The 72,089-nt window shown below is 44.3% G+C and overlaps 3 protein-coding genes and 1 long non-coding RNA gene across 4 annotated transcripts; 2 read left to right on the top strand and 2 right to left on the bottom strand.

The window, feature by feature from the left end:
• Positions 1–25,076: 25,076 nt before the first annotated feature.
• Positions 25,077–28,534, bottom strand: LOC109745372 (cinnamoyl-CoA reductase 1). The gene is made up of 6 exons (XM_020304486.4): positions 28,290–28,534; positions 27,187–27,356; positions 26,224–26,409; positions 25,816–25,981; positions 25,459–25,648; positions 25,077–25,377 (listed from the first exon to the last, which is right to left on the bottom strand). Exons 1-6 carry the CDS (start codon positions 28,444–28,446, stop codon positions 25,188–25,190), a joined length of 1,059 nt encoding a protein of 352 aa, XP_020160075.1. The 5' UTR covers positions 28,447–28,534; the 3' UTR covers positions 25,077–25,187.
• An 801-nt stretch (positions 28,535–29,335) lies between these two features.
• Positions 29,336–30,597, top strand: LOC120964344 (uncharacterized). Its single transcript, XR_005756275.3, has 2 exons — positions 29,336–29,623; positions 30,329–30,597. It is a non-coding gene; the product is annotated as an uncharacterized lncRNA (long non-coding RNA).
• Positions 30,598–31,982: 1,385 nt separating this feature from the next.
• On the bottom strand, positions 31,983–37,123 carry LOC109745371 (ureidoglycolate hydrolase). Its single transcript, XM_020304485.4, has 12 exons — positions 36,819–37,123; positions 36,517–36,602; positions 35,882–35,956; positions 35,368–35,496; positions 34,955–35,041; positions 34,629–34,831; positions 34,451–34,553; positions 34,279–34,370; positions 33,395–33,457; positions 33,061–33,301; positions 32,874–32,914; positions 31,983–32,572 (listed from the first exon to the last, which is right to left on the bottom strand). Exons 1-12 carry the CDS (start codon positions 37,101–37,103, stop codon positions 32,475–32,477), a joined length of 1,503 nt encoding a protein of 500 aa, XP_020160074.2. The 5' UTR covers positions 37,104–37,123; the 3' UTR covers positions 31,983–32,474.
• A 173-nt stretch (positions 37,124–37,296) lies between these two features.
• Positions 37,297–43,892, top strand: LOC109745369 (flowering locus K homology domain). The gene is made up of 7 exons (XM_020304484.4): positions 37,297–37,439; positions 37,877–38,376; positions 40,857–41,103; positions 41,977–42,125; positions 42,199–42,483; positions 42,590–42,778; positions 43,497–43,892. The coding sequence occupies exons 2-7, from the start codon at positions 37,882–37,884 to the stop codon at positions 43,689–43,691; spliced, it is 1,560 nt and encodes a 519-aa protein (XP_020160073.1). The 5' UTR covers positions 37,297–37,439; positions 37,877–37,881; the 3' UTR covers positions 43,692–43,892.
• Positions 43,893–72,089: the final 28,197 nt, after the last annotated feature.

The following is a 72,089-nucleotide window of genomic DNA, read 5'->3' as shown; positions in this document are numbered from 1 at the left end:
TATCTGCAGCTCAAGATGCTGGGTTACAAAGCCACCATCACTGTGCACGGCAACAGGAAGATAGCCTTGGAATGTGAAGAAGGTGATGCCGCTTATGCTGAGTCTGTTTGTGCAACAGAAGAGTTGAAATTTTATAAAGATAATGTTGACCCGGCGGATATGACACCTTTGAAGAAGCCAACCACAGAGCATGACCCCCTGCTGAAATTTAAGTCGGCAGATGATACTAAGCTAGTTGACTTTGTTCCTGGTGATTCATCTAAACAGTTTAGTATCAGTGTTATTTGGATCCGAAATAGGAAAGTGTGCTCATCGAGTTCATCCGTGAGAACCGGGACATCTTTGCATGGAAGCCTTCAGACATGCCAGGTGTACCGAGGGAACTCGCTGAGCATACTCTCAATATTGATCCGAAGTTTAAACCGGTCAAGCAATTCTTTCGTCGCTTCAATGAAGAGAGACGAAAGGCCATTGGTTAAGAGGTGGCCCGGCTCTAGCAGCTCGGTTCATCGTTGAAGTTTTTCATCCTGAATGGTTGGCTAACCCGGTGCTGGTGCTTAAGAAAAATGGCACTTGGCGCATGTGTGTGGACTACACAGACCTTAATAAGGCTTGCCCGGCTGATCCTTTTGCTCTCCCTCGTATTGATCAGATCACTGATGCTACAGCGGGTTGTGAGCGCTTGAGTTTTTTGGATGCTTATTCTGGGTATCATCAGATCAAGATGGCAGTTAAGGACCAGGAGAAGGCAGCTTTCATCACCCCTTTTGGAGCCTTCTGCTATGTGTCTATGCCTTTTGGGCTCAAGAGTGCCCAGGCGACTTACCAGCGGTGTGTGCAAAATTGTCTTCATGAACAGATTGGGCGCAATGTGCATGCTTATGTGGATGATATTGTGGTGAAGTCAAGGAAGAAGGAGACCTTGATAGCTGATTTGAAAGAGACCTTTAACAATCTCCGAGTTTACAAGATGATGCTTAACCCGGCCAAATGTGTCTTTGGTGTACCAGCAGGAAAGCTCGATTTTCTGGTTTCTGAAAGAGGCATTGAGGCTAACCTGGAAAATATCAAGGCTATTACTTCCTTGGCTAAACCGGCGTGAACCAATGATGTTTAGCGTCTGGCAGGTCGTATTGCGGCCTTAAGCCGGTTCATAAGCCGGTTGGGAGAAAAAGCTACCCCTCTATACCAGATGATGAAGAAAACAGATCACTTTGTCTGGAGTGATGTTGTTTATCAGACGTTTGAAGCCTTGAAGAAACAGTTAGTTGAGCCGCCGATCCTTGCTGCTCCTATTGATAAGGAGCCCTTATTGTTATACGTGGCTGCTAATAGTCGGGCTGTCAGCATGGCGGTTGTTGTGGAAAGAAAGAAATCTGGCAAGGAATATCCGGTTCAGCGGCCGGTTTATTATATCTGTGAGGTGCTCATTGAGTCCAAGCAGAGGTATCCGCATTGGCAGAAGCTGGTATATGGGGTGTTCATGGCTAGTCGAAAGCTCAAGCAATATTTTCTGGGCCATCCCATCACTGTGGTTAGTTCTGCTCCTTTAGGGGACATTATTCAAAACAGAGAAGCCACAGGTCTGGTAGCCAAGTGGGCCATTGAGCTCGGACCCCATGGTTTGAAATACATGCCTCGCACAGCCATCAAGTCTCAAGCACTTGTGGATTTCATCAATGATTGGACAGAGCTGCAGATGCCTGAGGAGAAGCCGGATAGCACATATTGGACTATTCACTTCGATGGATCCAGGCAGTTGGAAGACTCGAGGGCTGGAGTTATTTTGACTTCCCCACGAGGTGATAAGTTTTGTTATGTTTTAAGGTTGATGTTCCCTCGTACAACAATGCAGCTGAGTATGAAGCCTTACTCCATGGTCTTCGGATGGCTAAGGAGATGAATCTAAGCCGGGTGAGGTGTTTTGGTGACTCAGATTTGGTGGCTCAGCAAGTTTCAGGCACTTGGGATTCTAAGGACCCACTCATGGCGGCTTACCGCCGCGAGGTTGATGCTATTGCTGGTCATTTCAAAGGTTATCAAGTGGAACATGTTGATCGCAAAAAAATGAGGCGGGTGATGCTTTGAGTCGGTTAGGGTCCCAGCGTAAGCCGGTGCCACCTAACGTTTTCCATGATATTCTGCATAACCCTTCAGTCAAATTGCCCATAGAGGAAGATCTTGCTATTCCTGACCCGGAGGCACAATTGGTGGCGGCTCTTCATGCTATTCCTGATTGGACAGTTCCATATTTGGCTTATATGACCCGGGGCGAGTTACCTGAAGATGAAACTTTGGCAAGGCAGAAAACCTGGCGATCTAAGTCAATGACTATTGTCAATGGAGAGTTGCACCGCTGCAGTGTCAGAGGGGTGTTTCAACGTTGTGTTTCTCCTGAGGAGGGCCGTGAGATTTTACGAGAGATTCATGAAGGAGGTTGTGTTCATCATGCCGGCTCTAAATCTCTCGTGGCCAAGGCTTTTTGTCATGGGTTTTATTGGCTGATGGCTCATGCTGATACAGAAGATCTGGTCAGTAAATGTGACGGTTGTCAGAAATTTTCAAGGCGGGCTCATGTGCCAGCTCAAGAATTGAGGATGATTCCAATCGCTTGGCCGTTTGTAGTCTGGGGGCTTGATATGGTTGGGCCTTTCAAAAGGTCCAAAGATAAAAAGACCCACCTCTTGGTGGCGGTTGACAAATTTACAAAGTGGGTTGAGGCAGAGCCGGTCAGTAAGTGTGACGCGGCAACAGCGGTTCAATTCATCAAAAAGGTGATTTTCTGTTTTGGTTATCCCCACAACATTATAACTGATAATGGCACTAATCTTTCCAAGGGGGCTATGAAAGAGTTCTGTCAACGAGAGCATATTCGTCTTGATGTGTCATCAGTGGCTCACCCTCAGTCCAATGCCAAGCTGAACGAGCCAATCAAGAAATTTTGAGAGGCATCAAGCCCCGGCTTATGGTACCTTTGCAGAGGACACCGGGTTGTTGGGTGGAAGAATTACCCTCAGTGTTATGGAGCATCAATACTACCCCCAACAGATCTACGAGTTACACGCCTTTCTTCATGGTTTACGGAGCAGAGGCGGTTCTCCCTAGTGACATCCATCATGACTCGCCCCGTGTGGCGGCTTATGTTGAAGCTGATAATGAACAAGCACGTCAGGATGCTATTGACCTCTTGGATGAGGAGCGTGACCTTGCGGTGGCTCGTTCGGCGATTTACCAGCAAGATCTGCGCCGTTATCATAGCCGCCGGGTTAAAACCAGAACCTTTCAAGAAGGAGATTTGGTGCTCCGGCTTATCCAGGATCAAACTGATATGCACAAGCTATCCCCACCTTGGGAAGGGCCTTTTGTGGTCGGCAAAAATCTGAACAACGGATCATACTACCTCATTGATGTTCGAGAGCACAAGGACTCACGCAAATCTGAGGAGGAGTCCCTTCGGCCATGGAACATTGCTCATCTTCGGCCTTATTACACCTGAGCCACCGGCTCTTGTGATGTACATATTTCTATCAATGTATATATTATGATGAATATAATAAAGCCGGCATCCCTGATAATTCAGGGCCTCTGTCATTTCATTTATGAGAATATGAGTCTTTATTGTCACTTCATACGATCACTTGGGGGCTTCCTGCTTATTGAGCATAGCTATGATTACCCTCTTGATCCGGCTTGTACGCCATGATTACAAAATACTTGGGGGCTTCCTGCTCATTGAGCATAGCTATGACTACCCTATTGGTCCGGCTTATAGGCCTGGAATGAAATATTACTTGGGGTCTCTTTGTTAATGAACAAGAACTTTGTTGACCCTTGTAATAGGCTTGGACACCAGGTGTATTCACCAAAAAATCCGGGTTATCCTGCCTTTGTTTGCGTGCCACTCCGACAAGGTAATCCTGGAGTGACTCGCAGTACTCTTGACAATCAATCTTTTAAAGACCCTGAATTTGTCAAAGTTAAAACAGCGATTGGTCATGTGAGGTCTGGCTTATGAGGTTTGAATTAAATTTTAACTCAGCGGCTGCGTGGCCCTTGAATAACGCTTGACATGAAGGCTTGGCAGCCTATGAATGCCTTGTTTTTTGTTTTGTCTGTTTTATATTTAGCTTGAACATTTTCTGAGGTTCACCTTTTGGGCCATATTAATATATGGTTGAAAACTGATTAGGGCCATGTTGCCTTACGGTTCATATATGAAGTTATCTGGAGTTTTGTTAACCCGGACTGGCTTTGGATGTTCAAGTCACCAATATATGATGATTTTGTGCTTTGGAGTTCTGGCTCTAAGCTTTGGATGTTGTCCCTTGCCGCATATGGCGTGATAAGCCGGCGGTATGAATGAATTGAAGAGGGCGTTGTGCTCTCATCTTTGGGCTATTACCCTTACTGCACAAGGTATGATAAGCCGGCAGTGTGAACAAATATCACAGGTATGATATTTTTGTTATGATTATATGAGGTTTTGTTAAACCGGACCTGGTTATGGACTATTTAGTCATCAGTGGTTTTTATATGGGGTATTGTGACCCGCCCTGGGGTAAACCACCAGGGCACTTGTTATCTGTGCATGTGCAGGAAAAATAATAAGTCTAACCTGCATAATTGATAATATTTTAAAGCATAAGTGGCGGATCTTTCAATGATGGATCGGTAGTGTTATGCAAATAAACACGCATGATGGGGTGACAGATCAGAATTGTTTAACTAGCCTATTACAATGCATATGGCGGCCCAAAAGGACAAGTGTTTTTTGGGACATAGCATCAAAACGCTATGAGTGGTAAGCCGACTCATGAGTCTTGGCAGGTTGAAGCCTCTGGATCATATTGCGCCTCTTCTTCTTCAGCTCCGTGATTATCCATTGGCTGGAAGTTAGGCGTAGACCAGTTGATATCGGTCAAAGCTCTAAACACGGCCTCGTCATCAATAAGGTTGGATGGATCAATGTTAGGAGCGAAGGTGTGCTTACACGTCAGGGGGATGAGATCCACCTCTTGATGAACTGGTGCTTTTATCTTCTTGTTCTCGGCATCATAAGCCGCCTGGTATTGGGATAGATTGGTCTCCTCGGCTAGTTTGCTTGCTAATGGACGCATTGCTCTTGCTATTTATGCAAAGTCATCAGCGCTGAAGGGAGACCCGTCTTCTTTTACACTTGGGCAACCATTGGCCAGGTCTTCTAGATCAAGATCGGCTTGCCACGCTTTTGCCCGGCTTAAAGCAGTCAAGGCGCCGGCTCTGGCAGATGCTCGCTTTAAGTCGTCGATCCTTTGGGGTAGCACTGATAACTTCTCCAATGTATCCTTGATGAGGGTAGGCGGATGTTTTTTATGCATAGCAGCATAAATGGTCCGTTGAGTGCCAGTATATAGCTGTTCTACTAGAGTGTAGACAGCCTTCAGCTTGATGCACATGTCTGAACCCAACTTGACGCTCTGGGAGCCTATATCAGTAAGGTTATTAATAAATCGGCAGATGATTATGATATGCCTGGTAGTGTAAAGGAGTCACTTTTATTGCTTACCGAAGATGGCTGATGTCATGTTGTTGATCTGATGCCTTAAACCAGACAACTCATTAGTCACCGGTTTAAGGGTTGCCTCGGCATTCTCTTCTCTCTTTAATAGAGTCGCCTTCTCGGTCTCCCAGCCGGTTTTATCAGCACTGAAGCCCTGTTTCAACTGCTTAATGTTTTCCAGTGTAGTCTTCAGTTCTGACTTGGCCTTGGACGTCTTAGATTGCCGAGTTTTAATATGTTGGAAATATGCCCTAGAGGCAATAATAAAAGGTTATTATTATATTTCTTTGTTCATGATAATCGTCTATTATTCATGCTATAATTGTATTGTCCGGAAATCGTAATACATGTGTGAATACATAGACCAAAAAGTGTCCCTAGTAAGCCTCTAGTTGACTAGCTCGTTGATCAACAGATAGTCATGGTTTCCTGACTATGGACATTGGATGTCATTGATAACGGGATCACATCATTAGGAGAATGATGTGATGGACAAGACCCAATCCTAAGCATAGCATAAAAGATCGTGTAGTTTCGTTTGCTAGAGCTTTTCCAATGTCAAGTATCTTTTCCTTAGACCATGAGATCGTGCAACTCCCGGATACCGTAGAAGTGCTTTGGGTGTGCCAAACGTCACAACGTAACTGGGTGACTATAAAGGTGCATTACGGGTATCTCCGAAAGTGTCTGTTGGGTTGGCACGGATCGAGACTGGGATTTGTCACTCCGTGTGACGGAGAGGTATCTCTGGGCCCACTCGGTAATGCATCATCATAATGAGCTCAATGTGACTAAGGCGTTAGTCACGGGATCATGCATTGCGGTACGAGTAAAGAGACTTGCCGGTAACGAGATTGAACAAGGTATTGGGATACCGACGATCGAATCTCGGGCAAGTAACATACCGATTGACAAAGGGAATTGCATACGGATTGATTGAATCCTCAACACCGTGGTTCATCCGATGAGATTATCGTGGAACATGTGGGAGCCAACATGGGTATCCAGATCCCGCTGTTGGTTATTGACCGGAGAGGCGTCTCGGTCATGTCTGCATGTCTCCCGAACCCGTAGGGTCTACACACTTAAGGTCCGGTGACGCTAGGGTTGTAGAGATATATGTATGCGGAAACCCGAAAGTTGTTCGGAGTCCCGGATGAGATCCCGGACGTCACGAGAGGTTCCGGAATGGTCCGGAGGTGAAGAATTATATATAGGAAGTCAAGTTTCGGCCACCGGGAAAGTTTCGGGGGTTACCGGTATTGTACCGGGACCACCGGAAGGGTCCCGGGGGTCCACCGGGTGGGGCCACCTATCCAGGAGGGCCCCGTGGGCTGAAAGTGGAAGGGAACCAGCCCTTAGTGCGCTGGGGCGCCCCCCTTGGGCCTCCCCCCATGCGCCTAGGGTTGGGAACCCTAGGGTGGGGGGACTTCCCCCTTGCCTTGGGGGGCAAGGCACCCCTTTCCACCCCTTGGCCGCCGCCCCCCCAACCCTAGATGGGTTTTGGCCGCCCCCCCCCCCCTCCCAAGGGGGCCTATATAAAGGGGGGAGGGCAGCAACCTACAGCCTTGGGCGCCTCCCTCCTCCCCTGCAACACCTCTCTCTCTCTCGCAGAAGCTCGGCGAAGCCCTGCCGGAGAGCCGCTACATCCACCACCACGCCGTCGTGCTGTTGGATCTCCATCAACCTCTCCTTCCCCCTTGCTGGATCAAGAAGGAGGAGACATCGCTACACCGTACGTGTGTTGAACGCGGAGGTGCCGTCTGTTCGGCACTCGATCATCGGTGATTTGGATCACGGCGAGTACGACTCCGTCATCCACGTTCATTGGAACGCTTCCGCTCGCAATCTACAAGGGTATGTAGATGCACTCCCTTCCCCTCGTTGCTAGTAGACTCCATAGATGCATCTTGGTGAGCGTAGGAAAATTTTAAATTATGCTACGATTCCCAACATAATAGTCCTTCTCAGTTAGTTCAGCCTGCGACATGAACAAGCATGGAAGGTATTATGATTATGAGTATTTTTGAAGTCCCAAGCACAATACAAGTATTTTCCTTGGCACTTGGGGGCTAATGCCTATTGCTCTTTTCAAGACAAGTTCATCTGATGACCCGGGCAAAATGATATGATCTGGTTTATATAGGTTATATATTGGGATATTGGTTTCGGCCATGGTGACAAGTCCCGATTTATTCATACTGATTAAGCCGTCCCTTGGGGCTACAGATGCAAAATTGATAACTGCTAATTGAAGTCCCGGCTTAACTTGATAGTTTAAGCCAGCCCTTGGGGGCTACTAGTGATGTTGCTCATCTATTTGTGATTATTGAAAAAGTCTACAGTATATTCAATTCTATCATATTCTATAGACTTGGCGGCTGATAGAGATATAGTTGTGAGGATAATTTTGTTGGATTACCTCATAGCGCTCCTTCATCAAGTTGACCAAGCCGGCTTCAAAATCACGGCTGGTATACAAACGGCTCAAATAACCAGAGTGGATATCTTGGGCGCCGAATTGGGCGTAGCTCTCCAAGTCTACCTTCCACTTGCCTTTATCTGCAGCAGAAAATTCTTCCTTCGCACTGTGCTTGGATAAGGCAGTAGGATTACCCAGCGCTGTATAGCCAAGCCCGGTGATAATGACGTCGTCAGCTTTCGCTTCAGTGGGCTTGATGGGACTTGGCGGCTTAGAGATGACCGGCTCAACGTCTATTTGATCCATGGTGACATCATGTTCTTCTGGTGGCGGGTCATCAATGGTAGCTTCAGCGGTTGGTTGAGAGGCCTCTGGCAATTGTTTTTCCGGCTCAGAAGGGTTGGATTCTTCAGCCGGTTTGTTCAGTCTCGCCTTCTTGCTAGGCTTGGCCATGCCACTAAAAATAAGAAATACAATGATGTCAGCATATCAATCAAGCATGGAAGTTTCAAGTGATGGAATACACCCTTACCTAGGCACAGTCTTAAAGGCTGGGATTTGACATCCCGTTGAGTCACCGGAAGAGGAATGAGATGTTCCCTGATAGTTTGAATCAGACGGGTTACGAGGTTGTCGAAAAAGACCCGCCTTGGGATAAAATAAGTCAGGAATATTTGAAACCTCCGGTCGACATTTGCGAGGTGCTGGGGTGTTCGGTAAGCCGGAGGATAAAACTCCACCGCCGATATTCTGGGTTGTGTGGCGAGCTTCATGTTGTTGTTTCTTCAAAAGAAAGTTGGGATCCAAGTGAGCTAAAGGGTGAGAAAATCTTACTTTCCGGCTTGCTTGTCGGGTTTTCTGTGTTGGCAGAGGTTTTGATCGAGCCGGAGGAAACAGTAGTTACCTCTTCATCATCTGCACGACTAGCCTCCGCGTCATTCTGATAATAGTCATTGTCAATAAGATGTACAAAAAACGAGCCAAGGGAATCAAGTTCTACCTCCGACTCGTCATCATCATCTTTATCATCCAAATTGAATAATTCGGCAGGATTGGTCTTCTTTTTGGCAGGCTTTTTGGTAGCCTTGCTCTTCGTCCGGGTCTTCTTGGCCAGCTTATCTTTCAACTTCTTGGTCCAAAAAGGTGAATCGGCCTGTAAACATTGAATGAGTATGAATAGGCAGTACAAATGGAAACATGATTCAAGTATGAAATTGATTCAAAACTTACAGCTGGTGGTTTATTAAGGACGTAGAAAGGATTCAATCCGACTTGGCTGCAGTCTTCCAATCTTTCATTCAGCAGAGTTTTGGTCATATTATTGATATCTTCATCGGTCATTTCGATCTGACAATGGCATTGAGGGTATGTTAACTCGCCGGTGTACTCGCACATTAAGCCGGACTGGCGGCTTAGAGGCAAGACTCTCCAGGCGACCCAGCATCAGACTAGATCGATTCCGGTCAAGCCGTTGGCCATTAAGGCCCGAATCTTCGAAAAAATTGGCATGTACTTCTTCTGCTCTGCTGTGCTGATGCGGTCTGGAAGATGGTGTCTGTTGCTAAGCCGGCTGGCGCGATAACCCGGCAAGGGATTTCCCCCTTCTGGCGAAGTACCTTGGCAGTAAAACCAAGTCTGGTTCCAGTCTTTGGGGTGACTGGGAAGAGTGGCAGTTGGGAAGGTGGCTTCTTTCCGGCGCTGTATAGAAATGTCGCCTAGCTCTAGGCTAGGGCCATCTGTGAACTCGTTCTGCCGGTTTAAATAGTAGAACTCTCTGAATAGTTCTACGGTAGGCTCCTGTTGAAGGTACACCTCGTAGAATACTTGGAAGTGGCAGATGTTTGAGATGGAGTTGGGTCCGATATCTTGTGGATGGAGCTTGAAAAATGCAGCACATCGCGGAAGAATTTTGAGCCGGGAGGGCTGAAGCTCCGGTTTATGTGATCAGTAAAGACAATCACTTCACCGTCCTTAGGCTCAGGATGACTTTCATTGCCTGGAACCCTCCAATGGATGACATCTTTTTTGGCTAAGACGCCAGTCTGAACATATTCGTTCAGGTCTTCCTCGGTGACCCGGGAAACAACCCAGTTGCAGGCGGTGACAGTCTTGGCCATTTTTTAGGAGAAAGACCTAAAAGAAAGAAATATTACCGGCTTAAGGTCATGTTATTAAGCCGGACTATTGATTCAAAGGGAAAATGCTATAAGCATGCTAACATATTAAGCCGGAGAAAGAACATTTAAGTACGCAGATATTCATAATGGCGGCTTGAAAGGGGACTAATGGTACCTACCGGATTAAGGATTCTGCTGTTAAGCTGGACAGAGTATAAAAGGCAAGTATATCATGCGGAACCAAATTATCAGCGAGCATGGTTAAACCGGAGAAGTATTGCCGGGTCATTCAAATTATGAAGCATATGGTGGCGGTTTAAGCAAGGCTTAGTGTCATATGGTGGATCACGGTTTATGATATAAGCCGCCATGACAGTTATGGTACTTCAGATTTATCAGTGAAAATTTTGCTAAGTGTTGGACAAACAAATTTTGCAAGCTGGAGCAGTAATTTTGGATCTACCACGGTTCAGAAAAAGCAGTAAAATTCTAAACCTAAGGTGGCGGCAGTAGTACAGTTTGGGTGCTTCGATGAGATTTTCTATGGAGAGATGCTATGTTGATGATGAAAATGAATGCTAAACTACTACCACGCAAAGTTCATGACCCATTCAGATCAAAAGCTATGGGAGTTGAAGGAAACAATGAAGAACAGTGAAGAACACCGACGAACAGATGAAACCCTAATGCAGATCTGAAACTGAAGGAGATGAGCACTTACGGTTGCAGATGGACTGCGGTGGAGCATCGACGTTCTTTGGTCTGGTCAGGTCGATGCAGCGGCCTGTGTTGGTCCAGCGGTCGGAGGTCGCGGCGGCGGAGCTCGGGCGGCAGAGGAAGACGAAGGAGATGAGGCAAGGGGGAAAATGGAAGAACCCCCGCCCCTATTTATAAGGGGATGGATACAAGGCATGCGCGGGAATCAAGGAGGCCGAAATCATCATGTGGCTATGTGGAAGCCTTAATTTTCGGGATGATTATTAAGATAAGGATCAATTAAGATGTTATGGGCCTTGTGAGAAATTAATGTGGAATGATGTCATGGCGGTTTAAGAAGATTCTGTGAGCTGACGTCATGGCGGGTTACAGCAAGGTTTATCAAACAAGCGACGCAAGATTTTGACAAGTCAGGTATTGGAGATTGATATGAACAAGTTCAAATCAACCTGGGGCCTAATGTTGGGGATATAACTACTGGGTATGAACCGCCCAGGAGGGGCCGGGTTATACCACTGGCGACTCATCAATGAAGATGGCGGGTCATACCAAGCTCATTGACGACCCAAGACCCAGAGTGATAATCCCCAAGTGTAGGGAATCATCATAGCAATTTCCAAAGGTGGAAGTGATAAGTATGGAGTGTCGAACCCACAAGGAGCTAAAGGTAAGATCAATATTCTCTCAAGCCCTATCTGCCACTGATACGACTCTACGTACACCGAACGTTTGCTTCCAACTAGAAACGAGAAATAAAACTACGTTGTGGGTATGAAGAGGATAACTTTGCATGATATCGGAGAGCTAAAATATAAAAGTAGTTGATGTTATCATAAAGTTAGAATATACTACTAAATATTATAAATAGCGAGTGTGGAATAATGATGGATCGGTGTGCGGAATTGTCCTAGGCAATTGTTAACAAGACCGATAGTCGTCATTGCAATTTCATATGAGGGAGAGGCATAAGCTCACATACTTTCTCTTCTTGGATCATATGCACTTATGATTGGAACTCTAGCAAGCATCCGCAACTACTAAAGATCATTAAGGTAAAACCCAACCATAGCATTAAAGCATCAAGTCCTCTTTATTCCCATACGCAACAACCCCCTTACTCGGGTTTGTGTTTCAGTCACTCACCAACCCACTATAAGCGAATCATGAACGTATTGCAACACCCTACAGAGGGAATCCCTCACGCTTGCGCGACACGGAGGGCACAATAGGACAGCACCAAAATAAAACATACAACTCGTACCAATCTAGATCATCAATCAACCCAAAGACAAAGGATATCTACTCAAAACATCATAGGATGGCAACACATCATTGGATCATAATATGTGGCATAAAGCACCATGTTCAAGTAGGGATTACAGCGGGGTTCAGGAGAGTGTACCGCTTAAAATAGATGAGGATGGTGATGATGATGGTGATGTTCATGAAGACGATCACCGCGGCGATGATTCCCCTCCCGATGGCACTCCGGTGCCACCGAGAGAGAGGAGGAGAGGTTCTCCCCCTTGTGCTTCCTCCTCCATGGCCTCCCCCCTAGATGGGGAGAGGTTCTCCCTCTGGTCCCTGGCCTTCATGGTGATGATGGCCCCTCCGGGATCCTCCTCCATGGCCTCCGGTGATGATGGCCCCCTCTGACAGGGTGCCAGAGAGGGCCTAGATTGATTTCTCGTGGCTACAGAGGCTTGCGGCGGCGGAACTTCCGATCTAGGTTAATTTTCCGAGGTTTCTGTATTTATAGGAATTTTTGGCGTCGGTCTCACGTCAAAGAGGTGCCCAAGGCGTCCATGAGGCAGGCCCACGTGCCTGGGCGGGGGGCGCCCCCACCCTCATGGGCGCCCCGGGACTCTCCTGGCCCAACTCTTTTACTCCGGGGTCTTCTTTTGGTCCATAAAAAATCATCAAAAATTGGCACGTCAATTGGACTCCGTTTGATATTCCTTTTCTGTAAAACTCAAAAACAAGGAAAAACAGGAACTGGCACTGGGCTCTAGGTTAATAGGTTAGTCCCAAAAATCATATAAAATAGCATATAAATGCATATAAAACATCTAAGATGGATAATATAATAGCATGAGTACTTCATAAATTATAGATACGTTGGAGACGTATCAGCATCCCCAAGCTTAATTCCTGCTCGTCCTCGAGTAGGTAAATGATAAAAGAAATAATTTATGAAGTGTGAATACTAGCCGGTGCACAAGTTTTATCAATGATAATTTCAATCACCTTTTCTAGCATCATTATATGTCATAACAGTAGCTCATCTCATAAAACTTTTCATGATCAAGTAACAATCTATTCACATGTTAAAGTATAGATCATAAACTTTCTTGAAAACTAACAAACAGTGCTCTTAGTCATCAAACAATTGCAATTCATCTTATTTTCAGGAAGGGTCTATGTCAGAGCTTTGATTTAGCAAACTCCACATACTCAACTATCATTTAATCTTTCGCAATTGCTAACACTCACGTGATATTTATGGGTTCAAAGTTTTAATCGGACATAGAGAAAGATAGGGGCTTATAGATTCGCCTCCCAACCTTTTACCTCAAGGGTAATGTCAACAATAATAGTTCATGATAACTTACATCCAATTGGATATATATATATATATCAGGATCTTTCCAACACAATGTGCTTGCCAAAGGATAAAATGTAAAAAGGAAAGGTGAAGATCACCATGACTCTTGCATAAGGGTAGAAGATAAAAGTAAAAGATAGGCCCTTCGCAGAGGGAAGCAGAGGTTGTCATGCACTTTTATGGTTGGATGCACAAAATCTTAATGCAAAAGAACGTCACTTTATATTGCCACTTGTGATATGGACCTTTATTATGCAGTCCGTCGCTTTTATTTCTTCCACATCACAAGATCGTATAAAGCTTATTTCCTCCACATTAATAGATCATACATATTTAGAGGGCAAGTTTTATTGCATGCACCGATGACAACTTACTTGAAGGATCTTACTCAATCCATAGGTAGGTATGGTCGACTCTCATGGCAAAACTAGTTTAAGGAATGTTTGAAAGCACAAGTAGTATCTCTACTTGGTGCAAAGAATTTGGCTAGCATGAGGGGGGAAAGCAAGCTCAACATGTTGGATGATCCAAGACAATATACTTTATTTCGGATACAAGAAAACATAACCCATTACGTTGTCTTCCTTGTCCGACATCAACCTTTTAGCATGTCATATTTTAATGAGTACTCACAATTACAAAATATGTCCAAGATAGTATATTTATATGTGAAATCTCTCTTCCTTCAATATTCTTTCATGAATTGTTCAAGTGACCAATTCTACGTTTGCTAACTTTCAATAAGTTTACTACCTATACTTATTCTATGTGAAGTCATTACTCCCCATGGTATAAGCATATGAAACATATATAAATTCAGGTTTATGATATTTCAATTATTCAACCATTTACTCATAGGATATACGTGAAGCACGTGAGTAAATGACAAACTACTCCAAAAAGATACAAGTGAAGATCACTGAGTAGTCAAATAATTAACTAGCCATGGGAGGATTCTTTTTCATTCAATAATTCAGATCCAATGATTTTATTCAAACAGCAAGTAAAATTGAAAACACGCTCCAAGCAAAACACATATCATGTGACGAATAAAAATATAGCTTCGAGTAAGGTATACCGATAGTTTTGAAGACGAAAGAGGGGATGCCTTCCGGGGCATCCCCAAGCTTAGGCGCTTGAGTCTTCCTTGAATATTACCTTGGGGTGCCTTGGGCATCCACAAGCTTAGGGTCTTTCCACTCCTTATTCTCCTCATATCGTCTCACCCAAAGCTTGAAAACTTCAATCACACAAAACATAACAAAACTTCGTGAGATAGGTTAGTATGATCAAGAGCAAACCATTCACTTTGGTACTGTCTAAGACAAGGTTCATAATTGTTCTCACACAATGCCTACTGTACCATATCATTTCTACAATTTATATTGAGAAATATAAGCCATAGAAACTAGAAAACAAGCAAACTATGGATGAAAACAGAATCTGTCAGAAACAGAACAGTCTGTAATGATCTGAACAGCAACCATACTTCTGCTACTCCAAAAATTATGAAATAAATTGGTGGACGTGAGGAATTTGTCTATTAATCTTCTTCAAAATGAATCAACTCAAAAGCACTCTTCTGTAAAAAAATGACAGCTAATCTCGTGAGCGTCTTACTTGGCACTTTATTGAAACAAAAACTATAAAACATGATTACTACAGTAGCTTAATCATGTAGACACACAAAAACAGTAAGGGTAAATATTGGGTTGTCTCCCAACAAGCGCTTTTCTTTAATGCATTTTAGCTAGGCATGATGATTTCAATGATGCTCACATAAAAGATAGGAATTGAAACATAAAGAGAGCATCATGAAGAATATGACTAGCATATTTAAATCTAACCCACTTCCTATGCCTAGGGATTTTGTGAGCACATAATTTATAGGAACAAGAATCAACTAGCATAGGAAGGCAAAACAAGTATAACTTCAAAACTTTAAGCACATAGAGAGGAAACTTGATATTATTGCAACTCCTATTAGCATATATTCCTCCCTCATAATAATTTTCAGTAGCATCATGAATGAATTCAACAATATAACCATTACATAAGGCATTCTTTTCATGATCTACAAGCATAGAAATTTTTCTACTCTCCACATAAGCAAAATTCTTCTCATTCAGAATAGTGGGAACACTAATTCCTAAAGTTGACACTCTTCCAAACCCACTTTAGATGATAGTATTATTCATACTCCAAAAGATATAAGTGAAGTTCATGGATCATCCTACAATTAATATAGGCTAACCAATATCCAAGCTCAAAATGTGTAAGTGAAGCACACGAAGCATTCTATAAAACCATACTCAAAAGATTTAAGTGAAGCACAAAGAGCAATTCTATAAGATCATACTTAAAAGATATAAGTGAAGCACATGAAGTATTATATAAATTGATGAAGGGACATCTCATACTAGCATGGTTCTTAAAGAAAAAGAAAAACACAAAGGACACAAATCATGTGAACAAAACAAAAACCGAGGTATACCGATATTTGTTGAAGAAGAAAGATGGGATGCCAACCGGGGCATCCCCAAGCTTAGATGCTTGAGTATCCTTGGAATATTTACTTGGGGTACCTTGGGCATCACCAAGCTTTAACTCTTGCCTCTCTTTATTCTTCTCATTTTGATAGCTCCTCTATCTTCGAACACTTCATCCACACAAAACTTTAACAAAAACTTTGTGAGATCCGTTAGTATAAGAAAGCAAACCACCACTTTAAGGTACTGTAATGAACTCATTGTTTATTTATATTGGTTTTAAACCTACTGTATTCCAACTTCTCTATGGTTCATACCCCCCGATACTAGCCATAGATTCATCAAAATAAGCAAACAACACACGAAAAACAGAATCTGTCAAAAACAGGACAGTCTGTAGTAATCTGGAAGTTTAGTAAACTTCTGTAACTCCTAAAATTATGAAATAAATTTGACAATTTGAAAAATTTGTACAGAAGTAATGTACAGAAAGTTTCATACCCATTTGACCTTCCAGTAAAAAAATTAAATTCATGCACTACAGCCAAAGTTTCTGTTTTTGTTCTGCACATAGTAAACAAGCAATCTAATCATCCTAAAACCAAAGCTTGGCACATTATTTTTATAATACAATGGATATATACAAGGGGATAATTATTTACAGAGAAACTACCATGAAAAATTCTACATTGTTTCCGTGAGCATGAACACAAGTGCTCAAGGTCGACCCTCACTTCTTCAATGCATAACTTTCCAATCACTTCTCTTTTTGAAAAACTTTTTAGGCATGAGAGACAAGTAAAAAATATTTTTGGTATTTTTCATTCTTTAAATATTTTTTGTATGTTTCACCCACAACTAAACAGAAACAAAAAGGAAAAACAAAATCTACTTAGTGAAGAAAGCAAACAAGCACACACGAGAATATCAACCCCACGCTATTGCTCCCCGGCAACGGCGCCAGAAAAGAGCTTGATAATCCCAAAGTGTAGGGAATCATCGTAGCAATTTCCAAAGGTGGAAGTGATAAGTATGGAGTGTCGAACCCACAAGAAGCTAAAGGTAAGATCAATATTCTCTCAAGCCCTATCTGCCACTGATACGACTCTACGTACACCGAACGTTTGCTTCCAACTAGAAACGAGAAATAAAACTACGTTGTGGGTATGAAGAGGATACCTTTGCATGATATCTGAGAGCTAAAATATAAAAGTAGTTGCTGTTATCATAAAGTTAGAATATACTACTGAATATTATAAATAGCGAGTGTGGAATAATGATGGATCGGTGTGTGGAATTGTCCTAGGCAATTGTTAACAAGACCGATAGTCGTCATTGCAATTTCATATGAGGGAGAGGCATAAGCTCATATACTTTCTCTTCTTGGATCATATGCACTTATGATTGGAACTCTAGCAAGCATCCGCAACTACTAAAGATCATTAAGGTAAAACCCAACCATAGCATTAAAGCATCAAGTCCTCTTTATTCCCATACGCAACAACCCCCTTACTCGGGTTTGTGTTTCAGTCACTCACCAACCCACTATAAGAGAATCATGAACGCATTGCAACACCCTACAGAGGGAATCCCTCACGCTTGCGCGACACGGAGGGCACAATAGGACAGCACCAAAGTAAAACATACAACTAGTACCAATCTAGATCATCAATCAACCCAAAGACAAAGGATATCTACTCAAAACATCATAGGATGGCAACACATCATTGGATCATAATATGTGACATAAAGCACCATGTTCAAGTAGGGATTACAGCGGGTTCGGGAGAGTGGACCGCTTAAAATAGATGATGATGGTGATGTTGATGAAGACGATCACCGCGGCGATGATTCCCCTCCCGATGGCACTCCGGTGCCACCGAGAGAGAGGAGGAGAGGTTCTCCCCCTTGTGCTTCCTCCTCCATGGCCTCCCCCTAGATGGGGAGAGGTTCTCCCTCTGGTCCTTGGCCTTCATGGCGATGATGGCCCCTCCGGGATCCTCCTCCATGGCCTCCGGTGATGATGGCCCCCTCCGACAGGGTGCCAGAGAGGGCCTAGATTGATTTCTCGTGGCTACAGATGCTTGCGGCGGCGGAACTTCCGATCTAGGTTAATTTTCCGAGGTTTCTGTATTTATAGGAATTTTTGGCGTCGGTCTCACGTCAAGGAGGTGCCCGAGGCAGGCCCACGCGCCTGGGGGGGGGGCGCCCCCACCCTCGTGGGCGCCCCGGGACTCTCCTGGCCCAACTATTTTACTCCGGGGTCTTCTTTTGGTCCATAAAAAATCATCAAAAATTGGCACGTCAATTGGACTCCGTTTGATATTCCTTTTCTGTAAAACTCAAAAACAAGGAAAAAACAGGAACTAGCACTGGGCTCTAGGTTAATAGGTTAGTCCCAAAAATCATATAAAATAGCATATAAATGCATATAAAACATCTAAGATGGATAATATAATAGCATGAATACTTCATAAATTATAGATACATTGGAGACGTATCACCGAGGCGTCTTGAGGCCCAAGGGGATGAACCGCCACTTGAATAACTTGTATTGTAACGCAAGATTAGTTAGTCACCGGGCCGGACACGATGTGTACGAGCTAGCCGGGACTCTATATGCCGTCGGGCATCAACCTAATTATATAAAGGGGTGACCCGGCGGCGGGTTAGGGGCAAGAAACAAGAGATCGAGAACTAGGTCAAGCGTATTCGCTCCCTGGTAATCGAAACCCAAGCAATATAACCCCAAACTGGATTAGGCCTTTACCTTCAGCGCAAGGGGCCGAACCAGTATAAACTCTCTGTGTCCTTTGTCCCGATTAACCCCTTTAAGCTAACCTAGTTGCGATGGCTCCACGACTAAGTCCTTCCGCTAGGACATCTGCCGTGTCAACTCCACGACACTACTCGATAGTTCAGTGTGCCATGCTTTACGGATTAGAATCGGGACTTCAAAGACGTTTTGAACGTCATGGAGCATATGAGATGTTCCAGGAGTTGAAGTTAATATTTCAAGCAAATGCCCGAGTTGAGAGATATGAAGTCTCCAACAAGTTCTATAGCTGCAAGATGGAGGAGAATAGTTCTGTCAGTGAACACATACTCAGAATGTCTGGGTACCATAACCACTTGACTCAGCTGGGAGTTAATCTTCCTGATGATAGTGTCATTGACAGAGTTCTTAAATCACTGCCACCAAGCTATAAAGGCTTTGTGATGAACTATAAGATGCAAGGGATGGAAAAGACAATTCCCGAGCTCTTCGCAATGCTTAAGGCTGCGGAGGTAGACATCAAGAAGGAGCATCAAGTGTTGATGGTTAACAAGACCACTAGTTTCAAGAAAAAAGGCAAAGGGAAGAAGGGGAACTTCAAGAAGAATAGCAAGCAAGTTGCTGCTCAAGGGAAGAAGCCCAAGTCTAGACCTAAGCCTGAAACTGAGTGCTTCTACTGCAAAGGGACTGGTCACTGAAAGCGGAACTACCCCAAGTATTTGGCGGATAAGAAGGATGGCAAAGTGAAAAGTATATTTGATATACATGTTATTGATGTGTACCTTACTAATGCTCGTAGTAGCGCCTGGGTATTTGATACTGGTTCTGTTGCTCATATTTGCAACTCGAAACAGGGGCTACGGATTAAACGAAGATTGGCTAAGGACGAGCTGACGATGCATGTCGGAAATGGTTCCAAGGTCGATGTGATCGCCGTCGGCATGCTACCTCTACATCTACCTTCGGGGTTAGTTTTAGACCTGAATAATTGTTATTTGGTGCCAGCATTCAGCATGAACATTACATCTGGATCTTGTTTGATGTGAGACGGTTATTCATTTAAATCAGAGAATAATGGTTGTTCTATTTATATGAGTAATATCTTTTATGGTCATGCACCCTTGATGAGTGGTCTATTTTTGTTGAATCTTGATAGTAGTGATACACATATTCATAATATTTAAGCCAAAAGATGCAAAGTTAATAATGATAGTGCAACTTATTTGTGGCACTGCTATTTAGGTCATATTGGTGTAAAGTGCATGAAGAAACTCCATGTTGATGGGCTTTTGGAATCACTTGATGCTTGCGAACCATGCCTCATGGGCAAGATGACTAAGACTCCGTTCTCTGGAACAATGGAGCGAGCAAATGACTTATTGGAAATAATACATACTGATGTATGCGGTCCGATGAGTGTTCAGGCTCGCGGCGGGTATCGTTATTTTCTGACCTTCACAGATGATTTGAGCAGATATGGGTATATCTACTTAATGAAACATAAGTCTGAAACATTTGAAAAGTTCAAAGAATTTCAGAGTGAAGTGGAAAATCATCGTAACAAGAAAATAAAGTTTCTACGATCTGATCGCGGAGGCGAATATTGGTCTTAGTTTGAAATAATGTGGAATAGTTTCGCAACTCACGCCACCTGGAACACCACAGCGTAATGGTGTGTCCGAACCTCGTAACTGTACTTTATTAGATATGGTGCGATCTATGATGTCTCTTACCGATTTACCACTATCGTGTTGGGGTTATGCTTTAGAGACGGTTGCATTCATGTTAAATAGGGCACCATCTAAATCCGTTGAGACGACACCGTATGAAATGTGGTTTGGCAAGAAACCTAAGCTGTCGTTTCTTAAAGTTTGGGGTTGCGATGCTTATGTGAAAAAGCTTCAACCTGATAAGCTCGAACCCAAATCGGAGAAATGTGTCTGCATAGGATACCGAAAGGAAACTGTTGGGTACACCTTCTATCACATATCCGAAGGCAAGATATTCGTTGCTAAGAATGGATCCTTTCTAGAGAAGGAGTTTGTCTCGAAAGAAGTGAGTGGGAGGAAAGTAGAACTTGATGAGGTAGTTGTACCTTCTCTCGAATTGGAAAATGGTTCATCACAGAAGTCAGTTCCAGTGATGCCTACACCAATTAGTGAGGAAGTTAACGATGATGATCATGAAACTTCAGATCAAGTTACTACCGAACCTCGTAGGTCAACCAGAGTACGGTATGCACCAGAGTGGTACGGTAATCCTGTTCTGGAAGTCATGTTACTACACCATGACGAACCTACGAACTATGAGGAAGCAATGATGAGCCCAAATTCCGCGAAATGGCTTGAGGCCATGAAATCTGAGATGGGATCCATGTATGAGAACAAAGTATGGACTTTGGTTGACTTGCCCGATGATCGGCAAGCCATAGAGAATAAATGGATCTTCAAGAAGAAGACGGACACTGACGGTAATGTTACTGTCTACAAAGCTCGACTTGTTGCAAAAGGTTTTCGACAAGTTCAAGGAGTTGACTACGATGAGACTTTCTCACCCGTAGCGATGCTTAAGTCTGTCCGAGTCATGTTAGCAATTGCTGCACTTTATGATTATGAGATTTGGCAAATGGATGTCAAAACTGCATTCCTTAATAGATTTCTTAAAGAAGAGTTGTCTATGATGCAACCATAAGGTTTTGTTGATCCTAAAGGTGCTCACAAAGTGTGCAAGCTCCAGCGATCCATTTATGGACTGGTGCAAGCCTCTCGGAGTTGGAATATATGCTTTGATAGTGTGATCAAAGCATATGGTTTTATACATACTTTTAGAGAAGCCTGTATCTACAAGAAAGTGAGTGGGAGCTCTGTAGCATTTCTAATATTATATGTGGATGACATATTGTTGATTGGAAATAATACAGAATTTCTGGATAGCATAAATGGATACTTGAATAAGAATTTTTCAATGAAAGACCTCGGTGAAGCTGCTTATATATTGGGCATCAAGATCTATAGAGATAGATCAAGACGCTTAATTGGACTTTCACAAAGCACATACCTTGATAAATTTTTGAAGAAGTTCAAAATGGATCAGTCAAAGAAAGGGTTCTTGCCTGTGTTACATGGTGTGAAGTTGAGTCAGACTCAATGCCCGACCACTGCAGAAGATAGAGAGAAAATGAAAATCATTCCCTATGCCTCATCCATAGGTTCTATCATGTATGCAATGCTGTGTACCAGACCTGATGTGTGTCTTGCTATAAGTTTAGCAGGGAGGTACCAAAGTAATCCAGGAGTGGATCACTGGACAGCTGTCAAGAACATCCTGAAATACTTGAAAAGGACTAAGGATATGTTTCTCGTTTATGGAGGTGACAAAGAGCTTGTCGTAAATGGTTACATCGATGCAAGCTTTGACACTGATTCGGATGACTCTAAGTCGCAAACCGGATACATATTTATATTGAATGATGGAGCTATCAGTTAGTGCAGTTCCAAGCAGAGCATCGTGGCGGGATCTACGTGTGAAGCGGAATACATAGCTGCTTCGGAAGCAGCAAATGAAGGAGTCTGGATGAAGGAGTTCATATTCGATCTAGGTGTAATACCTAGTGCATCGGGTCCAATGAAAATCTTTTTTGACAATACTGGAGCAATTGCCTTAGCGAAGGAATCCAGATTTCACAAGAGAACCAAACACATCAAGAGACGCTTCAACTCCATCCGCGATCAAGTCAAGGAGGGAGACATAGAGATTTGCAAAATACATACGGATCTGAATGTTGCAGACCCGTTGATTAAGCCTCTTCCACGAGCAAAACATGATTAGTACCAAGACTCCATGGGTGTTAGAATCATTACTATGTAATCTAGATTATTGACTCTAGTGCAAGTGGGAGACTGAAGGAAATATGCCCTAGAGGCAATAATAAAGTTGTTATTTATATTTGCTTATATCATGATAAATGTTTATTATTCATGCTAGAATTGTATTAACCGGAAACTTAGTACATGTGTGAATACATAGACGAAACAGAGTGTCCCTAGTATGCCTCTACTTGACTAGCTCGTTAATCAAAGATGGTTAAGTTTCCTGACCATAGACATGTGTTGTCATTTGATGAACGGGATCACATCATTAGAGAATGATGTGATGGACAAGACCCATCCGTTAGCTTAGCATAATGATCGTTAAGTTTTATTGCTATTGCTTTCTTCATGACTTATACATATTCCTCTGACTATGAGATTATGCAACTCCCGAATGCCGGAGGAACACCTTGTGTGCTATCAAACGTCACAACGTAACTGGGTGATTATAAAGATGCTCTACAGGTGTCTCCGAAGGTGTTTGTTGGGTTGGCATAGATCAAGATTAGGATTTGTCACTCCGAGTATCGGAGAGGTATCTCTGGGCCCTCTCGGTAATGCACATCACTATAAGCCTTGCAAGCAATGTGACTAATGAGTTAGTTGTGGGCGAATGCATTACGGAACGAGTAAAGAGACTTGCCGGTAACGAGATTGAACTAGGTATGTGGATACCGATGATCGAATCTCGGGCAAGTAACATACCGATGACAAAGGGAATAACGTAATATTGTTATTGCGGTTTGACCGATAAAGATCTTCATAGAATATATAGGAACCAATATGAGCATCCAGGTTCCGCTGTTGGTTATTGATCGGAGATGTGTCTCGGTCATGTCTACATAGTTCTCGAACCCGTAGGGTCCGCACGCTTAATGTTCGATGACGATTTGTATTATGAGTTGTGTGTTTTGTTGACCGAAGATTGTTCGGAGTCCCAGATGAGATCACGGACATGACGAGGAGTCTCGAAATGGTCGAGAGGTAAAGATTGATATATTGGACGATAGTATTCAGACACCGGAATGGTTTCGGGATGTTTCGGATATTTATCGGAGTACCGAGGGGTTACCGGAACCCCCCGAGGAAGTAATGGGCCTTCATGGGCCATAGGGGAGAAAGAGAGGGGAGCCCGCAGGGTGGTGCACGCCCCCAAGGGAGTTCGAATTGGACAAGGGGAGGGGGCCGCGGCCCCCTTTCCTCTTTCCCTCTCCCTCTCCTTCCCTTTTCCCTCCGATGAGAAAGGAAAAAGAGGGGGGCTGAATCCTACTAGGAGTGGAGTCCTAGTAGGACTCGCCCCCCTTGGCGCGGCCCCTTGGTGGACGGCCTCCTCCTCCCCTCCTTTATATACAGGGGCAGGGGGCACCCCAAAGGACAACAGTTGTTCTCTTAGCCGTGTGCGGTGCCCCCTCCATAGTTTACTCCTCCGGTCATAGCGTCGTAGTGCTTAGGCGAAGCCCTGCGCGGATCACATCACCATCACCGTCGCCACGCCGTCGTGCTGACAAAACTCTCCCTCGACCCTCTGCTAGATCAAGAGTTCGAGGGACGTCATCGAGCTGAACGTGTGCTGAACTCGGAGGTGTCGTACGTTCGGTACTAGATCGGTTGGATCGTGAAGACGTTCGACTACATCAACCGTGTTAACCTAATGCTTCCGCTTTCGGTCTATGAGGGTACGTGGACACACTGTCCCCCTCTCGTTGCTATGCATCTCCTAGATAGATCTTGCGTGATCGTAGGAAATTTTTTGAAATTGCAAGCTATGTTCCCCAAAAAATACTTGTCCCTACTTTGCTGCATCACCCTTTCCTCTTCAAGGGAAAAACCAACGCAAGCTCAAGAAGTAGCAGACACCCATGGAGTTGTGGCAACACACAATGCGGGAGAAGTGGTAGGCAGGTAGCGGCACCAGGGCGAGAGGCGAGAGCAGCCCAGCAGCGGTGGCGTGGGCTGAGGGATGACATGAGGCGGGATCAATGTCAGCTTGAAGCTAGAGTGGAATATTAGAAGTGGCACACAACACGGGAACATCAACAAACATCAAGAATGTAGAGATACCGATGGTAGGAGGGACGTAGGAGGCTGAGGGAGGCACACAATATCGACATGCAGGTTTATGGAGCACCAGTATTGGGCAAGAAGAAGAAGCACCAAAGGCGAGACAATGCGGGTGAGTTGGAGCGGCGTTGTGTGGGGGATAGAGGTGGGTCTAGACCCGCTTGTCAGTGACGATCTCGGAATCGACACCACTGCTTTCGGTGGTGTTGTTTGTGATAGCCTGGGTGGATAGATTTCAAAGGCGCGCATTAGTTACCCACTGCCAGCGAGTTGGGCAGCCCTCAGATGACGTGGTAACTCAGTCAAAACCTCTAACGTATGTGAAAAGCAGTTTCTACTATGGCGAGGCGGGAATTAAACAAGTTTGAGACTTTGAGGTTGTGTAGTAACTGGCTTTCTGAGTACATGGTTGAATCATGAACCATCTGGTCCGTTGAGGGTTGGAAATTGGATATCTCAAACATAGATAGACATATACACATGGTTAACTTGTGAGCCTTATTTCTGTTTTACGAAATACATCTGGTGAAGTTTCAATTTTCAAGCAAATGTAGAAACCATGACACGACAATAGGTGAACATCAATGTCCATTCACTCCAGGACAGGTGGCATACGGTAGAAATACGGAACACGACAAGGTTCCTCCTCCACATTAAGGATTCCTGATGTCTCATATGACTCGACGCTATCTACGAGTGTCTCCTCCAACTTCCTCGGTTTCCATCCTAGATTCTTAAGTTTATCTGAATTCATCCCAAGCTTATAATCCACATCAACCAGTCTAAACAAAAAAAGTGGTGAAAATCTGGTGGAAATAATAACCACATAACCACAAACATGAAAGTATGTTAATATGACTTACTTGTCTGCATAGTTATAGCTGGGGTACATGCTCTTCATCAAATCCACCAAATCTTTTACGTCGATTTGGTGTTCTGAACATATGTACCTCTGATATGGTCCTGCCTTGTTGTATAACAGCAGTAGTGCATCAGCAACATCACGGACGTCTACTATGGGCCAGAATTTGTTATTTATTGTGTCAGGACCTCCTGCAATTAATCCAACTAATGGAGATATAATAGGGTAAAAAAGATGAAGAAAATAATTTATCTATTTCTTGAACTCCTCTGTTGAACTAATGTAGTACTAATGTAATCCTTGGGATAAATGAGAAGAGAAATGTTGAGAAAACATGATGAGTAGATCACCACTAAACCTTTTATGATATAGCGGAGGAATTTGGTGGTAATATTGAGCACATCAGCCTGCAACAGTGGGCCAAAGACCGCACCGGAGCAAAATGTAATGACATGTAATCCATTTTTCTCTGCGTATTCCAGGGCCATCTCTTCAGCTTCCGTCTTGGCAAGGGCATACCAGATCTGCCAAAAGTAAGTTAGTCCGCCTGCCCTAGTACCTCTCAACGGCCATCTATAGGAATAAGTTACTAACCATTTATAGATCTTGCACAATTTTAGGATTTATGAAATATGAAAAATATTGTATTTTCACATAAAGAAACTAATTAAGGTACACATCAGCATGTTTTCATGTGTTCCGTGGTGAATATCAATCTCTCTGGAGACTTGGTGCATGAATATCTTAATTAATCATCGTTGCTGACCTCATTTTCCTTGCAGAACTCTTTGTCTGACCAGCAATTCTCATCTTCCAGTTTATCTAGAGGCCAATTTGGGTTCAAAGTAATAGCAGTGCCGGATGAAACCACAATAAGTTTTTGAACGCTCATAGCAGAGCAAGCCTTAAGCACATTCATGGTGCCATTAACAGTAGGAGCCATCATCTCTTTCTGCACAATTCAAACTTAGGACCTTATTAAAAATTACATGTGTACCTAAGAAAGAGTGAGCTTGTAATACTTATAATCTTACTTGACCTCATAAAAAACATATTTACATCCTAAGAAAATGTTGTTACGACCGGGCCTAATGTTGTTGCAGGTATAGATTGAAAATGTTGAATACTACTTTTCACCCCCACCTGTGTAGTGCTGAATTTTTTTACCACCCTCCTTATTTTTACCCATAATTTGCGCATCATTTTGTCGTTTACTTGACATAAGGAATATACACGTTCTGACAGAGTGCCCCGTCTAACAGGACCATGCGGCTCCTAACGTGGCCATGTCAACATTTTATGAAACATAGTAACTAATTAGATTGAATAAAATTTATAACTTGCCCTCACTTACTTTAGAATGAATGTTTTTATCCTAGAAATCATTACAATCATTCTGTATATTACATTTTTTCTTCATATTTCTCATTCCAATTTAGAATTGAAATGCAATCTACTAAGCTTAATGAATTAAACTAAGATCAAATTCAAACCATTTTTCTTTCTAGAATTCCTAATTTGTTGTACACAAATAATACATTTTTACTGAGTTTTGATTTCTATTTTTGGTTTGTATCTTAAATTTAAATCTAATTTTTAGTTAATTTGAAATGTGTTAATTTTACTACGTCAATTATATTTCATGTAAATGATTGTAACAACAAATTACTAGAATTGTAAGATTGAAAATCAGCCAACCAGCCTCAAGTGAATGTATTTCATTGCTTGCCTCTTTATCAACCATCTTGTCTATGGGCACTGGAGAGGCAAGATGGAAGACACCATCGCACCCGACAAACGCAGTTGCCACTGCGTCGTAGTCGAGCATGTCTGCCTTAAACAAACGGAGATTTTCCAGGGCCTTGTCTAATTGTTTGAGATATGCATTCTTTGGATCACCTAAAATAGAAGTTAACAATTATTCACCTATACGAGGAGTGTGAGTACATGATAAGAACATCCGCACCACAATTACACTCTTAGCCCATGCGGCCATATACTAGTTCAAATTCCATGAAACACAAGGACCAATGGCTTAGCTTGCACACGCCAACTCAAGTATCGTGTACTTTTGTTCTAGGAACTCTTTCAATTGCTTATGAGAATATAATTCTATCTAAGTCAGAACTTATATTACACAAGAACGAAAACCTATCATGAACAAGAAGGATATGCACTGGAGTATAATTAAACACGGAGATGATAACAGGGGTACAAGAAATGAAGATGAAGCTTACAGTGAAGACTCGAGGACTTCGGGCCATTTCTTTTGGTGACTTCTAGAATAAGCCGGGTATCAGCTTATTCTAGAAGTCCAACCAAAATTTTCTTTTTACAAGCCTACTACTCACTGTGAGGACATGAATGAAATATACAATATGAAACTTTATAATTTCATCCATAGAGTGTTGTGCCCCCCCCCCCCCCCCCCCCACCACACACACACACACACACACTCGGGCACCATGTACTTCAAAGTAGTAAAAGACTACGTTCACTTTTATAGTCCGTATTTAGAGAAGAGGCCACTTAAGGTTATTTTTTGGTTTCGTCCAATCATTAAATAACTTGATTACAGCAACAGCAACAACTCACCAATACGAGCATACCCATGATTACTAGCGCTTCCTCTGACTCAAATACACATTAATTTTCTGGCCCCACTATTATTTGCAGTAGCTGAAATGGCGACGCAGAATTAGCTTGTGGCAGGTACATACTCCAGCTTTGTTCATCCCAGATATCACCATTTCTCATGTTTGATTTGGGGAACACAAAACTAAACAAGGTGCGGAGAGCAAAGCAAAGAGAACGCGCAGGCGTGGCACGTACATGGGTCGCGGACGGTGGCGTGCACGGCGTAGCCGCGGGCGAGGAGCAGCTTCACGAGCCACGAGGCGATGTACCCGCCGGCTCCGGTGACGCACACCCGCGGCTGCGACGCCATCTCTTTCCTCTGGTCTCCGGCGATGCCGTCCTCTCTATCCATCCCGTCCTGTCGTCCTCTCCTACTTCTACGAGAGGTAACGGGCGAAGCAACGACGAGGTCCGGGTGCTCTACGCAAATCCATTGGAGCAGCGCACGACGACTACCTGTTATTTATTCCCCGCAGAAAGAAAAAGAAAAGACTACCTGTTATTTTACTTGCAAGGCTGTGGTCAGCCAGGCTCTAAAAAATATATGCAGGATTGTATAAGGAATTTTGCGTCGTACACCCCGCTAAAAGTTTACACGAATACGTCTACTTGATTCCTGCACCATAGAATTTGTCTCAAAATCTGTTTGATGGCATCACAGGGAAAAACAAACGGGCATTCTAGAGCAAGCACGTCCGGCCTGCGGTGTTCCAGTCTCACGGTGGCGACGTGTAAATGCCATCGCCACCCCGGGCATAAAAACCGAAGACCGAAGACCGAACCCGAAAAGACCGAGACCAAACCCGAAAAGACTGAACTAGCAAAGACCGAATAAAAAACCGTATTGAAAAATAGAAGACCGAACTAGGTATGGTCTGTTCGGTCTTGTTGTTTTGAGGACCGAGTAGCCTGTATAGACCGAATTACTAAAAGCCCATCCTAAGGCCCGTCTAGCCAGCCCAATGGTCACACACAACTACACGAGTACAGACGGTGGTGTTTGGTTATCTAGTCCTAGGACTTTTTCTAGTCCTTAGGACTTTTTGAAAAAGACTCTCAAAGAGGGGCTTCTAAGGACTTTTAGTAAAAAGTTCCAAAAAAATCTCACCCTGTTTGGTTTATTAGGGACTTTTTCTAGTCCCAACACAAAAAAGTCCAACCAAACACCCCCTTAGTCCTCACTTCACGATTCACAGGAACCAGTCGGCACCCTGATTCACTCCCGTTCCTCTTTTTCTCTCCCACTACGAACCCTAGCCGCCGCGTGCCGCGCGCCGCCCACCGCTGTGGCCCGATGCCCCGTGACGACTGACGACTGCGGCACCGAGGCGCGCCGCACGCCCTGACCAATGAAGAGCGGCGCCCACAGCGGCAACCCTGACCGGTGAAGACCGGCGCCCGAGCGGCAGTCCTGACTGGTGAAGACCGGCGCCCCGCGTCGACAACCTCGACCCCCCGTCGGTCGCTCCACTTCCCGCGACGGGGCCGTCCGCCGCCGGTGCTCCACCTCCTGACGGCCGGTTCAACAGGTGCAGTCCCTGACCACCACTCGTCCTCTTCCACACTGTTCGCTGGCTCGCCACCTGCTGCCATCTTTCGGTTCTCCACATCACAGCTGATGGTTACTTACTTCATCTCTCTATGTACATATATGATACATGATTCCCATGAAATCAGCGCTCCTGCAAGTGTTTTGTAGGCAATACATGCCTTGCTTTCTGTCAAATGTTAGCACTTGGAGACAACAAATAGAACTCTGTACTGTACTACACTTAACTAGAGTAGTGTCAAATATTAGCACAAGATTATTTCTGTAGTCATTTGGGTTGTTTTTGCAACCATAGTAATTTGTTTTCTATTTATTTCTGCACTTCAACTTCTATCCATGCAGTCTTGTAAAAGCAACACTTTAAAATGGAACATTCAGAGTGCGGATTTGGGCAAGATAACTGAGAAGAATCACACACTTTAGCAGCTTCAATAGTTTAGTACTACTAGTAGGAGTAGAGAATTTATATCTATAATCCTCTTTGTTATTGCAAGATAAATCCTGGGTACAGAATTCCTATGTACATAGTAAAGCATTTGTGCTTGTTTCCTAAAACTAGATATATACATGGTATATATCATTTTGGTAGCTGATACGAGATACACAAAGATGGGTTATATGCACCTTATGTTCTTATTTGCTCATGTCAATGTTGTTTGACAGACCAATGTCCTCTTTTGTGTAGATGTTTCCTATACCGGAATCTAAATATGATGAGGAGTTGAATGAGAAAGATGCCGAAGCAAAAGGTGCCTAAGGTGCCAATCTAGAAGCTGCTCAAGATGACAAGCCAAAAGAACAGAAGCAAATGACGTCATGAATCTTGTTGTTGGACCATGAATTACGAATCTTCTTACTTTGTGTCATATGAATCTTGTTACTTGTTGTCAAGTATAAACATGTATTGGTATTTTGTTGTTGTCAAATATAAACATGTATTGGTACTGAAAGTAACTCGCTGTATCAATTAATTTGGTCTGTTTGGTCTGGACCGAAGACCGAATAGTAAAGACCGAAGACCGAATAGTGTAGAACCGAAAAGACCGAAATTATTTCGGTCTTCAATTCTGGAAGACCGAAAAGACCGAACCGAACAAACCGAAAAGACCGAACGCCCAGGGCTTCGCAGCGTCGCGTGATGGCCACGTCGCGCTGTAGTGACGTTCAAAACAAAAAAGTCCATATCAAAAATAGAAATGCCTATGAAATACTCCATAATGCAAGAATCTTAGTTCAGAAAAAACAAATCTGCAGGAATCGATCATACAAACCAAATAACACGTGTTGGAAAATTGTCAACGCGAAAACCACTTTCAGTCCTCCAAACTTCGTATGAAAACCATTTTTTGCCAAAGAGGCCCCTAAGTTTTCCTTGTTCCTGTGACAAGCAACTAATCCTCCAATAAAGTTCCCAGGTCGCAACCAGACCTTCCATTACACCTTCACGTATTTTCCACTCCCGTAAGGGGACGGAATTATAATCTTTTCTTATTACTATGGTTTTTTGAGTCATGCGAATCAGAGAGGCCCTTTCTTCTGGACAAAATCACCAGAGAACGGCTAGAAAATGGTTTCAGCTCGTGGCTGTGTCCTGCAGCCAGAGAGATGGGTTCAGCACCGTTCAGAAAAGAAGGATGGATTCAGCAGCCATTTATTTTGCAGCGATTTGTTGGTTCTACTTTGTGCATTATATAGAACTTGAACATCAGATCACTCCAAGTCTCCTCGTCGTTACTTCGTGCATTATAGAGGTACTACTATGTATAGAAGTAGCGTCAAGAGTACTCCTACGAGAGGTACAGAAACATAATCAATCTCCTACACGCAACGGGGGAAGCATCGTGGGGGTCGGCATCGTATACTCCTGCAGTCCTGCTTTTTTTTTTAAACTTTTTTGTGTGTGTGGGAGGAGTCCTGTTATTTTACTTGGCACACCTATGGTCAGCCAAACTCTGAAGAACGCGAGTCTCTGTCACGGCAGCTGTCAAGCGATGGTGCACTTAACTCCTTCGTCTGCTTGCCGGTTAAAAAGAGGATCCTAGCTAGCTCTTGAGAATATTCCATAGATCTTTTTGATTATGTATGTACAGTAAAAGATTGAGTACCATAGGAAGTTTTGAAGGACTACTTCATATGCAGTTTCAGAGAACTCCATAGTATATATAGATATCCTAAAACGCTAGGACGGGAAAAGAAAACCCCGCAGGAGCCACATCTACTTGGTTCCTACCTGATATAATTTGCATCAAAATATGTTTGATTACATCACAGGGACAGCAATGATGGCATCATAGGAGAAAACAAAAGGTCTATGTCAATAGTGAAATTTCTATGAAATATAATGCACATGAATCTTCTTTTATTATAGAAAAGATAAAACATGTAGAAGTCAATCCTACAAACCAAACAAGACACCGAGGAAAATTATTAATGAATTTCAGTCCTTCAAATTTCCTATGAAAATTATTTGAGCCGAAGGGGCCCCTGGATTTAGCGTGTTCCCGTGACAGGCAATTAATCCTTCAGTAAAGTTCATACCATGCTGCAACCAGAGACCTTCTATTGCACCTTCACGTATTTCTCATTCCCATATGATTCAACATGGGGGTGGAATTATTATGTTTTCTTATTACTATGTTTTTTCGAGTCACGGGAATCAGGGAGGCTCTTTCTTCTAGATAAAATCCCCAGAGAACCGCTAGAAAATGGATTCAGAATGAGACTGACAGGATTTTGACCTTGAGTGGTTTCACGTTCATAATCAACGCCACACGATATCACATCACAAATTAGACCATTCTAGTCCCTCTTGATTTCTCCCCAAGCCGTGCTCACTCCAGGGATAGTTTCGCCATTGTCAAGGCTAGCATCTGAACCCCGTTTGCCATGTCCTCGGGCGACGCATACTCTTCGGGCTTGTGGCTGTATCCTGCAGCCAGAAAGATATGTTAGGCACCGTTCAGAAAAGAAGGATGAATTCAGCAGCCATTTATGTTGTAGTCGTTTGTTAGTTTTACTTCGTGCATTATAAACTTGAACATCACATCACTAAGTCTCCACCAAACACAGAAGCAATACCCTGACTTTTCAATATCCACCAGGATCTATACTATAAAAAACATATGGCATATACTTCCGAACTGGTATCGGATTTTATATCATCTCGGACATTGCAGCATCTTCATTTTGACAAAAGATATGATTGCGTTATGGAGGAGCGGAGTACAAACCTTTGTAACAGGGAATGAAGATCATACCCATTGGTGATATTCTGCAGAGCAAAGACAGGTGCATGTGTTACTCGAGAGCACTCACAATGAATGCACTAAAATGATACTAGAAACTAGAAATGAAGTAAAGCACCACGTTGCAAATATTGCTAAATGAGAAAATCTCTGTTGGGGCCTGGTACTTCACCTGGCCATGAAGAGTGAATCGTGATAAGCTCTGCTTATCATCAATTTGTATTCTAGGCCCAGCTGTTTTGCAGCAAATTCCATTGCGTTTATGACTGATTTGTCAGACAGAGCAGGCGGATCCTGGTTGATGATCTTGAATTCCGATAGTTCTACTCCACGGATCTTTGATATGTCAATGGCAGATTTGTGAACCTTCTCAATGACATAATTCCTTCTTTTCTCATCAATATCTCTTACATCTGTACATATGATATTTTGGATTTACTGGTTGAAAAAAAAACCATTTCCCCTTAGGAAAAACAATAGTTGTTGCGGAAGTTACAGGCTCCTACCAATTTCTAGGTGTGATTTACTTGGGATGCTATTGATAGCTCCGGGATGTAGCTGCAGAATACCTATACGAGAATAATTTGTTAGAAAAATATAATGTGGGCAAGCCTTCCTTGACCAACTTCTTAAGATGTTGGTTGACCAGTAGCTGCATAAGCATACTTTCACAATGAAAAAATATTCGAATATGTAACTGAGCACCTAGTCTACAACAGATAAGTACAAACCATGCTCACTATTCCTTTTATTTAAGCATCAAATTATTTATCTCAAAAAGAACATCAAAATACTTTTCATGTTTTCAAGTTGTTAAGTCTCATGGCTTAGCTAAGTATGGATACATATTCTGCATTTCATCAGATGTGCATTTATTTTAACAGTTGAGCAAAGAAATGATCAAAGGAAGGTTCAATACAGATATAGGAAACATAGGAATAGGAAAACCACAGAAATTTGATACATTTGCTGGTGCAAAACAGAGAATTGCACAACACAGAAAAACAGCAGAATAGTCATTTGGATGAAACCCATGAACATTGACTTGATCCTACGTGATTAAATCTTAAAGTGAGGTTCAGGTGGATGTTCAAATTCTTATGGAATTGAGGCACAGGATCAAATCCATAGGAATTCGCTAGCACCATTCCTTTGATCCAAAGGCAATCCATAGGAAAAAATCATACGGACTGGAATCCTACAATCCATAGAGGGCTTAAAATGAATATAATTTTGGAAATGCAGGCTAAGCATCCTATTCACCGGATTCAAAACATGCTTTGTGCAACTGCAAATCATTTTGTAGAGGAACACATAAGTCGGTAGCACATGCATGAGCTAGTACTACTACACATGACTTAGAAAATAAAAGCCAATTTATCAAACATACCAACTGTTCCAACTGTATCTATCGATCCTGATTCCAAAACATATTTCTCAACTGCTAATGCCAGCTCAGCTGCCGCCAATCCAGCATCATTTCTGCAAAACACTGCTTCGGCTCTTTACCATACATATATGTGGAGACCCTTCAACAGTAACGCCAAAAAATGGATGCTAACCTTGCGGGCATTAGCACTGCTCCAGCATGACCCCCATTCCCCTCAAATTCCACCTTAATACTTGCAGGAGCAGCAATGGCAGTTACAATGCCAATTGGGATGCCTGTTCATAAGAACAGCCATGAGTAAGAGATGTTTCGAACCACATACGTACTGATACAACTAAAACAAATCCGACCTTCTTTTTCCAAAATGGGGCCCTGTTCAATGTGCAATTCTATAAAAGCAAAATATGCATCTTGGTTCAAAAACACATTATGTAGATCGTCTGGGTGTATCTTGTAGCCAGCAGAGTCAGCAGCATCAACAAATGATACATTGTGGTTGTCAACTGTCCTTTTTAGTGATCGAACTAGTTCTTCGCTCCCTGCCATTAAGCGGCTGCACATTTTCAAAGAGTGCACATATGAGAACCGACAAACTAAGACCAAGCGACAATTAGCTCAAGCAGAATTGATAGCATTTCTTAGAATAACATGTAACTTGTGGTAAATGAGGGTGAACCTTCCCAAGCAGCTAATTCCAAATCGTGTAGGCTCCTCTGATGTAAACATAATAACCTCCAAGGATCTTTTTGGCTGGAAACCAGACCTGTATGACACATGCAGGCCAAGCAAGTAAGATTTTTCTGAAGATGAAAATCACAATGGAGTTCACATTTATATTAGCCTGGAGTCATGTCTCCGAGCGTGTGACAACATTGAAAAAAATATGCCAGGTTTTCTTCAATATGAAAGTATAACTTAATCTAATATTTGTATAGCCTTATGTGGTCTCAAGTGCAGTTTAACCATCTGACACTTTGAATAAAAGAAAGGTAAATAACATGTACAATGGCCTAATATCAATCCAAAAGAAGGGAAAATGAAATTTATGTTCAAAAAATGGTGAAAAAAATTAGTAGACAGAATTCATACCTTTGTAGCACACTGATTGCCTCAAGAGCACCCAGAACACCAACGACCCCATCATATTTGCCTGAAAATGGAATGGCATCAACATGAGAACCAGTTGCAACTGCTCCTAGTTCTGCCTCAGAACCCACCCTGTAGAAACAAACACACTGTTACAATGTGAAACACAATTAGCCAGCAGAAATATGTTCCTTTTGTACATATCAAGTCCAATGCCGAGAGTTTCAGCACATCAAGTAAATCCAAACTGGGAACAAGAACAGTAATAAAAGTAGTTTCATAGTTGGCACATTATCAGATGCGGTCATTCCTATCATGCCAATACATTATCAGTTCGGCAACTCGAGCAAGAAAAAAAAAGAGCAGCATGGTAAAGTTATTATTCCAACCATACAAATCATATAAATTCAAAGCTGATTGGCGAAAGAATCGTTTGCAATTGTCCATTGCTAACAACTTTCAAATTCAGACACATAAACAAACAACAGAATCCCAGAGGTATCAAGTACCAACTCACCAGCGGCCAAATATGTTGCCAACGGCATCTTCTCGAACAGAGAGGCCAAGCTGTTTCATTATCCCTTTAATATACCTATATATGCATTAAGAGAAGAGATCAATGATCAGCATAGGGTAGCTACTAGGCAGAAATGCACGCTGTTACGGGCCAATAGCATGTATACTGTACACACAACCATAGTTACAAAAGGCACGCCTAGGCTCTAGGCGATAGCAAAACGCCTAGCGGTTAATTGCGCTTAATGTGCACATAATTGTGCTTAAGCAAGCGCTTTGGTCAGAAAAGCACAAGGCAGTAGCAAAAACTCACAATTAATGCCTAGCGTTTTTTTTTTAAACTTTGCACAGAACCATTCAAAATTTGACGGTCAGTCTTTGAAACCAGAAGCAACGTAAATTCAGAACATAATAATCCAGAGTGATCAATTAATTATATGTCAATGAAATAAATTTCTGTCGAGTTTGAAATGAATAACAAGCCAATTTGACTCCAAGAAAACTGGAGGCAATCAGAGTAAAGGCGAACGAAGCTATTTTAATTGCAACTACTCGCTAACTCTCGTGACCAGGGAACATAGCTAACCCTCACGAGTCAGGGGTACGGGAAATCTGAACTGGCTGTGGTATCCTCACCTTCGAGCTTGCACATCCTTGTCGCTGTACAGAACACGCGTCACCGACGGCGCCGGCGAGTCGGAGAACGAGGCCAGTTCATCAATCTGCGCAACCAAAGACGAAGAGAAACCATCACCGCCACATTGCCAACCCCAACATATCACCGGGAACCAATTAGAAGGTGGACGCGCGCGGATCACAGTTCACTGATACTGCGCGCGCCACGTCCGCGGTCACCGGCGGCCTGGCCGGCGCGAGGGACGGGAAAGCAGCGCAAGGGGAGAGGAGGAGGAGGAGGAGCATGGAACGGCGCCGTGTACCTGGCGCTGGAGACTTTCGGAGTCTACGCGCAAGGGGGAGGCGCGGCCGCCCTCGCCGTCGTCGGAGGCGGGGAAGCCGGCGAACTCCTCCATCGTCCGCCGCGCCGCCGCGTCGTCGTGGCCCTGTACCCCCGCCGCGGCGCCGGTGAGGAGAAGGAGGGAGAGGAGGAAGGGGAGCATGGTTGGTTCCGCACGCAGCTGCTGCTTCCGCTGGCCCGATGGGAGAGGTGGGAGATGACGCGACGGCACTGCAGTGGTGTGGTGTGGTGGCGAGGAAGACGACATGAGTCCACCACGAAACAAACGAACGAACTAAACAACTCGGGCACTACTGGCTCGGTGGGGCCCACTGCCCACCCGGCCCGGCCCACGAGAGAGACGCGAAAAGCCAAGGCCCAGGGACTCGTTTGGGCCCGGCCTGCAGGGCCGCCGCAGCTAGTATATAGGTATGTCGAAAACGGCAAGCGCACGAGCACACAACCCGCTCTCGACCCAAATCCTCACCCTTCCCCTCCCCCGTGCTCCTTCGCTCCCGTCAAAACCCTCGCCCCCACCTCTCCGGCGGCGGCGGCGGCGGCCGTGCTTCCTCTCCGGCGAGGGCTGCCTCCACGTCCGTACAAGGTTCACGCTCTGCACTCTCTCTCTCTCTCTCCCTCTCGCTCGCACTCTGCCACCCGTAACCCTGTAGCTTGCTCGCGCGGTCGAGCGTAGGTGAATAGCTCGCGCGCGCGTGTGGTAGCTTACTCTGGATGCGGACGCGCGGTTGCGTGATTGGTGGCGCGCGCGCGGGCTCCAGTGCTCCGGATTTAGGGTTCGGAGGCCGTGCGCCCTCCACGTCGCTCCTTGGCGACCGACGCTTAGGGTTTGCGTGTGGATCCGCGGCCTATGTGCTTAGTGAGGTGTAGAGCAACATCTGGTTGGGTTTTTGGTGGTTTCACCGTGCAAGCTCTGGCCCGTGCAAGGGTTAGGTGATGCTGTGGCTAGCGCATCTAGAGTATGTGCAGAGAGTTTATGCTACTTTGCTGTGGTTGACAGTGGTTTTTGGTTGTGTGTTGCAGAGAATATGGATGGGCCTGCTGAGACTCCTGCTGTTACGGAGCATGAGATGAGCGAGATCCCTAATCCTACCAGCGGTGAGCAAGCCGATGCTAGCATTGAGGAACAAGCCAATCCTGAGAGTGATGTGCCAGAGCAGATCAAGGAAGAAGCGGAAAATACATCTGATGAGGAACCCAAAGGCACAAACAATGAAGAATCTGGGAACCCGAGCGATGAAGCGCAGGTGACTGTGAAAGATGAGGATATGGGGGATCAGAATAGCGAGGACCAGGCTATCCGTTCACTTGAAGAGCCAGCTGAGGCAGAGCAACTGGCCAATGTGGAGACGGAAGACAAATGGCCTGGGTGGCCTGGAGAAAGTGTGTTCCGTGTACTGGTTTCTGCCCAAAAGGTGGGTGCTCTCATTGGCCGCAAAGGGGAGTTTATCAAAAGAATGTGTGATGAATCCAAAGCCCGCATAAAGATTCTTGATGGCCCACCAGGTGTTCCAGAAAGAGCTGTGAGTTCTTCATTCTCTTGTACCATCCTGGATTGTTATTATCACGGTTTTCAGTAGTGTTGTAGGTCTGTGCCTTCTAGGCATCCTGAGTACATGTGAAAGCCAAGGTTGATTTGTGGCCCATATCAGTATTTTTTTTTGTTCTATAGTTGCTTTAATAGAACGATGCAGAGGTATATTGGTTTGTTGCATAATGGTGATCTGTTTTTGTGGCTGTCTTGAAGGATCGATGTGCTAGCAAGCCTTACAACTATATGGTAGCTATAGGACTGTACAACACCTTACAATTATATTCTGTGTTGATGTGCCTTCTCATATTCTTATTTGCCGGGTTATCAGAAGTTCAGAATGTTTGTGTATGTGTTGTCTTGATGTGCTATAGACTATAGTTTACTTGTAGATGCCTATAGTAATTGGCAACGGAAGGCCTTATTAGTCTCGCACTTAAAAAATCATAGATATGAAAAGATCAACTGGTTCTCAATTTGTATGCTGTACAATGCCGTATTAATGTACATTTGTAGTTGCAGATTGATTTTGCTCTTATAAGGAACCAATTGCTCAATTAGGGATGCTTACTGTCCTTGAGTTCTGAAGAGGCAATCTGTTTCAGATGCTTCTGAATGTTTCAAAAATAGTTAAGACTCGTGAATCTGGGGCTTAATAGTGCTCCATTTAATTATGATCACTATCACTGCTAAATCAGACTGAAGGTTTATAATTTGGAAGATTGGATCATCAAAGATATTATAAAAAATACTTTTTACATTTCGTATTGTTCATAAAAAACAATGCAATATTAACCACCTGCTTATATATGGAATGGCTGTATGCCTTTGTTGCTACAACCAGCAAGGAGCAAGCGAATATTTTGATATTGGTTTGACTAGTTAAGTGAAGTCCTAACAAAGAGTTAGTTTAGTCCGGAAGCAGCTATTGATAATTTTGGATTTTTACATGGATATAGAGTAATTGTTGCACTCTGAAATACTTTTCTAGAATAAAATGATTGATCATATGGTAGGAGTACTGCTATCGGCCAACTTAAGAACATTAGGTATAATTGTCAAAATTGTAGCGAGCTTCCAGATTTATTCATGAACCGTGTGGATAATTTTGGATGTTCTTGCTACAAAAAGAGCTGATTAGTTATAGTTGTAAATATTGATATTTGTAATGCAAATAAAAAATAATTATAACAGGACAACACAAGACATTGATATTTATGCTACTATTCATAGAAGTTTCTGCACAAGTATGGAACCTGTAAAACGCAAAACAAGCAAACTATCCATAGAGTGACATTAAGTCGAAAACTTAATGGTGACGATAACAGTAAGAAACTAATCTTTGCAGGTTCTCACTGCAGTCTAAGGCCTCAAGTCATATCCCATTTTGTATCCAAAATAGACGAACAGTCATGGTTACCAGATTCAGTTTTGTGCTCATCTGCTGCAAATACGATTTTAAGTCTTTTGAGTATTGGATGAAGATCCCTGTCAAGAAGCTCCACATATTGGCTGGTAATTCCATGACCCGTTTGATTTTTTGGCCAAAAGGAAATCAGTTGGCAAAATTTACAGGGCTAAAATAGTATGAAAAAGCTTAATCCTAACCATTTCATTAAATCCTAGATGGTTCTTTCAGAAAATGACAATATCTTCAAAGTCAAAATATACAAGTGGATGCCCGTCAACAGCAAGTAAAAATGCCATTTATAAAGCTTTCTTTAGTATTCAATATTTTAGGAATTCGTACTAACTGAAGCAGCATTCACAGTCCAAAATAATAATATTATTACTTAAATAATGAGCAAGTATATTAAGTTGGATGGGAAATTTCTGGGCTTATAATGTATATTGCTCCATAGTGCTGTGCATAACCACTTCAGCATCAGATGTCATGATCTTATTTACAACTCTGAAGTTATGCAATCACAATGGGAACACATAGTTTGGCACTCTGATTACTTTAATTGGCAGTTTCATTTCACGCTTTTTTATTCTTTGAGAGATGTAATATAAATGTTACCAGAAAGAGTAAATACTATTGCATTCCACAGTGCAGCGCAGGAATGAACCAAACATGCCCCAATTAACACATCTTGGATAAATTGTGCTAAAATAGGGGAGGATTGATATTCTAAAATCTGCCCAGCTGAACATAAGCTGTTCTTGCCTAGGCTGAATCAGATGCGGGAGGTGTCCAAATGTGGATGCCCTTCAGTTTGTTTAGCAACATGCAGCATTTTGATTATTTTGGTGTTGGGGTAGTAGTAGGTGTAGTGTAAGCATTGTGGTCATTTCATCATCCAACTAACGTAGGATGGAAATATATGCTTATCCTTGCAATGCCATATTGTGTCTCCTCAATGCGCGTGCATATTGCTACTAATTATTGCTTTCCTGTATTATCCATCCTTGTGCAACATGTTTGTGTGCCTCCTTGCTGACATCTAGACACTGTTTTCCTGTTTAAAGGTAATGATTTCAGCGAAGGATGAGCCAGATGCACTTGTTCCGCCAGCCATTGATGGTCTGCTCAGAGTGCATAATAGAATAACAGATGGTTTAGACAGTGAAACCGACCAGGCTCAGCGAGGTGCTGGTCCTGCAGGGCCAACACGGCTACTTGTGCCAGCTTCCCAAGCTGGCAGCCTGATTGGCAAGCAAGGAGCAACCATTAAATCAATACAGGATGCTTCGAAGTGTGCTCTCCGCATTCTTGGTAAGATTCATATTTCCCCCATATTGTTGTCTCAGCATGGCAATGCTTCACCATATTGTTATAGTATAGTATGGTACGACCTATTCTGCTCTTGATACTAAGTTCCGTAGCTCCTTGCTTGTCTTCAGCTAGCCAAGGATAGATCTGTGATTTTTCTTTTGTGGTTTACTGGCATGCCATATGCTGTTTGTGTCACTGAACTGATAAGATGATATGACTCATGTTTTGCATTGTTATCCTTTTCTGTATGGATCAGGACATAGGCACCCGTTGTGGGAACCATGTGTACTTCCAAATTATTTCCTAGCTTTTCGTGACTGATTGTGCGTGTACAGTGTACCATACGCTAGTGGTGCTTATGATTTATGATTAGCATACTTTGTATGATCACCCATTTTCCTCGTGTATTGATTCTTTACTTGCTAAAAAGCATTTTTAAAATATGGAATTCATGCACACACATGACAAAAGCTTGCCCTTTAAGAATTAAATTCTGCTGGCTGGTAGATGTTAGAATCTGAGTTTTACGATTCATGCAAGAGAGTTCTGAAGGACTGGAGTATCACCAAAGAACTAGCCATGGACAGGGGTGCGTGGAAGCTTGCTATCCATGTGCCAGAATCATGAGTTGGTCACGAGATCTTATGGGTTTCACCTCTAGCTTACCCAGGCTTTGTTGTTGTTGTTATGCTAGAATGTACGTAGCATGTGCCACCACCCCCTCTGGCTTGATGGGGTGATTGTTGCAGCTTGTTTCTGTACATTTTTCCTTGGTTTGCTAGATCATTGCTAATCAACTGTACTGAAATTTCATTAGGCTTAGTTTTGCATGTACTCACACATGACGCCCATTTACTAATTTTTCCTTCACAGAGAATGTGCCACCTGTTGCATTAAATGATGACAGAGTTGTCGAGATACAAGGTGAACCTCATGATGTTCACAAAGCAGTGGAACTGATTGCAAGCCATTTGAGAAAATTTCTTGTTGACCGTAGTGTTCTCCCTTTATTCGAAATGCAGGTAAGTGATTTCTATTATGCAGCAAATTGTTTGCTTGAAAGAAGTATCCAATAAACCTTGTCCTTCTTGACAGATGAAAGTGCACAGTGCGCCCAGAGAGCAACCTATGCCTGCTCCTCAGCAGTGGGGTCCTCCTCTGCCCTGGAGTCATCCACCAAACATTCCTCCCAGTGGCCCAGGTTATGGTGGGAATCCACATTTTATGCCGCCACGGCCACAAGACAACTATTATCCTCCTCCTGATGTGCACCATGTGGAAAAGCAACCGCACTATGGGATTTCTTCATATGGACGTGATGCAAATCCAACTGCTGCTCCTACCTCAGGGAATCAACACCTATTGCATGGGTCTTCTCAAGTTAGTTGCTTTAAATTTGACCATTATGAACATGATGTCTTCTTTTATGCCTATTAATTTATTGCTTACACTGCCTTTTCCAAAAATTTGTTTGGTTTATTGACAGATTTCGCAAAAAATGCAAGTTCCTCTTTCCTATGCTGATGCTGTGATTGGGTCTGCTGGTGCCAATATTAGCTATATCCGCAAGCATAGTGGTGCGACAATAAGTATTCAAGAAGGTGTTCCTGGGGAGATGACGGTCGAGATCGCAGGAAGTGCCTCACAAGTTCAAACTGCTCAGCAGCTGATCAAGGTATTTTCATTTGTCCTCTTAGAATGCATCAATTTCACATGCATTCACCGTCTGCATTTAGGCTAAAATTGCATGTGGTGAGGATCCTATTTCCTAGCTTCAGTATTGTCATTATATATATTACAAAGTACTCCTCCTCCATTCCACAATGTAGTGCGCCCACGCTTCCTGAGATCTAAGTTTGACCATACATTTAACCGACGAGACCGACTGCGGCAGGAGCAAAAATTATACCACTGAATTGACCGACTGCGGCGGGAGCAAAAATTATACCACTGAATTCATATAATTCAGCGGTATAATTTTTGTGAATTCAGTGGTATAATTTTTGCTCCCGCCGCAGTCGGTCTCGTTGGTTAAGTGTATGGTCAAATTTAGATCTCCGGAAGCGCGGACGCACTACATTGTGGAATGGAGGGAGTACTTAGATGTACTTCCTCCGTCCCATAATATAAGATGTTTTTGCAAGCTAACATAGCTTGCAAAAACGTCGTATAAAACCCCCTTTAAGTTGTGCAACATCTTCCATGTAATCCCTCCGTCCCACAATATAAGATGTTTTTGCATGGATGCTTATTTTCCAAGGTTCAAATTACAATTTCAGAAGCTACAATAATGTCATTGTAGCCATAAAATCATATCATATATTGTAGCTTGTCATTTGCGCTTTGCAGTTCTTCCGTCTTCTATTAAATTGATCACCATCCTCTCGTTGCAGAATTTCATGGCCGAAGCTTCTCCCCAAGTTCCTCCACCAGGTCCCGCTCCTCCCTCTCAACCAGTTGACTCGGGCTACAACTCATACCCGCCGTATGGAGGACCGTCGTATGCAACCCCTCCAGGGGGCGCAGGTCCTACCCCTCACAATGGAGGAGGCTATGGGGCCCACTACCCTCCGAACTATGGGTACTAGCTGGACATGAAACACTAGGATGTAGTGACGAATTCGGGTTTTGTTGTTCGGCCTGTTAATCTGTTGAGCACGTGAGACCATTATTAGGATTTCCAAACTTTCGGTGGTGTAAACTCTGGAGCACAGCTGTTCTCTGATGTGCTGTTTAATTTTTTGGTGCTGTAAACTTGATCAGTAATCTACGGGCTCTTTCATACTCAATACTCTACCTAATGGTCCATCACCCATATGGTAAGGAGAAGAAACGGTTGTTGGTAAGCAATCAAGACCTCTAGATTGGCATGCCCTTCAACAAGGGCTTTGACGGCAATGGAACCAACCTGGGGGCGTGCATTTGACAATTATGGCTTTTTGTTTGGAAACATTGAGTGAATAGGATTACAATCTTGCTGAATTGTTTAGCGCAAAGATGCCCTCAAGCGGAAACATTGCTAGTTTCAAGCGGAAACATTGCTAGTTTAACTATCTACACTGTTCATGATTTTAACTTCATTGACACTATTATGCTGAATTTGTCTTTTTTGCTTATTCTATGTGTACTTTGAATTTTGATTTGAATTTTTCAAGGATTGTAGGCACATGTGTTGAACATCCACAAATTGTTTTTGAATTTTTTGGAACATTTAAAATTCACTTTTTGAAATTGGTATCATGGGAGCATAAGATATGGTATCACATGATATTCTCTCCACTCCTTTGATAAAATCCCCAACCCATGAAACCGAATGTAGCTCTGGTATCTTAAGGCATCTCTATCTTAAGGCATCTCCAACGCCTATTGTTAGGACTGTGTTGTTAGACATGTTTTGTCATCCAACACGGTTATGTATCGGTTTGCCAACCGGCTCGGATAAAGAGGATAAAAAAAATGGATTTCCGACATAGCACCTGCGGCATTAGGATTCTAAGATAATTTCTTCCCGAAACTTCCCAAGAAAAATCCCCTTGTGTCAAAAAAAAAAATGGTTAAGGATACAATCAACCAATAAATTCTTACTTCTTCAGGAGCTAGAGGAAATGCATCTCAAGTACACCAATTAGTAGGTATGAGAGGATTAATGTCGGACCAAGAAATTCTCATCGAAACATCGAGAAATAAATGTATATGAAAAAAAGATTGATTGAACTTTCCAACGGACTCATTCCATGAGTAAACAATTATTTAAATTGGAAATAAGAAGCAATTCTCCCATTGGTAGCAAATGGTTATCCGCTTTCCAAAAAGGAAGAATGCATGAACCACGGCAGAGGAGAAAGGATGGATCACCTGCCGATCTTTTACAAAACTATGCCAGAAAGGTACTCCCTTTTTATTTCAGACCTCTTTTCCCGCCCTTGCCCTCCTTTTTTGCATCCGCGCCTTCCTTCGTCGTCGCCGTTGTATCGCCACCCAGGCATTGTTGGACGCCGTAGCCACCACCCCAAGCGCCCGCTCGCCTTGCACTACGACGCGTCCACCCCGGATCCGTCTGTAGCCAGGTACCCTCCCCCCTTCCCGGTCAACGATGTCCATGCTGGACACCACACCCTACAGGTTTTCGAACTTCATGTCGTTTTTTAGAGTAAGAAGGATGACGGGGTACTCGACCATGGAGGATTAGTTGTAGTGTGATGCGTGGTTGGCCATATCTGCGGATTTTGTAGGCAGGAGCAGAAGGGGGCTCTTTTGACAACACGTGCATGGTTCGTTTCATGTGCGAAAGCACTTTGCGCCCTACGACATGCACATCATCCATGAACGCAATGTGAAGTCGTTAGCGTATTAATGTTACACGATCCAGAACTCTGTCACAAAGTATTGTGGCGCGATTGATCGCCTGGAGGCAATGTGGACATTGCGTGTGGCAACCATGGAGATTGTAGGTTTTGCTTCTTCTTGCTCTACATGTTGGTTGATTTATTCAATCACTCATTGTTGCTCCACGCACATGCATTGTTGGATGAAGTTCAAGGGACAGTATGTGTCGGATAGCATGTGCCGGACTGGAGGTAGCATCGTTGAATTTGATCTATCCATGAAAAACTTGTTGAACATCTGGTTGAACTAGATGTTAGGTTGATCTCCTCCCGTGTGGGCCCAACGGCCCACCGGGCCCTTTGACCTGCGCCCTGATCGGGGGCGCCCAACCCACTATGGTTGACGGGCCCCTGTCACCTGTGCTATATAAAGAGGTAGGGGCCGGTGGCACGCAACATGAGGTTCTCACGAGCCGTACACCCCACCGACACACCCTACCGATCTAAGGCAAGCGCAATGCTGACGGGAAGCGCCGCCACCACCTCGCCCACTTCCTGCCATCGCCGGCCGCCCTCCACCATGGCCGACTCGTTGGGCTCATTGAGCCAAGGAGAAGGTACTCCTCATCCTCCGCATCTCTCTCTGTTTCTCTCTCTCGGATGCATAGACAGATCAATGAATAGAGATTGCTACCGATCTAATCTAGCCTAGGTGATCTTAGAGAGTCTATCAATGGTATCAGAACACTGGAAGATGGTAAAGAAAGCATTGCGTTATGCGCAAGGCATGAAGGACCTCATGCTAACATACAGGAGATCTGATTCCCTAGAGATAAGAGGGTATTTAGACGAATATTTTGCGGGCGACAAAGATGATAGAAAATCCACGTCAGGATATGTGTTCACTCTCGCTGAAGGGGCTATTTCGTGGAGAAGCTCCAAACATTTAATAGTTGCATCGTCCAGGATGTATGCAGAATTTATAGCATGTTTTGAGGCCAAGGGGCAGGCGATATGGTTAAAGAAATTTATACCCAACTTGAAAGTGGTTGTTGGGGATCGTTGCAGAATTTTAAAATTTTCTACGCATCACCAAGATCCATCTATGGAGTTTACTAGAAACGAGAGGGAAGGAGTGCATCTACATACCCTTGTAGATCGCGAGCGGAAGCGTTCAAGTGAACGGGGTTGATGGAGTCGTACTCGTCGTGATCCAAATCACCGATGACCGAGCGCCGAACGGACGGCACCTCCGCGTTCAACACACTATGGAGCAGCGACGTCTCCTCCTTCTTGATCCAGCAAGGGGGAAGGAGAGGTTGATGGAGATCCAGCAGCACGACGGCGTGGTGGTGGAAGTAGCGGGGATCTCGGCAGGGCTTCGCCAAGCACAGCGAGAGGGAGAGGGAGGCGCCAGGGGCTGTGGTGCGGCTGCCCTCCCTCCCCCCACTATATATAGGGCCCCTGGGGGGCGCCGGCCCTGGGAGATGCAATCTCCAAGGGGGGCGGCGGCCAAGGGGGGTGGCTTCCCCCCCAAGCCAAGTGGGGCGCCCCCCACCCCTAGGGTTTCCAACCCTAGGCGCAGGGGGAGGCCCAAGGGGGGCGCCCCAGCCCACTAGGGGCTGGTTCCCCTCCCACTTCAGCCCATGGGTCCCTCCGGGATACGTGGCCCCACCCGGTGGACCCCCGGGACCATTCCGGTGGTCCCGGTACAATACCGGTAACCCCCGAAACTTTCCCGGTGGCCGAAACTGGACTTCCTATATATAATTCTTCACCTCCGGACCATTCCGGAACTCCTCGTGACGTCCGGGATCTCATCCGGGACTCCGAACAACTTTCGGATTTCCGCATACTAATATCTCTACAACCCTAGCGTCACCGAACCTTAAGTGTGTAGACCCTACGGGTTCGGGAGACACGCAGACATGACCGAGACGACTCTCCGGTCAATAACCAACAGCGGGATCTGGATACCCATGTTGGCTCCCACATGTTCCACGATGATCTCATCGGATGAACCACGATGTCGAGTATTCAATCAATCCCGTATACAATTCCCTTTGTCAATCAGTACGTTACTTGCCCGAGATTCGATCGTCGGTATCCCAATACCTTGTTCAATCTCGTTACCGGCAAGTCACTTTACTCGTACCGTAATGCATGATCCCGTGACCAACCACTTGGTCACTTTGAGCTCATTATGATGATGCATTACCGAGTGGGCCCAGAGATACCTCTCCGTCATACGGAGTGACAAATCCCAGTCTCGATCCGTGTCAACCCAACAGACACTTTCAGAGATACCTGTAGTGTACCTTTATAGTCACCCAGTTATGTTGTGACGTTTGGTACACCCAAAGCACTCCTACGGCATCCGGGAGTTACACGATCTCATGGTCTAAGGAAATGATACTTGACATTGGAAAAGCTCTAGCAAACGAACTACACGATCTTTGTGCTATGCTTAGGATTGGGTCTTGTCCATCACATCATTCTCCTAATGATGTGATCCCGTTATCAATGACATCCAATGTCTATAGTCAGGAAACCATGACTATCTGTTGATCAACGAGCTAGTCAACTAGAGGCTCACCAGGGACATGTTGTGGTCTATGTATTCACACATGTATTACGATTTCCGGATAACACAATTATAGCATGAACAATAGACAATTATCATGAACAAGGAAATATAATAATAACCATTTTATTATTGCCTCTAGGGCATGTTTCCAACAGTCTCCCACTTGCACTAGAGTCAATAATCTAGTTACATTGTGATGAATCGAACACCCATAGAGTTCTGGTGTTGATCATGTTTTGCCCTAGGGAGAGGTTTAGTCAACGGATCTGCTACATTCAGGTCCGTATGTACTTTACAAATATCTATGTCTCCATTTTGAACACTTTCAGGAATGGAGTTGAAGCGACGCTTGATATGCCTGGTCTTCCTGTGGAACCTGGGCTCCTTGGCAAGGGCAATAGCTCCAGTGTTGTCACAGAAGAGAGTCATTGGGCCCGACGCATTGGGAATCACCCCTAGGTCAGTAATGAACTCCTTCATCCAGATTGCTTCTTGCGCTGCCTCTGAGGCCGCCATGTACTCCGCTTCACAAGTAGATCCCGCCACGACGCTTTGCTTGCAACTGCACCATCTTACTGCCCCTCCATTCAAAATATACACGTATCCGGTTTGTGACTTCGAGTCATCCAGATCTGTGTCGAAGCTAGCGTCGACGTAACCCTTTACGACGAGCTCTTCGTCACCTCCATATACGAGAAACATATCCTTAGTCCTTTTCAGGTACTTCAGGATATTCTTGACCGCTGTCTAGTGTTCCATGCCGGGATTACTTTGGTACCTTCCTACCAAACTTACGGCAAGGTTTACATCAGGTCTGGTACACAGCATGGCATACATAATAGACCCTATGGCCGAGGCATAGGGGATGACACTCATCTTTTCTCTATCTTCTGCCGTGGTCGGGCATTGAGCCGTGCTCAATTGCACACCTTGCAATACAGGCAAGAACCCCTTCTTGGACTGATCCATATTGAACTTCTTGAATATATTGTCAAGGTACGTACTCTGTGAAAGACCAATGAGGCGTCTTGATCTATCTCTATAGATCTTGATGCCTAATATATAAGCAGCTTCTCCAAGGTCCTTCATTGAAAAACACTTATTCAAATAGGCCTTTATACTTTCCAAGAATTCTATATCATTTCCCATCAATAGTATGTCATCCACATATAATAAGAGAAATGCTACAGAGCTCCCACTCACTTTCTTGTAAACACAGGCTTCTCCATAAGTCTGTGTAAACCCAAACGCTTTGATCATCTCATCAAATCGAATGTTCCAACTCCGAGATGCTTGCACCAGCCCATAGATGGAGCGCTGGAGCTTGCATACCTTGTTAGTATTCTTAGGATCGACAAAACCTTCCGGCTGCATCATATACAATTCTTCCTTAAGAAAGCCGTTAAGAAATGCCGTTTTGACGTCCATTTGCCATATCTCATAATCATAGAATGCGGCAATTGCTAACATGATTCGGACGGACTTCAGCTTCGCTACGGGTGAGAAAGTCTCATCGTAGTCAACCCCTTGAACTTGTCGATAACCCTTAGCGACAAGTCGAGCCTTATAGATGGTCACATTACCATCCGCGTCTGTCTTCTTCTTAAAGATCCATTTATTTTCTATGGCTCGCCGATCATCGGGCAAGTCAGTCAAAGTCCACACTTCGTTTTCATACATGGATCCTATCTCGGATTGCATGGCTTCAAGCCATTTGTTGGAATCCGGGCCCGCCATCGCTTCTTCATAGTTCGAAGGTTCATCGTTGTCTAACAACATGATTTCCATGACAGGGTTGCCGTACCACTCTGGTGCGGAACGTGTCCTTGTGGACCTACGAAGTTCAGCAGTAACTTGATCTGAAGCTTCATGATCATCATCATTAACTTCCTCCCCAGTTGGAGCAGGCACCACAGGAACATCTTCCCGCGCTGCGCTACTTTCCGGTTCGGAAGGGGTGACTATCACCTCATCAAGTTCTACTTTCCTCCCACTCACTTCTTTCGAGAGAAACTCTTTCTCCAGAAAGGACCCGTTCTTGGCAACAAAGATCTTGCCTTCGGATCTGAGGTAGAAGGTATACCCAATGGTTTCCTTAGGGTATCCTATGAAGACGCATTTTTCCGACTTGGGTTCGAGCTTTTCAGGTTGAAGTTTCTTGACATAAGCATCGCATCCCCAAACTTTTAGAAACGACAGCTTAGGTTTCTTCCCAAACCATAATTCATACGGTGTCGTCTCAACGGATTTCGACGGAGCCCTATTTAAAGTGAATGCGGCAGTCTCTAAAGCATAGCCCCAAAATGAGAGCGGTAGATCGGTAAGAGACATCATAGATCGCACCATATCCAATAGAGTGCGATTACGACGTTCGGACACACCGTTTCTCTGAGGTGTTCCAGGCGGCGTGAGTTGTGAAACGATTCCACATTTCCTTAAGTGCGTACCAAATTCGTGACTTAAATATTCTCCCCCATGATCTGATCGTAAGAACTTTATCTTTCGGTCACGTTGATTCTCCACCTCATTCTGAAATTCCTTGAACTTTTCAAAGGTCTCAGACTTGTGTTTCATTAGGTAGACATACCCATATCTACTCAAGTCATCAGTGAGAGTGAGAACATAACGATAGCCTCCGCGAGCCTCAACACTCACTGGACCGCACACATCGGTATGTATGATTTCCAATAAGTTGGTTGCTCGCTCCATTGTTCCGGAGAACGGAGTCTTGGTCATCTTACCCATGAGGCATGGTTCGCACGTGTCAAATGATTCGTAATCAAGAGACTCCAGAAGTCCATCTGCATGGAGCTTCTTCATGCGCTTGACACCAATGTGACCAAGGCGGCAGTGCCACAAGTATGTGGGACTATCGTTATCAACTTTACATCTTTTGGTATTCACACTATGAATATGTGTAACATCACGTTCGAGATTCATTAAGAATAAACCATTGACCAGCGGGGCATGACCATAAAACATATCTCTCATATAAATAGAACAACCATTATTCTCGGATTTAAATGAGTAGCCATCTCGCATTAAACGAGATCCTGATACAATGTTCATGCTCAAAGCTGGCACTAAATAACAATTATTGAGGTTTAAAACTAATCCCGTAGGTAAATGTAGAGGTAGCATGCCGACGGCGATCACATCGACCTTGGAACCATTCCCGACGCGCATCGTCACCTCGTCCTTCGCCAGTCTCCGCTTATTCGGCAGCTCCTCTTTTGAGTTACAAATATGAGCAACCGCATCGGTATCAAATACCCAGGAGCTACTACGAGTACTGGTAAGGTACACATCAATTACATGTATATCACATATACCTTTGGTGTTGCCGGCCTTCTTGTCCGCTAAGTATTTGGGGTAGTTCCGCTTCCAGTGACCACTTCCCTTGCAATAAAAGCACTCAGTCTTAGGCTTGGGTCCATTCTTTGGCTTCTTCCCGGCAACTGGCTTACCGGGCGCGGCAACTCCCTTGCCGTCCTTCTTGAAGTTCTTCTTACCCTTGCCCTTCTTGAACTTAGTGGTTTTATTCACCATCAACACTTGATGTTCCTTTTTGATCTCCACCTCCGCTGATTTCAGCATTGAATATACCTCAGGAATGGTCTTTTCCATCCCCCTGCATATTGAAGTTCATCACAAAGCTCTTGTAGCTCGGTGGAAGCGACTGAAGGATTCTGTCAATGACCGCGTCATCCGGGAGATTAACTCCCAGCTGAGTCAAGCGGTTGTGCAACCCAGACATTTTGAGTATGTGCTCACTGGCAGAACTGTTTTCCTCCATCTTACAACTGAAGAACTTGTCGGAGACTTCATATCTCTCGACCCGGGCATGAGCTTGGAAAACCATTTTCAGCTCTTCGAACATCTCATATGCTCCATGTTGCTCAAAACGCTTTTGGAGCCCCGGTTCTAAGCTGTAAAGCATGCCGCACTGAACGAGGGAGTAATCATCAGCACGTGACTGCCAAGCGTTCATAACGTCTTGGTTCTCTGGGATGGGTGCTTCACCTAGCGGTGCTTCTAGGACATAATCTTTCTTGGCAGCTATGAGGATGATCCTCAGGTTCCGGACCCAGTCCGTATAGTTGCTGCCATCATCTTTCAGCTTGGTTTTCTCTAGGAACGCGTTGAAGTTGAGGGCAACGTGGGCCATTTGATCTACAAGACATATTGTAAAGATTTTAGACTAAGTTCATGATAATTAAGTTCATCTAATCAAATTATACAATGAAATCCCACTCAGATAGACATCCCTCTAGTCATCTAAGTGAAACATGATCCGAGTTAACTAGGCCGTGTCCAATCATCACGTGAGACGGACTAGTCAACATCGGTGAACATCTTCATGTTGATCGTATCTTCTATACGACTCATGCTCGACCTTTCGGTCTTCCGTGTTCCGAGGCCATGTCTGTACATGCTAGGCTCGTCAAGTCAACCTAAGTGTATTGCGTGTGTTCCGAGGCCATGTCTGTACATGCTAGGCTCGTCAACACCCGTTGTATGCGAACGTTAGAATCTATCACACCCGATCATCACGTGGTGCTTCGAAACAACGAACCTTCGCAACGGTGCACAGTTAGGGAGAACACTTTTCTTGAAATTTTAGTGAGGGGTCATCTTATTTAAGCTACCGTCGTTCTAAGCAAATAAGATGTAAAACATGATAAACATCACATGCAATCAAATAGTGATATGATATGGCCAATATCATCTTGCTCCTTTGATCTCCATCTTCGGGGCGCCATGATCATCTTCGTCACCGGCATGACACCATGATCTCCATCATCATGATCTCCATCATCGTGTCTTCATGAAGTTGTCACGCCAACAATTACTTCTACTTCTATGGCTAACGTGTTTAGCAATAAAGTAAAGTAATTTACATGGCATTATTCAATGACACGTAGGTCATACAAAAAATAAAGACAACTCCTATGGCTCCTGCCGGTTGTCATACTCATCGACATGCAAGTCGTGATTCCTATTTCAAGAACATGATCAATCTCATACATCACATATATCTCATTCATCACATCCTTTTGGCCATATCACATCACAAGGCATATGCTGCAAAAACAAGTTAGACGTCCTCTAATTGTTGTTGCAAGTTTTACGTGGCTTCTATAGGTTTCTAGCAAGAACGTTTCTTACCTACGTAAAACCACAATGTGATATGCCAATTTCTATTTACCCTTCATAAGGACCCTTTTCATCGAATCCGTTCCGACTAAAGTGGGAGAGACAGACACCCGCTAGCCACCTTATGCAACTAGTGCATGTCAGTCGGTGGAACCTGTCTCACGTAAGCGTACGTGTAAGGTCGGTCCGGGCCGCTTCATCCCACAATGCCGCCGAAACAAGATAAGACTAGTAGTGGCAAGAAAATTGACAACATCTACGCCCACAACAAGTTTGTGTTCTACTCGTGCATAGAAACTACGCATAGGCCTGGCTCATGATGCCACTGTTGGGGATCGTTGCAGAATTTTAAAATTTTCTACGCATCACCATGATCCATCTATGGAGTTTACTAGCAACGAGAGGGAAGGAGTGCATCTACATACCCTTGTAGATCACGAGCGGAAGCGTTCAAGTGAACGGGGTTGATGGAGTCGTACTCGTCGTGATCCAAATCACCGATGACCGAGCGCCGCGCCCGACCGGGCCGAAGCCCAGCCGAGCCGCCGGCCCATCCCGCCCCGTCGTCCTCTCCGCGTACGGGAGCGCCGCCGCCGCCGTGTCTGGCTTGGACACGGGAGCACCCCGCCGCCTTGCCCCTCCTCCAAGCCACCGCCCCCCCTTTCATAAATAGCCGCCGCCCCCCCCCACTTCTCACCCCGCCGCCGCCCGCACTGCCCCGCACCCCGCCGCCGCCGGAGCCGAGCTTGAGGCCGCCGCCGCCGCCGTTCGCCGCCCCCTCGCCGCCCCCTCGCACCCCCGAGCACCCCCGCACCCCACCGCACCTCGCCGCCCTCGCCGGAGCAGCCGGAGCCCGCCGGAGCCCCGCCCCCGACGAGGTACCTCGCCGCCGTTCGTGGCCAGTTTTGTTTTAAAAAAAACCGTTCGTTTAAAAAAACCCTAGATCGGTTTTTTTCGGTTTTGTTATTTTGTGAGCGTTCACCGACACGTTCGTTTTAGCGAACGCGTTCGTCGGATTTTCTCTGTTAACGAACGTCCGTTATTTAACCGTTCGTCCGTTTTTCTTTTTCGTCGGATTTTTCCGCGATTATCTCAGATTCGATTTCTGATCGAATCTTCGTTTCTGTTTAACTTTTCGCTCGTTTATCGGAATCAGGCGATTCAAGCGCCTAGAGTTTCGTCTCAAAATTATTTTTCCGTTTAACCTACTCAAACAAGTTTTTGCTACTGTAAAATTTGACCTAGATCCAGATTAGTAAACGAAGTTTGTTTCTTTCGCCGTTTGACTTTCGTTGCTTCGTTCGAGTTGATTCTTTTTGCAAACCGGAGTTCTTAAGTTGAACTTTCTGGTTGGATCTTTCATTCGAGTTTTACCTGTGCATTAGTTGAGTACTGATTGTTTGCTTGTTTGTTTGCGATAGAGTACCCGGAGTGTGCCGCTTGTTACTTCGAATCGCTAGGTTTCGCGGATCATCAGCAAGGCAAGTAACACTTTGATCATGTACCTTCCATACCCAGTTTTTATTGCATTAGATCTTTTCCTCAAACATTGCATGATTAGGATCTAATTAAATTGTGGGTATTGGGAAGTAGTTGAGGTAGTACCTATTACCTGTTTATTATCAAACCCCTGGGAGTTACTTCTACGTTGCTATTATATTGCCATGCTATGCTCGTAGACGTGGATTGGGTTTGAGTGATATACATGACAGATGTGAGATTGTTAATAATGGTTTACTTAAGGTGGCAACTAAAACTCACATCTGGGTGGATTGAGGTACCTGGGTATTCCAGGATTGCCTGTTTTTCTTTTGGACCGCCACCCAGGTTCAAAGGGATCATAAGATTATTCATGCTAGAAACTTCCGTGTGCAGCCACAAGCTATTATGGGCTCTAGCATAGTTGACTAAGTTGTGTGAACTCTTACAGTGGTAGACTAGCAGATGTAGGGGAAAGTAGGTGTAACTGTCTACCCATACGTAAGGTGCGAACACTTCTGAAAGACTGTGTCTCGGTCATCCGTTTCTCAAACATCATGTAGTGCGAGAATCAAGCGGAGGCGATCGAGTCTTGTGGGGAAAAGTGCACAAACCTCTGCAGAGTGTACAAACTAATCATGGTTAGCCGTGTCCCCGGTTATGGACAACTTGAGTATCTAGTACTTGGATTATCATGTGAATCTCATCACCATGTTACTTCTAATTAATTTTGTTGGGTTATTGATGATACTTAATTGGGATTGAGATGCTGTCAACCATCTCAATGTTTAACAACCACCATGATAGTTAAATAAAATTTATTCCTTTGCAGTAGGGAAAAATTGGCTTTTCGCAAAAACTGTAACCATAGAGCTTTCCACCAGCCATATATGCATGTAGTATAGCATTATTACTGTTCATTATTCTCTATGTGTTACATTGCCAGCATATTCTATGTGCTGACCCGTTTTCGGGCTGCAACGTTTCATGTTGCAGACTTTTCAGACGACGAGTAAGGTGCCTTAGGTCGTGGTCTTATACTCAGTGATGTCGCTGGAGTTGATGGACTCACTTATCTTCGAAGTCTTCCGCTGTTATCGTATTTAGATGGCCTTAAGCCATATTTATCATACTTAATCTCTTTGGAGATATTCGATGTAATAAGTGTGTGATTGCCACTCTGTTATAAATCCTCCATTTGTACTGTGCGTGTCAGCATTACTGATCCAGGGATGACACTGGTGCACAGCAGCACAGACCATTTGAGGTATGGTCGCTACAAAGGTGGTATCAGAGCACACGCTGACTGTAGGACACGACCACTAAGCTTAAGCCCTAGAAAGTTTCTCTCTTCTCATTTCTGACCCCTCTCCTTTTTCTACTCTTTTAGGAATGGCGGATGCAAGGAGCAAGTTCATGCAACCAGATGAAGACACGCCTTTTGGTCGACACTTGAAGGAAGTCACAAAGTATTTGAACATAGGAATACCAAGCATCACCGGAACCTACAACGCCACATTACCCGAAGAGGAGAGCTGGAAGATTCAAGTTCACATTCCAGGAAGGACGTTTGTGCCAGTTACTGAACCCATAAGATTGGTTTTCGAAGCACCCACCTGGAGTTTAGGGAAGAGCATGGCCACACACATCGCTATGGGACGCATTGGAGAAGTTTACCACCAGGAGCTTAAGGATACTATTTATCAAATTTGTGGACGCCGAGACGCGCAATGGGAGATGATCAGAACCAAGAAGGATGGATCAATTGCAGCTTTCATCCAGGAGCAAAATCAACACATTCGTCGCCAGGAGAACCAGATGTGCACGGACAAGGAAGAACTGAAGAAGGCATTAACCAAGATCAAGGAGATGGAGGAAGAACTCAAGGCTACATGCGAGGATTATATGGAGGAAATCATCGCACTAGTAGGGAAGAATGACGACCTGGAGAAGAAGATTGGAGTATACATGGGAAATCCAGTGCCAAAAGCAAAGGATGACGAATGCACTTGTCCGGATAACTACATCATCATCGACGACACCGACTCGGAACCAAGTGAAGATGACTTTGTTGATGAAGCTGGAGCAGACATCATGGAGTCTTCAACTGATCAGAATTTCTAGTAGACCACCATATCAGTAGTAGTTTTCCCCCATTTAATAGTATAGTTCAAGCACTTTGTAACGCTAGTTAGATCGATTGTTATGCCTTGTTTGAATTGATTGAGTAATATTGATTGTATTTGTCTCATGAGCATATGGGTAGTGTTTTCCCTCTAGACCTCATTCTATTCTTAACTCTCATCTTTTCTAACCCATCAGATGCCTCCGAGACGCGACACCGGATTTGTTTTTCCACCGGAGATCACCCAGTTGATTCAACAACAGAATGCCCTGATGCAAGTGTTAGTGCAGAACCAAGGCAACAACAACAACCCACCGCCACCACCACCTGTTGACCACTTAGCCCGTTTCTTAAGGCTAAACCCACCGGTGTTTTCCAGTAGCACCGAGCCGATTGTTGCAGATGATTGGCTCCGCAAAGTTGGAAGGGAGTTGACCACTGCAGGATGCACAGATGCGGAAAGAGTGCGTTTTGTCGCACATCAGCTTGATGGACCCGCAGCATCATGGTGGGAGAATTATACAGCCACGCACCCTATTGACACTGTCACATGGGACCAGTTTCAGCAAGCTTTCCGTACAGCTCATGTTTCAGCAGGAGCTATGGCTATGAAGAAGCGTGAGTTTCGCAACCTACGCCAAGGAGGACGCACCGTAGGCCAGTATGTGGAGGATTTCAGTAAGTTAGCACGTTATGCACCAGATGACGTTGCTACAGATGCTGCCAAGCAGGAGAAATTTTTGGAAGGGCTGAATGACGAACTGAGTATGCAGTTGATGGTAGCAACCTTCAACAACTACCAGGAGTTGGTAGATAGAGCTCTCATGATTGAAGGGAAGCAATAGCAGATTGAAAACCGTAAGAGGAAGTATGGACAAGGGAAGTATAACTCAGGAGCTCAACAAAAGCCTCGTTTTACCCCGAAGCCGGGAGGACAGTTTCAGCATACCCATGGAGGAGGTAGTTCGCACAACCATAATGGCTCTAAAAATGGTAATGGGAATGGAGGAAGCAACGGACAGAACCGCACCAACCCATCTACCCCAGCCAAGAGGGACCTGAGCCAAGTCACTTGCTTTAAGTGCCAGAAGACTGGACATTATGCCAATGAATGTCCTGAAGCCCAAAATGGAAATGGCAATGGAAGCTCTGGGAAGAAGCCGAACCCGTTCAACAAAGGACACGTGAACCACGTGAGCGTGGAGGAGGTTGAAGCTCAGCCTGATGCGGTAATAGGTAAGTTTTTGGTTAAGTCATTTACTGCAACCGTTCTTTTCGATACTGGTGCATCGCATTCATACATATCAAGGGGATTTGTGAATAAATTTAAGCTGTCCACCAAAGTTCTCAGAACCCCTATGTTAGTAACCTCGCCAGGAGCAGAGTATATGGCAAGGCAAGGATGTTTTCAGATACCATTGGCCATTGGTAGGCATGTTTTCCCCTCAGACCTAATAGTTTTGGAGTCGCAAGGTTTGGATGTGATTTTGGGAATGGATTGGCTATCGTTGTATGGAGGAAACATCGATTGTGCCAGCAAGACGATTTTGCTTACCACCCCAGAAGGAAAAAGGATCAAGTATGTATCCCAGCATATGCCGAAGAGGACCCAAGTGAATTCCTTATCAGGAGTTGTACAGGAGGAAGTACCAGTGGTGAAGGATTATCCGGATGTATTTCCAGAAGAGTTGCCAGGCATGCCACCGGATAGAGACATTGAGTTCTTGATTGAACTTTTGCCAGGCACAGGGCCAATATCTAAGAGACCGTACAAGATGCCCGCAAAAGATTTGGAGGAAATTAAGAAGCAGATCAAGGAGTTACTGGATAAAGGCTATATTCTCCCAAGTTCGTCACCTTGGGGATCACCAGTACTTCTAGTGGAGAAGAAAGATGGATCGCTGAGGATGGTTGTTGATTACCGTGGATTGAATGAAGTAACCATCAAAAACAAGTACCCACTGCCGATGATCAATGATTTGTTTGACCGCCTACAAGGAGCTAAAGTATTTTCCAAGATCGATCTACGATCAGGATACCATCAGTTAAAGATTCGAGAGCAGGATATACCTAAGACGGCTTTTACCACCAGATATGGATTATATGAGTATACCGTTATGTCATTTGGTCTGACTAACGCACCTGCCTATTTCATGAACCTGATGAACAAAGTGTTTATGGAGTTTTTGGATAAGTTCATCGTGGTGTTCATTGATGATATTTTAGTCTTTTCCAAGAATGAGGAAGAGCATGAGGAGCATTTGCGATTGGTACTTGAGAAGCTCAGAGAACATCAGTTATACGCCAAGTTCAGCAAGTGTGAATTTTGGCTGAAGGAAGTTGGATTCCTTGGACATGTTATTTCTGGAGAAGGAATAGCAGTAGACCCTGCCAAGGTTGACACAGTGACAAGTTGGGAATCACCCACGACAGTTGGAGAAATCCGGAGTTTTCTTGGACTTGCAGGATACTACCGGAGATTCATCGAGAATTTCTCGAAGATTGCTAAGCCCATGACCGAGCTATTGAAGAAGGACACCAAATTCAATTGGACTGAGGAATGTGAAGCTAGTTTCCAAGAGTTGAAGAAACGATTGGTTACATCACCAGTGTTGATTCTGCCAGATCAACGCAAGGACTATGAAGTTTATTGCGACGCTTCTCGTCGAGGACTTGGAGCAGTGCTTATGCAGGAAGGAAGAGTTGTGTCATATGCTTCACGACAACTTAAACCCCATGAGAAGAATTATGCTACGCATGATTTGGAGTTAGCAGCCGTGGTGCATGCATTGAAGACATGGAGACATTTTCTCATCGGAAACCATTGTGAGGTGTATACAGATCACAAGAGTTTGAAGTATATTTTCACGCAGAAGGAGTTAAATCTCAGACAACGGAGATGGTTGGAGCTCATTAAGGATTATGATATGAGATTGCATTATCACCCAGGAAAGGCTAACGTAGTAGCAGACGCGTTGAGCCGCAAGAGTCATGTCAACACCCTCATGACAGGAGAGTTACCTCAGGAGTTAGCCGAGGACCTTCGCGAGCTGTGTTTGGAGATAGTCCCTAGAGGCTATTTAGCGACACTGGAGATTCAGTCTACCTTGATGGAAAGGATCAGAGAAGCTCAGAAGACAGACAAGGAGATTGAAGAGATAAAGGAGAAGATGAGCAAAGGAAAAGCCAAGGGATTTCGTGAGGATGAGCACGATACCTTATGGTTTGAGGACCGCGTATATGTGCCAAATGATCCGGAGATCAGGAAGTTGATTTTGCAAGAAGCCCATGATTCACCGTACTTGATTCACCCAGGGAATACCAAGATGTGTTTGGATCTGAAAAATACTTTCTGGTGGACCGGAATGAAGAAGGATATTGCTGAGTATGTAGCAGTTTGTGATGTATGTCAGAGAGTGAAGGCAGAGCACCAGAAGCCAGCAGGATTGCTACAACCATTGCCGATACCCGAATGGAAGTGGGATAAAATAGGCATGGATTTTATCACAGGATTACCCAGGACTCGTTCAGGCTATGACTCAATATGGGTTGTAGTCGACCGTTTGACAAAAGTGGCTCATTTCATCCCAGTGAAGACCACTTACACCAGTGCTAAGTTGGCAAAGATATACATGACCAGGATCGTATGTTTGCATGGAGTTCCGAGGACCATTGTATCAGACAGAGGAACCCAGTTTACCTCGAAGTTTTGGAAGCAGTTACATGAAACATTGGGAACCAGGCTAGAATTTAGTACAGCTTTCCACCCGCAGACAGATGGACAGACCGAGAGAGTCAACCAGATTTTGGAGGACATGTTGAGAGCTTGTGCACTAGATTATGGATCTAGTTGGGACGACAATTTGCCATATGCGGAGTTTTCTTATAACAACAGTTATCAGACCAGTTTGAAGATGGCCCCTTTCAAAGCCTTGTACGGAAGGAGGTGTAGAACACCGTTGTTATGGGACGAAGTTGGAGACCGTCAGTTGTTTGGACCAGATTTGATTAAGGAGTCTGAACAGAAAGTAAGGTTGATTCGCGATAGGCTCAAGGTAGCCCAGTCCAGATAGAAGAGTTATGCTGATTCAAAACGAAAGGAGACAGTTCACGAAGTCGGAGACCGAGTTTATCTCCGAGTATCACCACTTCGAGGAGTGAAGCGCTTTGGAGTAAAGGGAAAGTTAGCGCCCCGTTTTATCGGACCATACAGAGTTGTGGAACGTATGGGAGAGGTTGCCTACAAGCTGGAATTGCCCAAAGGATTGTCTGGAGTTCATGATGTATTTCACGTTTCCCAGTTGAAGAAGTGCCACGCAGAGATGGCTGAGATACCACTGAGAGATACTGTGCCACTGGAAGCGATTCAGCTGGAAAGTGATTTGACCTATGAGGAGAAACCAGTTAAGATTCTTGAGTATGCCAGCCGAGTTACCCGCAGTAAGGTTATCAAGTTTTGCAAGGTCCAGTGGAGTCACCACACGGAAGATGAAGCCACCTGAGAGCGAGAGGAAGATCTACGGAAGGACCACTCCCACCTGTTTTCTAGCCAACCCGAATCTCGAGGGCGAGATTCATCTTAAGGGGGGTAGGTTTGTAACATCCCAAATTTTCAATTTGGTATGTTATACATAGATCATCATCGCATATCATATTTTATTGCATTTTGACAAATCCTCGATAAATCCTAAGCAACTCAAGGACCCTCGGAGAGAGTTGGGGATTTTCTCAAATTTTCATATTTGATTTTCCATCAAATAATAAAACGAGGATTTTGGTTTTAATTATTTTCTCTCCGGAAAAATATTTCATTTCAAAATAAACGAGAGGAGAAAATATGACTTCTCAAAAACAATTGAAATATTGGAGGAAAAGTGTTAAAATCATTTATTGGAATTTATTTGGATTTTATTTGCAATTTTAATTGCATTAAAAATATTGCATGTTTTCAAAAAAATATTTTTGTGTAAAAAAAATGTTCACCCTATTCTAGATTTTCTAACTAGACGGGGAAAATTTATTTTATCTTTTTTTGGACTTTTATTTATTTTTCTACGAATTTTTCCGCGGAACGTATTTAAAAAAAAAATCCGCGCCGCGCCCGACCGGGCCGAAGCCCAGCCGAGCCGCCGGCCCATCCCGCCCCGTCGTCCTCTCCGCGTACGGGAGCGCCGCCGCCGCCGTGTCTGGCTTGGACACGGGAGCACCCCGCCGGCTTGCCCCTCCTCCAAGCCACCGCCCCCCTTTCATAAATAGCCGCCGCCCCCCCTCTTCTCACCCCGCCGCCGCCCGCACTGCCCCGCACCCCGCCGCCGCCGGAGCCGAGCTCGAGGCCGCCGCCGCCGCCGTTCGCCGCCCCCTCGCCGCCCCCTCGCACCCCCGAGCACCCCCGCACCCCGCCGCCCTCGCCGGAGCAGCCGGAGCCCGCCGGAGCCTTGCCCCCGACGAGGTACCTCGCCGCCGTTCGTGGCCAGTTTTGTTTTTAAAAAAAACCGTTCATTTAAAAAAACCCTAGATCGGTTTTTTTTCGGTTTTGTTATTTTGTGAGCGTTCACCGACACGTTCGTTTTAGCGAACGCGTTCGTCGGATTTTCTCTGTTAACGAACGTCCGTTCTTTAACCGTTCGTCCGTTTTTCTTTTTCGTCGGATTTTTCCGCGATTATCTCAGATTCGATTTCTGATCGAATCTTCGTTTCTGTTTAACTTTTCGCTCGTTTATCGGAATCAGGCGATTCAAGCACCTAGAGTTTCGTCTCAAAATTCTTTTTCCGTTTAACCTACTCAAACAAGTTTTTGCTACTGTAAAATTTGACCTAGATCCAGATTAGTAAACGAAGTTTGTTTCTTTCGCCGTTTGACTTTCGTTGCTTCGTTCGAGTTGATTCTTTTTGCAAACCGGAGTTCTTAAGTTGAACTTTCTGGTTGGATCTTTCATTCGAGTTTTACCTGTGCATTAGTTGAGTACTGATTGTTTGCTTGTTTGTTTGCGATAGAGTACCCGGAGTGTGCCGCTTGTTACTTCGAATCGCTAGGTTTCGCGGATCATCAGCAAGGCAAGTAACACTTTGATCATGTACCTTCCATACCCAGTTTTTATTGCATTAGATCTTTTCCTCAAACATTGCATGATTAGGATCTAATTAAATTGTGGGTATTGGGAAGTAGTTGAGGTAGTACCTATTACCTGTTTATTATCAAACCCCTGGGAGTTACTTCTACGTTGCTATTATATTGCCATGCTATGCTCGTAGACGTGGATTGGGTTTGAGTGATATACATGACAGATGTGAGATTGTTAATAATGGTTTACTTAAGGTGGCAACTAAAACTCACATCTGGGTGGATTGAGGTACCTGGGTATTCCAGGATTGCCTGTTTTTCTTTTGGACCGCCACCCAGGTTCAAAGGGATCATAAGATTATTCATGCTAGAAACTTCCGTGTGCAGCCACAAGCTATTATGGGCTCTAGCATAGTTGACTAAGTTGTGTGAACTCTTACAGTGGTAGACTAGCAGATGTAGGGGAAAGTAGGTGTAACTGTCTACCCATACGTAAGGTGCGAACACTTCTGAAAGACTGTGTCTCGGTCATCCGTTTCTCAAACATCATGTAGTGCGAGAATCAAGCGGAGGCGATCGAGTCTTGTGGGGAAAAGTGCACAAACCTCTGCAGAGTGTACAAACTAATCATGGTTAGCCGTGTCCCCGGTTATGGACAACTTGAGTATCTAGTACTTGGATTATCATGTGAATCTCATCACCATGTTACTTCTAATTAATTTTGTTGGGTTATTGATGATACTTAATTGGGATTGAGATGCTGTCAACCATCTCAATGTTTAACAACCACCATGATAGTTAAATAAAATTTATTCCTTTGCAGTAGGGAAAAATTGGCTTTTCGCAAAAACTGTAACCATAGAGCTTTCCACCAGCCATATATGCATGTAGTATAGCATTATTACTGTTCATTATTCTCTATGTGTTACATTGCCAGCATATTCTATGTGCTGACCCGTTTTCGGGCTGCAACGTTTCATGTTGCAGACTTTTCAGACGACGAGTAAGGTGCCTTAGGTCGTGGTCTTATACTCAGTGATGTCGCTGGAGTTGATGGACTCACTTATCTTCGAAGTCTTCCGCTGTTATCGTATTTAGATGGCCTTAAGCCATATTTATCATACTTAATCTCTTTGGAGATATTCGATGTAATAAGTGTGTGATTGCCACTCTGTTATAAATCCTCCATTTGTACTGTGCGTGTCAGCATTACTGATCCAGGAATGACACTGGTGCACAGCAGCACAGACCATTTGAGGTCTGGTCGCTACATAGAGATAAAGTATTATGTTGTGAAAGATAAAATTCAGGATCACACTATAAGTCTCGAGCATATAAGGACAAAGGATATGCTTGCGGATCCGCTTACGAAAGGCTTACCACCCAATATGTTCAAGGAACACTTAGCCGGCATGGGTTTAAGGGAAAGCCTATGACTCCTGGATCATGAGAGGCCCAAAAGGAACATAATTTGTTTCAAAATAGAGAGGTATTTTGTAGTTGTCTGATTCTATCGGCAATTGAGTTGTGACGATGAAACATGATCTATGTATTGATCTGTGATGAAACGAGTAAAGTAAAAAGCATATGGTTAAAAGTAAAAGTTGAGATCAAGGGGGAGAATGTTAGGTTGATCTCCTCCCGTGTGGGCCCAACGACCCACCGGGCCCTTTGATCTGCGCCCTGATTGGGGGTGCCCAACCTACTATGGTTGACGGGCCCCTGTCACCTACGCTATATAAAGAGGTGGCGACCGGTGGCACGCAACACGAGGTTCGTCACGAGCCGTATACCCCACCGACACACCCTACCGATCTAGGGCAAGCGCGGTGCTGACGGGAAGCGCCTCCACCACCTCGCCCACTTTCTACCATCGCCGACTGCCCTCCACCATGGTCGACTCGTTGGGCTCATCGAGCCTAGGAGAAGGTACTCCTCATCCTCCCCATCTCTCTCTGTTTCTCTCTCTCAGATGCATAGATAGATCAATGAATAGAGATTGCTACTGATCTAATCTAGCCTAGACGATCTTAGAGAGTCTATCATTAGAATTATTATTGTGCTAGACATATTTGCACGCTATTTTGAACGATTTGTGCTATTTTCTATCCAAATTTTGATGAATTCCAACGTGCTTGATGAAATTCGTCCGGTTAGTTGAAAACCGATTTAAAATGTATGCGACTAGCTTTTGAAGGCCAACTCCCGCATCAGTGTCTGCGGACTGGTTCCCCTGTCCGCAGACGGATGTGTTGTCCGGTTTACGCCTCAACGTTGGAGATGCCCTTAACCCCAGATTTCATCTTAGTCTCCTGCCAGAATATTCGAGCCCAAGAGCATTCAAACAGTGCATGAATGATTGGTTCCTCAACCCCGAGACCTTCATAGAAACCTATATTCTCAATATGTCTATCTCTCAGCACTGTCTTTGCATGGAACAAAAACATTAATGACTCTCCACCAGAAGGTTTTTACCTTGCTGTAGTGATACGTCTCCAACGTATCTATAATTTTTTATTGTTCCATGCTGTTATATTATCATTCTTGGATGTTTTATAATCATTTTATATCATTTTTTGGTACTAACCTATTGACATAGTGCCAAGTGCCAGTTGTTGTTTTCTGCATGTTTTTTACATCGCAGGAAATCAATACCAAACGGAGTCCAAACACAGCGAAACTTTTTGTGGATTTTTTTGGACTAGAAGACATCCAGTGGGCCGGAGAAGCACCTGGGGGGGTGCTCCGAGGGGAGCACAACCCACCAGGGCGCGCCTGGAGGCTCAGGCGCGCCCAGGTGGGTTGTGCCCACCTTGGGTGCCCCCTGAACCGCCTCTTTGCTCTATAAATACGCCAATATTTGAGAAACCCTAGGGGATTCGACGAAAATCAATTCCAGCTGTCGCAGAGTCCAGAACCACCAGATCCAATCTAGACACCATCACGGAGGGGTTCATCATGCCCATTGGTGCCTCTCCGATGATGCGTGAGTAGTTCTTTGTAGACCTACGGGTCCGTAGTTAGTAGCTAGATGGCTTCCTATCTTTGTTTTGATTCTTAATACAATGGTCTCTTCGAGATCCATATGATGTAACTCTTTTTGCGGTGTGTTTGTTGGGATCGGATGAACTTTGAGTTTATGATCAGATCTATCTTTTTATCCATGAAAGTTATTTGAGTCTTCTTTGATCTCTTATATGCATGATTGCTTATAGCCTCTTATTTCTTCTCTGATATATGGGTTTTGTTTGGCCAACTTGATCTATTTATCTTGCAATGGGAAGAGGTGCTTTGTGATGGGTTCGATCTTATGGTGCTTGATCCCAGTGACAGAAGGGGAACCGACACGTATGTATCGTTGCCATTAAGGATAACAAGATGGGGTCTATTTCTACATAAATACATCTTGTCTACATCATGTCATCGTTCTTATTGCATTACTCCGTTTCTCCATGAACTTAATACACTAGATGCATGCTGGATAGCGGTCGATGTGTGGAGTAATAGTAGTAGATGCAGGCAGGAGTCGGTCTACTAATCTTGGACGTGATGCCTATATAATGATCATTGCCTGGATATCGTCATGATTATTTGAAGTTCTATCAATTACCCAATAGTAATTTGTTCACCCACCATTTGCTATTTTTCTCGAGAGAAGCCACTAGTGAAATCTACGGCCCCTGGGTCTCTTCTTTAATATATTTGCCTTTGCGATCTATTTGCCTTTGCCTTTATTTTCAGATCTATTAAACCAAAAATACAAAAATACCTTGTTGCACTTTATTTTATTTGGCGTTCGATCTATCACTTATTACAACTCTCTCACGTCTGTTTGCCAATTTCTAGCGCCGTTACCCGAAAGGCATGAACAACCCCTTTAACATGTCGGGTTGCGAGTATTTGTTATTTGTGTGCAGGTGTTGTTTACGTAGTGTTGCTTGGTTCTCCTACTAGTTCGATAACCTTGGTCTCATCACTGAGGGAAATACCTACCGTTGTTGTGCTGCATCATCCCTTCCTCTTTGGGGAAATACCGATGTAGTTCTAGCAGACATCATGTAGCGTCAAGACTCCTGTTACAATAATCCAAGGCCATCGTCGAACCATTGAGGACAAGTAAGAGCACGACACCGAGGTTTGTTAATGAGATTCACCAACATGGCTACATTTTCGTGGCATGATTACGAATGGACCTCCTCATGTACCAGTCACATGATACGGGTCGACGATAAGCCCTACAAGGCCACCAGACAGCGCTCCAACTGTCGTGCCACGGTAGGCCCGCCACCCCTGGGACGATATCCCGGATTAAGGGGTGCACATCATGACGACCCATCGCCCATGGGCCGGGCTGAGGACCCACCAATGGTTGAATGGGTCCTGACTAGGTTGATACCTTCACCGTCATCCAAATGAAGATCTCCGAGGACTTGGTGTACACTTCACGATTGTATCAAAAGGATCGACATGCTTATCCCAAGATTGCAACCAACCATTTGTAAACCCTAAATACCCCGGGTATCTATATAAGCCTTGGGGTTTAGTCTATAGAGGCATGATCGCAAGTTTTAGAGCTTAGAACATTTTCATACGATCTCGAGGTAGATCATGTTGTACTCTGTACCCCATCACAATCAATATATAAGAAGCATGACATATGATTTTACCTCATCAAGAGGGCCCGAACCTAGGTAAAACATCGTGTCCCTACTTCTTTTGTTACCATCTAGCTCATATCACCAAGCTTGGGACCCCCTACCCGAGATCTGTCGGTTTTAGCACCGACACCTGCCATGGGCGTCCGGGTCATCCCTCTCACGATCTCTATTTTAGCCTACAACTTATGTCTAGTCTATTTGGCTACTACATGGTGCCTTTATATAATAGGCACGGGTTACACGTGTCCGACTCAAACATCTAACCCTTAGCTGATTGCATGTCCAACATAACACAACCCGCGTACACATAATATTCAACACATATTTTAACAACTCCAAAATTTCTTCCGGTGTTTTTTTATTTCTCCTTCAGATCCAGCCACCATATTTGAACTCCGCTGGATTGAAATCAATGCTTTATACGCAGACTGTTTCCTTCCAGATGCCAAGCCCATGTGTCGTCCACTTCGTGCCCAATAGGAATACTGCATATGGCTCTTCTGTCAAGACAAAGAATAAATAGAGAGAAAGTGGTATGTGTGGGCCAAATCCAATGTTATAGACTGTCCGGACATGCCTAGACGCCCATCCTCTCCATATATGGGTTGAATATGAGGGTTCACAACCTGAACATACGAGGGCAATTTGTACGGATCTAGTTGAATTTCTTTTTTTCTTATTTCTTCTGTCCCGACACTATTCGAGTTGTTCGCCTTAACTTAGAGGGATAAAGTGGGGGTCTGGTTGTAGATGCTCCCCTTTCCCCAACAGTTTCTTGGTATTAGGGGAGTTGAGCAAAAAAACTGCTTCAACAGTTCCCCTTCTTCAATAAATTGTTGGTCAAATAAACATCCCATCTTCCCCTAAATGGAGGGGGAGTTGAGCCTCTACAATATGGATCCCCTACACTTCCATCTGAGTGAAGGAAATATGCCCTAGAGGCAATAATAAAGTTGTTATTTTATATTTCCTTATATCATGATAAATGTTTATTATTCATGCTAGAATTGTATTAACCGGAAACTTGGTACATGTGTGGATACATAGACAAAACACCGTGTCCCTAGTAAGCCTCTACTAGACTAGCTCGTTAATCAAAGATGGTTAAGTTTCCTAACCATATACATGTGATGTCATTTGATGAACAGGATCACATCATTAGGAGAATGATGTGATGGACAAGACCCATCCGTTAGCTTAGCATAATGATCGTTCAGTTTTATTGCTATAACTTTCTTCATGTCATATACATATTCCTTTGACTATGAGATTATGCAACTCCCGGATACCGGAGGAATGCCTTGTGTGCTATCAACCGTCACAACGTAACTGGGTGATTATAAATATACTCTACAGGTATCTCTGAAGGTGTTTGTTGGGTTGGCATAAATCGAGATTAGGATTTGTCACTCCGAGTATCGGAGAGGTATCTCTGGGCCCTCTCGGTAATGCACATCATAATAAGCCTTGCAAGCAATGTGACTAATGAGTTAGTTGCGGTATGATGCATTACGGAACGAGTAAAGAGACTTGCCGATAACGAGATTGAACTAGGTATGAAGATACCGACGATCGAATCTCGGACAAGTAACATACCGATGACAAAGGGAATAACGTATGTTTCCATTACGGTACGACCGATAAAGATCTTCGTAGAATATGTGAGAACCAATATGAGCATCCAGGTTCCGCTATTGGTTATTGACCGGAGAAGTGTCTCGGTCATGTCTACATAGTTCTCGAACCCGTAGGGTCCGCACGCTTAACGTTCGATGACGATTTTGTATTATATGAGTTATGTGATTTGGTGACCGAATGTTGTTCGGAGTCCCAGATGAGATCACGGACATGACGAGGAGGCTCGAAATGGCCGAGAGGTAAAGATTCATATATAGGACGATAGTATTCGGACACCGGAAGTGTTCCGGGGGTACCGGGTACGTATCGGGTCACCGAAAGGGGTTCCGGGCACCCCCCGGCAAAGATATGGGCCTTATTGGGCCAAGGACGGGACAGACCAGCCCCTAGTGGGCTGGTGCGCCCCCCATATGGGCCGGTCTAAGTGGAGAAAGGAAAAGGGGAGGAGGAAAGTAAATAGAGGGAATAGGATTCCCGCTTCCTTTCCCCTCTCCCCTCTTTCCTTTCCCCCTCCGGAGATAAGGAAAGGGGGATGCCGAATTGGAGGAGGCCCCCAAGTAGGATTCCTCCTACTTGGGGCGCCCCAAGGCTGCTCCCCTCCCTCTCCCACCTATATATACATGGGGAGGGGGCGCCTAGAACACACACCAACAATTGTTAGCCGTGTGTGGCGCCCCCCTCCACGGTTTACGCCTCCGGTCATATTCACATAGTGCTTAGGCGAAGCCCTAAGCGGATTACTTCACCATCACCGTCACCACGCCGTCGTGCTGACGGAACTCTCCCTCGACACTTTTCTGGATCAAGAGTTCGAGGGACGTCATCAAGCTAAACGTGTGCAGAACTCGGAGGTGCCATACGTTCGGTGCTTGATCGGTCGGAACGAGAAGAAGTTCGACTACATCAATCGCGTTAACATACGCTTCCGCTTTCGGTCTACGAGGGTACGTGGACACACTCTCCCCCTCTCGTTGCTATGTATCTCCTAGATAGATCTTGCGTGAGCGTAGGAAATTTTTGAAATTGCATGCTACGTTCCCCAACAGTGGGCGCTCCGCCACAAATGGTCACCGGACCACTGCCAATTAGGCACCAAACAGACGCCTCGTCATCGCTGGACAACTGGTGTTTTGGGTAACATAATATGTTACCGTAAAATAACGCACTCCAAGACAAAATAAGTCTACATTTAAATAAATAAAGGCTTGCATGATAACACACATATTATACTACCCAATATATATGATGGTAACAACATAGACTAATGCTACGAGTACCTCCCGGTTTATAGGGCTTATCTCAAATTTTTTTTTATTTTTTTTTGTAAGTCCTCAATTTTATCACAATAGCTAGATGTCAGCCGACTGACTTTCAATTTTTGGTCAGTCGGTTTTGAACATCGCCGGAGGGAGGCCAAAGGAAGGAAGGAAGAAGGAAGGAGCTCGCTGGAGGGCTACCCCACCATCTATCTTAGGGTGGGGGTGGGCGCGGAAGAACGATGGTGGTGGGACGATGGTGCAACTTCGCCGGCAAAAATCTCCGTTTGCGCCGGGGCTTGAGGGATGGCCGGAGGGTGGTAGCACGATGGTGGGCCGCGGTTGGGGGGAGGGCGGTGCAGCGAGGCTGCGAGGGAGCGCCACCTGCCGCGGGCGGTGGAAGCAGACGGCTAGGCCGGCAACGGCGCGACAGTTCGAAGGAAGAAGAGGAGGGTTTGGACGTTGAAGAAGGTGATGCGGCCGTCCATTTTTCATCCAACGACCTAAACCAAATCAACTGACCACAAAAATAAAATCAGGTGAATGTCTTCTAGCCACACCCCAATTTTATTGTTCCCCATCACATGTTCAGATTTTGAGGTGCATTAAATCGATGTAGGCAAAGATTGAGAGAAAACTCACCAACGTAAAAGTTCTTTTAGCTATTTACTTGGGGAGTTTTTTCTCAACTGTTGGAGATGCACTATTGAGAAAGCACTTTGCAATGGCCGATGTGTCTCAAATCATGAAGATCCGTGCAACACCAGGATCAAAGGATGTGTTGGCGTGGAGTCGAGGAAAACTAGGGCAATTTTCTGTAAAAAGTGCATACAATTTGGCATTCGATGAAGCCCATAGGGGTGCTGAAGTTTCATCAAGTACCAATCCATCGGGCAGCCGTTCCTGTTGGAATTACATTTAGTCATGTGATATCCCCCGACAATGAGAAACTTTGCTTGGCGATTGGCAACAAACTTCCCGCCTGCTTGGCAGAAGAAGAAAAGAATAGGGCTTGAGATTTCTAGTGAGTGCCCTTTATGTGCAAGGGAAGTTGAGGACAACTATCAGCCTTCACTGGTACGCGTCGGTGCTATACAAACAGTTTTAAACACCTTTCCGCGATGGCATTTGGAACCGTCGCCTAGTGAGTGACGGTGATAGGGGGGTCCTTCCCACACGACCCAGAAACCGTCGGGGATATGCCCTCCTGGCACACACGCTCGGTAAAATGAGGTCGTGTGTGACCGGCGAGTGCTCAAATATGGAAATACGTACAGTAGAGCTAAAAATACAATTATACAGGCGAAATTGTTTTCGGTCGCAAGTACATCCCACACAGTCAGTCCCCGCTAAACATTTCCGTTCGTATGTACATCCCACACAGTCGCTCCAAGGAAAACGTTTCCCTTCACAGGTACATCACACACAATTTTTTCTGTTAAATCGTTTGTGATAGCGTTGCCATTGCACACGATATTAACAATTTTATTGTTTGCGTTATTGAATGCATCACACACGGTGCATAGAAAAAACTGTGTGGCAAAGGTTGTCCATCACACACAATTTTTATGTGGTAAACATTTGCGCAAGGTGGCCTAACGCAAACAGTTTTCAAGAGGATGTTGTGTGTGCAGTGGAGATTGATCGCACACGCAGTGGATCCTAGAAACGTTTCTGATCTCCACCTCTATCGCAGACGT

The sequence above is a fragment of the Aegilops tauschii genome, chromosome 5, assembly GCF_002575655.3.
Source record: "Aegilops tauschii subsp. strangulata cultivar AL8/78 chromosome 5, Aet v6.0, whole genome shotgun sequence".
Lineage (NCBI taxonomy): Eukaryota > Viridiplantae > Streptophyta > Magnoliopsida > Poales > Poaceae > Aegilops > Aegilops tauschii.
This window is presented reverse-complemented; position numbering and strand designations above follow the sequence as displayed.

Coding starts and splice junctions, on each gene's coding strand:
- LOC109745372 (XM_020304486.4), bottom strand. CDS start 28,446: ATGGATAGAGAGGACGGCATCGCCGGAGACCAGAGGAAAGAGATGGCG. Junction 25,982..26,223: donor AGTTCTGCAAGGAAAATGAG/GTCAGCAACGAT, acceptor TACTTTTGGCAG/ATCTGGTATGCCCTTGCCAA. Junction 25,649..25,815: donor CCTCCGCTATATCATAAAAG/GTTTAGTGGTGA, acceptor GATTAATTGCAG/GAGGTCCTGACACAATAAAT.
- LOC109745369 (XM_020304484.4), top strand. CDS start 37,882: ATGGATGGGCCTGCTGAGACTCCTGCTGTTACGGAGCATGAGATGAGC. Junction 38,377..40,856: donor CAGGTGTTCCAGAAAGAGCT/GTGAGTTCTTCA, acceptor TCCTGTTTAAAG/GTAATGATTTCAGCGAAGGA. Junction 42,484..42,589: donor TATTGCATGGGTCTTCTCAA/GTTAGTTGCTTT, acceptor GTTTATTGACAG/ATTTCGCAAAAAATGCAAGT.
- LOC109745371 (XM_020304485.4), bottom strand. CDS start 37,103: ATGTCGTCTTCCTCGCCACCACACCACACCACTGCAGTGCCGTCGCGT. Junction 34,371..34,450: donor GCAGTGCTAATGCCCGCAAG/GTTAGCATCCAT, acceptor AGTGTTTTGCAG/AAATGATGCTGGATTGGCGG. Junction 32,573..32,873: donor CTTCATTCCCTGTTACAAAG/GTTTGTACTCCG, acceptor TTCTGGCTGCAG/GATACAGCCACAAGCCCGAA.